General features: G+C 41.0%; 2 protein-coding genes and 1 pseudogene across 2 annotated transcripts; all 3 read right to left on the bottom strand.

Annotated features, from left to right (window-relative positions):
* Positions 1 to 21,094: 21,094 nt before the first annotated feature.
* On the bottom strand, positions 21,095 to 21,679 carry LOC118653549 (transmembrane protein 126A-like). Its single transcript, XM_036304203.1, has one exon. It carries the CDS (start codon positions 21,671 to 21,673, stop codon positions 21,095 to 21,097), a length of 579 nt encoding a protein of 192 aa, XP_036160096.1. The 5' UTR covers positions 21,674 to 21,679.
* A 16,720-nt stretch (positions 21,680 to 38,399) lies between these two features.
* Positions 38,400 to 38,810, bottom strand: LOC118653548 (annotated as a pseudogene).
* A 19,585-nt stretch (positions 38,811 to 58,395) lies between these two features.
* LOC118653547 lies at positions 58,396 to 67,470 on the bottom strand. The gene is given in 3 exon segments (XM_036304202.1): positions 58,396 to 58,401; positions 59,198 to 63,517; positions 67,408 to 67,470. Coding segments are annotated over 3 exon segments (4,389 nt in total).
* Positions 67,471 to 72,089: the final 4,619 nt, after the last annotated feature.

Below are 72,089 nucleotides of genomic sequence, written 5' to 3'. Positions count from 1 at the left end.
ACGAGGGCCAGATGGCTGCAAAGTTCTGCGAGAGCCTCGGGACGCTCTGTTTAAGCCCAGCCTGCTTGTGGCTGACCTCGGGAGAGGACGGCATTGCTTGTGGAAGGAATGCTGGCCTGGAGGTCAGGCAGCTAAGGGCTCCATCTAGTTTTGTTTGTGCCATGAAAATGGGATTGAGGAAGGATGTGGGGCAATGGTTCTTAATTCTGTGCCGTTCACATTATTGCAAACTCGATCTTTTATGGGAAGTTTCAATGGTTTTATAATAAACGATTTTTACCAGTAAAAAAAAATTTAAAAAAAAATATTCCTATCAATACTTTTGGGGAAACAGAAATTACTTAGATCCTGTTAGGAATGGTATTACAGCGCTGGGTCCTACCTAGCCCAATAAGATCTTCCCCCATGAACTTTCCAAGGAAGGTACATAAGAGGCACAGAAAATAAAGAAATCCTTTATTATTCAATGGGGCTTTGTCCCTGAACCTCAAAGTAGAGAACTACTACCAGATGATCTAGACTACCTGGCAGGCTCCATGATCCTTTGGTCCATAGGAGAAATATTCAGCACCCAGAATCAAACAGGCTGAGTGGCCTTCCAGCTTCCAAGCCCCACAATAAAATATCTTTGTTTACTATTTCAACTAGATGAAAGGCTGTACCCAAATTTCATGTTAAATCCTGGCTCTTTAATCCCATGTCTGTGAATAAGAAAATACATGTAGAAGATTGAAAAATCGTAACAGAGTAAGTGGATGCTATACAGGCACATTCCTAGAATCAAACTGGTGTTAGATCTAAAATACAAAAAACAAAACAAAACAAAATCCCACCCTGGATAATCAACTGAAGACTAGCTGGAGAGAACCCTGATAACCAAGGATGGAAAGTGGAGACCACATGGAGACTGGTAGGAAGGGCTGAAATGCAAAAGGGCTAGCCAGACTCTTACAGACAGCAGCTGAAGTACTGGAGAGACATTTCAGCTGTGGGGGGTTAACACTGAGAACTCGGGCCTAAACCCCAAGCTGGGCTCCCCTAGCAGAGAGCATCAGAACTGAGAAAGGTGCCCACATAACATTTGGCTGTGAAAAGCAGCAGGGTTGCTGTCTTCCAGAGAGAGATGGCTGGAAATGCAGCCACCCTCTTATAGGGCCAATGCACAAAATTTCGCGTGCAGCCACTCAGCCACTCACCTTGGGGTCTGGCAGAGGGAAGGCAGAGTGGACTGGAGCTGTGTGAGCAGAAGCCAGGGTTGGGGCCTCTAGAGTTAGAGTGCAGAAGGCAGACAATTCTGTTTCCTGTGCTGAGTCATTCCCTCAAGCTTCAGAGGACATCTTTCTCAGGCAGACCATTGTCATCGAGGTGGTTATTGCCTGGGGGGAAGACAGTTGCCCCACCCTGTTGGAAAACCCCTTGCCTCACCCTGTGGAGTTTCTGAGGACCATTAAGAGACTGAGAATAACAATCAGCCTCCAGGAAGAAGTCATTGCCCGACCCTGTTGGAAAAGATCTTGCCCCACCTGTGGACAATTGTCTGAGGCTACTCAAGACAGAATCCAATCAGTCTGCAGGAATTGGTGAGTCTCTGCCTAATCTAATTAATCAGAAAAGCATTGACACTGTCCTACACTAAAGATTGGGAGGCATATGCATAGCAGATCTACCTAATACATAGTTACAAACCCAAACAGGGAGACAAAAAAGCAAAGCAACAACAACAACAAAAAAAAAACAAGCCCCAAATGAAAGAACAAGAGAATTATTCAGAAGAAGAGATAAATGAAATGGAGATAAGACATAGAATTCAGAATAATGATGGCAAAGATGCTCAACAGCATGAGAAAACATATAGTAACTATGAAGAATGCCACAGCACTAATAAAGAACATAGTGGAAGCAATACACAGCAGATTAGGGGAAGTTGAGGATCAGATCAGTGAATTAGAAGATAGATAGGGTAGAAAAAAAGTCACAAAATCAGAGAACCAGAAAAAAAAAGAAAACAATTAAAAAACAGGGCAGCTTAAGAGAGCTGTGGAACAACAGGAAACACAACAATATTCACATAATAGATATGCCAGAAGGAGAAGAAAGTGAACAAGGGATAGAGAAGGTGTTTGAAGAAATGCTAGAAAACTTCCCTAACCTGGTGAAGGAAAAAGTCACACAAGTTCAGGAGGCAAAGAGAGTTCCAAGCAACAAGCACCCAAACAACACCATGTCCAGACACATCAACCAAAATGCCAAAAATTAAAGACAAACATAATCTTAAAGGCAGCAAGAGAAAGCAATTTGTTACCTACAAAGGAGCTCCCATAAGGCTGTCAGCTGATTGTTCATCAGAAACTCTACAGGCCAAAAGGGAATGGCATGAAGTATTCAAGTTAATGAAAAGCAAAGATCTGAAACCAAATCTAGCAAGGATATGATTCAAAATAGATGGAGAAATAAAGGGCTTCAGAGACAAAAAAGGCAAATGGAGTTTGTCATCACCAAACCAGCACTACAAGAAATGTTAAAGGGACTGCTGTAATAATAAGAAATATATATATATATATATATATATATATATATATATATAGAGAGAGAGAGAGAGAGAGAGAGAGAGAGAGAGAGAGAGAGAAACATACACATACAGAATTAAAATGGCACAAATAAGTACCTACCAATAATAACATTAAATGTAAATGGATTACATGCTCTAATCAAAAGACATAGGGTAGTTAAATGGAAACAAAAACATGACCCAATTATAAACTGGCTATAAGAGACAAATCTCAGAACAAAAGACTCACGCAGGATGAGAGTGAAGGGATGGAAAAAATTTTCCATGGAAATGAAAAAATCAAAAAAATCTGGGTTATTAATACATCTGACAAAGTAGACTTCAAAATGAAGGCAAACACAAGAGACAACAAAGGCCACCACATAATAAAGGGATCAATTCAACAAAAGGATATAACCCTGATAAACATATATGCACCCAATATAAGAGCACCTAAATATATATATATATATATATACTTCTGGAGGACTATAAGGGAGAGATTGGCAACAATAGAGTCACAGTAAGGGACTTTAATACTCTGCTAATTTTACTGTATAGATCATCCTGACAAAAAATTAATGAAGAAACAGTGACTCTAAAAGACACACTGAATCAGATGGATTTAATTGACATTTACAGAACATTTCACCCCACAACTGCAGAATATACATTCTTCTCAAATGCATATGGATCATTCACAAAGATAGACCACATGTGAGGACACAAAACAAGTCTCTACAAGTTCAAGAAGACTGAAATCATACCAAGCATCTTCTCAGATCACAATGGAATGAAATTAGAAATCAACTACAGTAAAAACACTAAAAAACTTTACAACACATTGAGGTTAAATAGCATGTTATTAAATAATGAATGGGTTACCAATGAAACCAAGAAATAAATAAAAACCTTCCTGGAAAAAAAAATTGTAAATGATCACACAACAACTCAAAATCTCTGGAACAAAGCAAAATCAGTGCTGAGAGGAAAGTTCATAGCACTACAGGCCTACCTCAAAAAACAAGAAAAAAGTAATAATAAACGTAAAGAATTAGAAAGAGACAAAGAAGAAAAGTCCAGAGAAAGTAGAAGGAAGGAAATAATAAAGATCAAAGTGGAAATAAATTACATAGAGACTAAAAAAATTACAAAAGATCAATAAAATCAAGAGCAGGTTCTTTGAAAAGGTTGATGAATCTTTAGCCAGACTCATCCAGAAACAAAGAGAGAGGAACATAAAAGGTAGAATCACAAATGAAAGAAGTGAAGTAACAACTGACACCACAGAAATACAAAGAATTATAAGAAAATACTATGAACAAATATATGCTTACAAGCTAGACAACATGAACAAATTGGACAAATTCATAGAAAAATACAATCTCCCAAAATTGAATCAGGAAGAATCAGAAAACCTGTATAGGCCAATAACACCTAAGGAGATAGAAGCAATAATAATAATAATAATAATAATAATAATAATAATAATAATAAACAACTCTAGGCAAACAAACATCCTGATCCAGATGGCTTCACAGGGGTATTCTACCAAACATTCAAAGAACTATTCCAATAAGTCCAAGAGGAAGGAACACTTCCAAGCTGTTTTTTTTTTATGAAGCCAGCATTATCCTAATCCCAAAACCAGATAAAGACACTACAGAGAAAGGAAATAACAGGCCAATATCCCTGATGAACATGTAACTAAAATCCTCAACAAAATATTAGCAAGTCAGCCCCAGCAATATATTAAAAAATCATACACCATGACTAAGTGGGATTTATTCTGGGATTGCAAAGCTACTACAATATTCACAAATCAATAAATGTGATACATCACATAAACAAATTGAAAGGTAAAAATCACATAATCATATCAAAAGTCACAGAAAAAGCATTCACAAATCCAACACCCATTTTTTATTAAAACTCAGCAAAATGGGGATAGAGGGAGCATATCTCAACATAATAAAGGCCATATATGACAGACCTACAGCAAACTTCATACTCAATGGTCAAAACTTAAATTCATTTCCCATAAGAACAGAAAAATCACAGGTATGTCTACTTTCACCACTCTTATTCAACATAATACTAGAAGTCTTAGCCACATTAATCAGATAAGAAGAAGAAATAAAAGGCATCCAACTTGGAAAGAAGAAAATAAAACTCTCATTATTCGCAGATGACATGATATTGTACATAGAAAACCTAAAAGACCCCATGAGAAAAACTACCAGATTTAATAAATGAGTTTGACAATGTAGCAGGATACAAAATCAACACCTAAAAATTGATGGCTTTTTTATATACAAATAATGAATTCTCAGAAAAACTTAACAAACAACCCCATTTACCATTGAAAAAAAAATAAGATACTTAGTAATAAACTTAACCAAGGAGGTAAAAGACTTGAACTCAGAAAACTATAGGATGTTGAAAAAAGAGATAGAGGAAGATATAAACAAGTGCAAGAATATACCATGTTCCTGGAATGGTAGAATTAACATCATTGAAATGACCATACTACCCAAAGTAATCTACAGATTCAATGCAATCCCTATTAAAATAACAACAGCGTATTTCACAGATGTAGAACAAATACTCCAAAAATGTATATGGAACCAAATAAGACCCCAAAAGCTGCAGCAATCTTGAGAAAGAAGAACCAAATTGAAGGACTCACAATACCACATCCTATACAATAAAAGCCTGATATGTTAAGTGTCCAGTTGTCAGTTCAACCAATCAAAGCATAATATGCTAATGATAGGCTAATGCCACTCAACCACTCGTTATGATGTACACTGACCACCAGGGGGCAGATGCTCCGACCAGTAGGTTAGCTTGCTGCTGGGGTCCAGCAGATCAGGACTGAGCGACAGGTGCCTGACACGCCTTAGAGTGCTCCCGCGGTCCCTTCCCAGCTAGCCAACCTCCCACGTCCCTCCCAGCCCCGATCCTGTACCAGTGGGGTCCCTTGGCCTGGCCTGCACCCTCTCGCAATCCGGGACCCTTTGAGGGATGTCAGAGAGCTGGTTTCAGCACGATCCCGCAGGCCAGACCAAGGGACCCTACCAGGCCTCTAGTATTAAGATATACTAAAAAACCACCGTAATCAAAACAGCCTGGTACTGGCACAAGAACAGGCATAGAGACCAATGGTAAAGAATAGAGACCCCAGAAATCAACCCAAGACATACTCAATTACTATTTGACAAAGGAAGCATGAACATAAAATGAAGTAAATACAGACTCTTCAATAAATGGTGTTGGGGTCGGCTGGCATGGCTCAGTGGTTGGGTGTCAATCTATGAACCAGGTGGCCACGGTTTGATTCCCAGTCAGAGCACATGCTCACAATGTGGGCTTGATCCCCAGTGTGGGGCGTGCAGGAGGCAGCCAATCAATGATTCTCTTTCATCATTGATATTTCTATCTCTTTCTCCCTTTCCCTTCCTCTCTGAAATCAATAAAAATATTTTTTAAAATAAATAAATAAGTTGTGTTGCCAAAATTGGACAGATACATGCAAAAATAAATAAATAAACTAGACCAACTTACACCATCCACAAGAATAAACTCAATTTGGATAAAAGATTTAAATGTAAGTCATGAAATCATAAAAAAAAAAAAAAACTATAAGAAGTCAGAAGCAACAAAACCTAAGACATATCTTATAGCAAAATGTTTACAGATTCATCTTCTAGGGAAAAGGAAACTAAGGAGAAAATAAACAAATAGGACTAAATCAAAATAAAAAGCTTCTGCACAGCAAAAACAAACAAAAGAACATCAACACCATTTATTGAAGAGACTGTCTTGACGCCATTGTATGTTTTTGCCTCCTTTGTCAAATATTAATTGAGCATAGTGGTTTGGGTCAATTTCTGGGTTCTCTATTCTATTCCATTGGTCTATGTGTCTGTTCTTGTGCCAGCACCAGGAAGTTTTGAGAACAGTAGCTTTGTAATACAGCTTTATATCTGGTATTGAGATCTTTCCTACTTTGTTGGTGTTGGGAAAATTGAACAGATACATGCAAAAAAGTGAAACTAGACCACCAACTTACACCATACACAAAAATAAACTCAAAATGGATAAAGGACTTAAACATAAGATGGGAAACCATAAAAATATTAGAGGAATCCACAGGCAGCAACATCTCAGACATATGCCAAAGCAATATCTTCACCGATACAGTGCCTAGGGCAATGGAAACTAAAGAGAAAATAAACAAATGGGACTACATCAAAATCAAAAGCTTCTTTCTGTACAACAAAATAAACCATCCACAAAACAAAAAGAAAGCCCACTGCATGGGACAACTTATTTGCCAATGTTATCAGCGATAAGGGTTTAATCTCCAACATTTACAGGGAACTCATACAACTTAACAAAAGGAAGATAAACAACCCAATCAAAAAATGGGCAACAGACCTAAATAGATACTCTCAAAAGAGGTCATAAGGAAGGCCAAGAGACACATGAAAACATGCTCAAAGTCACTAATCATCCAAGAGATGCAAATCAAAACGACAATGAGGTACCATCTCACACCTGTCAAGCTAGAAGCAGTCCATAAAGAATAAAGGGGACATATGTAATACTTGCAACAATAAAGAGTAAAAGTAACAGTAATAAAAAATAATAAATTAAAATGAGCTGCTGTCAAATCTGTCTAACCTTTGCCCTACCAGGAGACAATCTTTATTATTTTGAACATCAAACAAATCTGCCCTTTGTCCTCTCTACCCCAGAGGGAGACACTATTTCTATTTCCTAAGCTCTTTATCTTACAAATATCCTTGAGTAGGTAATTCAGAACCAAAGCTGATACAAGATATGCAAAATGTGACTCATAGATAATTATCTCCCAACAACATATGTGCATATGTATCTATACTCTTCACACTCATAAAAGTTAATTTTTGCATAAATTGGATCTATTTTATATATAAGTGATATGCTTTCTTAAAATAAGTTTTTTTTTCAATTATACTTGACATATTACATTAGTTTCAGGTGTATAACATAGTGATTGGACATTTATATAACTTATAAAGTGATCACCTTGATAAGTGTAGTACTCACCTGACACCATACATATGTTGTAGGCAGCAGGAATGGCACCAGTTGTCTGACCAGTGGAGTCAGACGAAAACTCGGTTCAGCAACCTCGGTACTTGGGTTCTGGCTAGGAAAGAATTCAGAGCATGACCCAAACTGTAAGAGAACATTTATTTGGTAAATTACAGAGGTTGAAGAAATAATTCTTAGACGAAATGGGCTTAGGAAACAAATTATAGAGGTAAAGGAAGGGTCTTTGGAGTTTGGGAATGAGAAAGCTAATGGTAACGTGCCTGGGGCCAGCACAGCGGGGACAGAGGGGAAAGGGAAAGGCACTGCATGCTCCAGGGAGGGAGAGCCCCATGGGTCATCCATCCTAAGGGCTTCAAGGGTAAAGATCTTAGGGGAGGTCCCAGGGGGAAATTTAAATAGAATATTCAGCAGTGTTCCAGTGTGTCCTTTTAGGCTTTCAGTCTCTACTGATTGATTGGCTGGCACCAGGGCAGGGGATCATTATTCAATGCAGCTGGTCCTGACATCAGCCATCAGCCATGGCTGGTTTTGTTGCCTATCTGAGCCTGGACCTGAAATACAGCTGAGGTATAGATGTTATCTCCAGGGAGGAAAGGTCGGGGGGTCCAAACCACATGACTAGCTATGTGCTAGGGGAGGAAAAGTCACCCTGGGGGTGATGTCTCATGCTATAATTGATTGTCCATTGCTAGACACCTGGGGTTTTCCATCCTGGTGACCTTCAGTACCAGACTCATTGTTCTTGCTCTGTTCATGACTGTCTAACTGCGTACAACATGTAGTTATTACAATATTATTGACTATATTCCCTCTACTGTACTTTTTAAAATGGACATCTCCTGTTAGTATATCTCATTCTTTTCAACAACTGTATCGTATTTGTTATGGAATATTTGTGTGTCCCCCTAAAAAAATACCTATGTTGAAGCCCCAATCCCCAAAGTGATGGTGTTTGTGGGTGTAACCTTTGGGAGATGCAATATTATAGTTTATAAGAAAAATATATATTTGGTCATTTGGATGCCCAAAATATATTTCTAATATTTGGTCTTCCTGTGGTTCATGGCTCATAGCTCCCAAAACCCTTGAAATATTCTAAGTGTTGAGAGTGAAAAAGATGCCTTTTGTTATGTTAATGAGGCAACCTTTGGAAAGCTCCTAAAGATGGGGGCTGGTTCCCAGTGGAGCTGACCCTGTGATTAGAGGGTTAGAACTTTCAGTACCACCTCCCAAACTCCAGGGCCCGCCTGGAGAGGGGCCTGAGACTGAGTTCAGTCTTGAAAGGTCAATGATTAATCAATCATGACTATATGATGAAGCCTCCACAAAAAAAAAAAAAAAAAAAAAAAAAAAAGCAGGGGTGGGGAGCTTCCTAGTTAGTAAACATATAGAAATTTTGGGAGATTGGCACTCAGAGAGCAGGGAAGCTCCATGCCCTTTCCCACTAATCTTGCCCTATATGTCTCTTACTTATGACTGTCCCTGAGGTTTACTCTTTTATTAGAAGCCCAGCACATGAAATCGCATGGCCTCGCCCACCCGCGCAGCCTCACTGTGCTCACAGCCACACCCACCCATGTTGGTCTTTGGTTGTTACAGTGTTAGGGCCACAGGCCTTTTGTAATCTATCTATATAATAGAGGAATATGCAAATTAGCCAGGACGCCATAACATCGTGGCCAAACAGCAGGGACCTGAGGCTGCATGGTGCCTGGCCGGGGCAAGGGACCTCAGGCCGTGCCCCCTGCCTGGCGGGGTTTGATGGGGAACCTCAGGCCATGCCCTCCATCCTAGTGCAGGGCCTGGAGACCTCAGGTCGTGCCCCCTGCCCCAGTGCCGGGCTGGGACACCTCATGCTGTGCCCCCCTCCCCAGCGCCAGGCCAGGGGACCTCAGGTCATGCCCCTCGCCCAGCAGGGCTTGACGAGGACCTCATGTCATGCCCCTGCCCAGTGGGCCTTGACCTGGGACCTGAGGCTGCCCCCACAGCCCCAGCTCTGGGCTGGGGGACCTGAGGCTGCATCCCCCACCCAGAGGGGCTTGACGGGGGTGGGTCCTGCCGGGTCTGGGTCTCTCCCAATGGGAGTGGGCCGGCCAGGTCTGGGTCCCCTGCATTTAAGTGCATGCAGGTGGTGGGCGGGGACTTGACTCTAGGTCCTGTGGCACGCCCCAGACTCTGACAGAAGGGAGATTTTCATATACATTTTACTAATTTTTTTCATCTCTAACACTTCTATTATAGAGAAAGGGCAAATAGCAATATTAAAATATTTCCTCTAATTAATTCCTTTAATGTGCATGAATTTCATGCACTGGGCCACTAGTATAGATAATAAAGCTGTAATATAGTAAGTAAACAGATTTTCTGCATTCTCTGAGCTACTCTAGCAAATTAATGGAATCCAAGGAGGGGGCTGTCAGGACCTCTGACTTTTGCCAGCTGGTCAGAAGCACAGATAACAACCTGGGCTTTCCATTGGCATCTGAAGTGGGGCAGTTGGAGTGCTCTTGTAGGAATGAACCTTTAAACTATGGAATCTGTTGCTATATCTAGGTAAATAGTGTCAGAATTGAGTTGAATTTTCAGACACCCTGCTGACTCTAGAATTGCTCCAGAATTGATCCAGCAGGGGGATCCGGCCTAAACCGGCAGTCAGACATCTCTCTCTCAAACCGAGACTGCTGGCTCCTAACCGCTCACCTGCCTGCCTGCCTGATCACCCCTAACCTCTCTACCTGCCTGCCTGATTGCCCCTAACTGCTTGCCTGCCTACCTGATTGCCCCTAACCTCCTCTGCCTGCCTGTCTGATCACCTCTAACCACTCTGTGGCCTGCCTGATGCCCCTAACTGCTCGCCTGCCTGCCTGATCGCCCCCAACTGCCTCTGCCTCTGCCCCTGCCACAGCAGCTTCGTCCAGAAGGATCTCTGGAATGACGTCCAGAAGGTCATTCAGCTGTCTGGTCTAATTAGCATAGTATGCTTTTATTATTATAGATACAGCAACAAACAAGCCAAGAAGAGGGACATCACCAAGAATAGAATCTGTTGGCATTTTGATCTTGGACTTCTCTGCCTCTAGAACTGTAAGAAATAAATATCTGCTCTTTAAACCACCCAGTGTATTGTATTTTGTTATAGCACCTGAGGTAAATAAGACAATATTCCACTAATACCATAATTCATTAATAATTCTGAACTATTTCCCTACTAACACCTTTTTAGTTTATTTCCCAATGTCTTACTTTTACAAGATATGCTAGAGAAAACATCCTTCCTATATATAAATATTTTTAATATTTCTGTAGGAAGGATTAATAGAAATGGAATTACTTGATCAAAATATGTGACTTTACAAATTTGAAAGATATATATAAGTTGCCTATATCAACTTGTATTTCCTCAATAGTTTGAGAGTTCCAGAACCTTGTTTCCCTAATAGTGCTAACATACCTATGCCCCCATAAGAATGAACCTATGGAAATGTATGATTTAAAATTGTCTTCAGATAGTACTTTTGAACTTAATCATTTAATGCAATTTTGCCCTCTAAATCAAATATCTCCCTACAAAAATGCTGGAAGCTGGCTCTTATTAGTTCTATTTTAGGAAAACAAAAGGAGGCATTTCAATAAATGAGGAGGCTATGGAAAAGAGAGATGTAAACAGAACTTCTGGTGATAATTTCTTTTTTTTTTTTTTTATTCGATGCTGCTGGTATCCCTTGACACAAATAAAGTATATGCAGTCCATAAGGTCATATATCAAAAGGAACATGAGATCATTTCTAGAATGAATTTCATCCCTCAAAGGCAGCTTCACTAGATAACTTCATCATATTTTTCTAATTAGAGTTTCATGGCAGGGTACTGCAACCAGGGACTCATATGGACCTCAAAGTCAACTAAAACTCCAGTTTTTTGTTTGTTCGTTTTTCTTCATTTATTATGGCTACTGTTGCTGTACTTTAAACATAAGTGATTACTTAGCTAAGTTTTCCCAACCTGTTTATATATGCAATGGGTGTTTTTTTTAATCCAGAGTTAAGAAATCCATGTGTATTCCTATAAGATATAACATATTACCTTGCTAATTTCAGCTTATGTATCCACTTGCCAAGGTCTTCTTGACACTTGATTCTGTCATCCTATATAATAAAAGAGAAACATGCAAATTAGCCGTCCCTCTGCTATGCTCAAGCCATGCCCACCAGCCATGCCCACCAGCTAATCTGAGTGACTATGCAAATCACCCAACAAAGATGGCGGTTAATTTGTATATGCAAATGTCAAGCGCCCCAGGAGGCAATGGTGACCATGGCCGCTGGTTCCCAAGGACTTTCGCCAGCCCCGAGGGATGAGGTCGCCCATGCTTAGCCATGCCCACGGACTCCCGGGACCTTGCCAGTGGAGAGCGGGAGATTTGGAGGGCTTGGCAGAGCAGGAGACTACTGGACATAGAGCAGAGCGAGAGAGAGGGTGGCTTGGAAGGTGCTGCTCCCTCTCTTACCCCAGCTTCCTTATCACAGCTGTGAAAACTGACAAGGAGGAGGAAGTTCCACCCCCACAGAATCAGCCAGAATCAGCCATTGGTCAGACAGCTCTCAGCGGCATGATAGCCAGGACTCTCATTCACCTGCATCTCAGACCGTGACAGTAGAGAGGTGGGACTATGTCTAAAGGACACCTGTTGATACAAAGTAGCTCTGCAGCCAAAAGATGCCAGAGTTATCAACAAAAAGTGTCTGCAGAGCAGCGAGTGTCTGATCTTGAAAGAAGGCGGCACCTGGGACAGGATGTATCTGAACACCAGCTCCTGGAAAAATGTCGCTCTGATGCTGAAAAACACTGGTGTTATCAACAGAAAATGTCTAAAGACCAACATGCCTTTGAAGTTGAAAGAAGGTGGTGGCGACGACAGAATATGTCAAGGGAACAATCATCAAGTACTACCAATACTGGTAGGAACTGCCTTCTCAGCAAAAATGGAATACATGAGGATGCAACCCTTGAATATAGTTGGGGTGGAATGACTGTTAGATGTGAATTTTGCCTATCACTAAATTTCTCAGATGAAAAACCAACTGATGGGAAATTTACTCAATGTTGTAGCAAAGAGAAAGTCTGTCCAAATGATATACATTTTCCAGATTACCCGGCGTATTTAAAAAGATTAATGACAAACAAAGATTCTGACAGTAAAAATTTCATGGAAAATATTCGTTCCATAAATAGTTCTTTTGCTTTTGCTTCCATGGTTGCAAATATTGCATCGCCATCAGGATATGGGCCATACTGTTTTAGAATACACGGACAAGTTTATCACCGTACTGGAACTTTACATCCTTGGGATGGTGTTTCTCAGAAGTTTGCTCAACTCTATATTTTGGATACAGCCAAAGCTATAAGTAAAAGATTAGCAATGCCAGAAAACCAGGGCTGCTCAGAAAGACTCATGGTCAACATCAACAACCTCATGCATGAAATAAATGAATTAACAAAATCGTACAAGATGCTACATGAGGTAGAAAAGGAAGCCTAATCTGAAGCAGCAGCAAAAGGTATTGCTCCCACAGCAATAACAATGGCGATTAAATATGATCATAACAGTGATCCAGGTAGATATAATTCTCCCTGTGAACCGAGGTTGCTGTCATATTCAGAAACAAAGATGGAGAACCTCCTTTTGAAAGGGACTTGCTCATTCATTGTAAACCAGATCCCAATAATCCAAATGCCATTAAAATGAAACAAATCAATATCCTGTTTCCTACATTAGATGCAATGACATATCCTATTCTTATTTTTTTAATATGTTTTATTGATTTTTTTTACAGAAAGGAAGGGAGAGGGATAGAGAGTTAGAAACATCGATGAGAGAGAAACATCAATTCAGCTGCCTCCTGCACACTCCCTATTGGGTATGTGCCTGCAACCAAGGTACATGCCCTTGACCGGAATCGAACCCGGGACCCTTCAGTTGGCAGGCCGACACTCTATCCACTGAGCCAAACTGGTTAGGGCCTATTTTTTTTCTACGTGGTGAAAAAGGCTGGGGAACAGATAATTGCATTAAGACTCAGAGAGAACAGTGTAATCAACAATAATACTAGACAAAATGTAAGGACACAAGTCACACAAATGCAGTATTATGGATTTCATCTCTGTGTGGGACACATTCAATCCTATTTTAAATGCAGGAAAATTAACTCAACAGTTTATCATGGATTTGTATTAAAAAATGGAGACCAATTGGATAAATTTCATCAAAGCAAACCAATCTAAGTTGAGAGTTGAAAAATACAGTGGTTTGATGGATTATCTCAAATCTAGATCTGAAAATGACAATGTGATGATTGGTAAGATGGTAATACTTCCATCATCTTTTGAGGGTAGTCCCAGAAATATGCAGCAGCGATATCAGGATGCTATGGCAATTGTAACGAAGTATGGCAAGCCTGATTTATTCATAACCATGACATGCAACCCCAAATGGGCAGATATTGCAAACAATTTACAACGCTGGCAAAAAGTTGAAAACAGATCTGACTTGGTAGCCAGAGTTTTTAATATTAAGCTGAATGCTCTTTTAAATGATATCTGTAAATTCCACTTATTTGGCAAGGTAATAGCTAAAATTCATGTCATTGAATTTCAGAAACGCGGACTGCCTCACCTCACATATTATTGATATTAGATAGTGAGTCCAAATTACGTTCCTCTAATTAATTCCCTTTCAATGTGCACGAATTTCATGCACCAGGCTACTAGTTTATTATATTAGGTGACTCTTCCATTTCTGTATCATACATGCATTTAATAAACATACATCCTTCTTGTGAATTCATTCAACTCACTTGTTAAAATGTTGAACAGGACACATCCAAACCCAACCACATGTCTGTGCCACCAGCATTGTGTTGTAAGGTTGACATAGTCCTGTCTTGTCTTTCATCAAAAGAGACATGGCGCTGAATGGAAATGAGTATGATTTCACTAGCCACTAGCCTAAGTGTGGGATATAGAAGATGATTGTGGCAGAAAGAAATGTTAATGGAAGCAATGAAGCTGTTACTTTTCACTCAGATATGTATTTATTTATTTTTAATCTTCACCTGAGGATATTTTTCTATTGATTTTTAGAGAGAGTGGAAGGGAGTGAAGAGGGAGAGAGTGAGAGACAGAGAGACAGAGAAACATCAATGTGTGAGAAACACATCAATTGGTTGCCTCCCGCACCTGCCCTGACCTAGGCCAGGGATTGAGACTGCAACTGAGGTACCTGCCCTTGACTGGGAATCAAACCTGAGACCCTTTGATCCATGGGCTAACCACTGAGAGTTAACCACTGAGCAAACTGGCTAGGGCTCAGATATGTATTTAAAATGGCTGAATGGTAAAGATAGAAAAGAAGGACCACATATAAATTGATTTAAATTCTTAAAAAATGAGATGCCTTTAATTTATCTTTTTTGAGCATCAGTGTAATGAATAATTTAAAATGCCCATTCTCTTCTTAGATTTACAGAAAGCAGTGTATTTTCATATTCACTTGGCAGGTTTATAGGTTAATATTGTTTCTTTTTTTAAAGAGATCATCTACATGCTGAATTACATTTCTGTCATTTTGGTAGTTATGTCTTTTTGATTGAGATAAAATTCACATAACATAAAACTCACCATTTTAACCATTTAAAAATGTACAGTTCAATGGTTTTCATTATATTCACAATGTTGTGGAATCATCATCAATAAATAATTCAAAAACATTTTCCTCACCCCAGAAGGAAACCCTGTACCCATTAAGCAGTCACTCCATTATCCCTTCCCTGGCAACCATTAATTTACTTTCTGTCTGTATGGAATTGTCTATAATGGACATTTCACACAAGTAGAATTAAAGCAGTTCCCATTTTTCCGTGGTTTTGCTTTTTGCTGTTTCAGTTAACCATGGTCAACTATGGTCCAAAATGTTAAATGGAAAATTTCAAAAATAAACAAGTCATAAGTTTTAAATTGCAAGCCATTCTGAGTAGCACCATGAAATCTTGCACTGTCCCATTCCATCCTGCCTTAAACATGATTCATCCTTTTGTTCAGTGTATCCATGCGGTACATATAGTTCAATAAGATACTTTGAGAGAGAAAGAGACCACATTCACATAACTTTTATTACAATATATTCTTGTAATTGTTTTCTTTTGTATTGTTGTTAATCTCTTCCTATGTCTAATTTATAAATTAAACTTTATGATTGACATGTATGTATAGGAAAAAACATAGTTTATATAGGGTACTCTGTGGTTATAGGCATCCACTGGGGGTCTTAGAGCATAATCCCCACGGAGAAGGGGGGCCACTATATGCAATATGTGGTCTTTTGAATCTGGCTTTTTACTTAGCATAACATTTTCAAGTATCCCCATGTTGTGGAATGTATCAATACTCCATTCTTGTTAAAGTTTGTTTTTATCAATTTTTTTTTTTAGAGATAGAGAGAGAGAGGAAGGTAAGAGAAATAGAAAGATAACAACATCGATGAGAACAAAACATCATCCATTAGCTGCTTCTTGCATTCCCCCTACTGGGGATCAAGCCCACAACAGGCATGTACCCTGACCAGGAATTGAAGCATGGTTCAGTGGTTGATGGGTTGATGGGTTGATGCTCAACCACTGAACTACACCAGCCAGGCAATATTTCATTTTCTTTCTTCTTGTTTTTTTTTTTTTTTTTTTCAGATTTTAAGCTAGGGCCAGGTGGGTGCCATCCTCTCTGATGGAGAGGCGGCAAAAAGCAGGCTGAGCCACACAGCAGGTTTATTTTAAAGGCCTAGATTTACATATCTAGTTCTGCCCCTGCCTGATTAACATGTCCAGCCTTATTGGGGAAGCATGTTACCAGGGCGTGGCTCTGCCTATGCTCTGAGTTCAGCTGACAATAATTATAAAATGCCTAGGTGCCTCCCAGGCGGCCCTCTACATCTCCCCCGTTTTTGTTTTTTAAGCTACTATAATAAAAGTAAAATTTTAAACATTAATAGTAGGGCTCTAGAATTAAAACAATTGCAAACAATGCAAATGCAAAAACTAAACTACATACATATTATCATTTTCAAAATTTGAACGTTACGAACAAAACTGGCTCTTAAATAATAACAAAACAATGCCAATGCAAAACAACAATATGAGAAATCAGAACTATAGACATATTAACATTTTTGCTACTAAATGAATAAAAGTCTCTTTTGCTGCTGGTGTATATTTACTCAGAGTCCCTGGACTTGGCTGCGCAAGACTTTGCAGAAGACTGGCAACTAACAGATGCTAGCATGAGCAGGAACATGGTTGAAGAAGTAGCTTCAACTTCTTGCTTTTCCACAATCTGTTGCGCTTCAGTCGTTAACTTCTTCAGATGACTCCATATTGGCACAACAGTCCCTTGTGTCTTTCAGTTTTCTTTTTCTTCCCTTTTGCTGTCATTAGGGCAGTACTTAGCCCTTTTGAGTGAATGTCTGAGTCCATTGTGGTGACGGATGTAACGCTCTGGCACCTGAATTGGCTGCATTGCTCCTTGTTCCTTGCTCTTGGTCCTGAGCAACCTGCAGCAATGCACAGGTGCTGACTGCTATCATGACAAGGCGTCTTCACCATCTACATCTCTGAACTGTCTTTCTTGTCTTTGTGGCTGGAGCAATCTGATCAGTTGGGATCTGTTGTTGCAGGAATCCACATGGTCTTGAAGCTGTTCTCTGAAAGTATACAAACATATTCTTGACCAAAGGTTAAAGGAAAAACCTTACTTGGGGATTTTTTCTTTGAAATGATCTTCTCCTGGCTTTCCCTGACATCATGTGTTTTTTCTGGGTGTCTTGCTGTTAGCATTAAATGAAAAATTTTATCTAAACATAATTTAGTTATAGGATCTATTTTCTTACATGGCATTTTTCCACTATATTTTTCCACTATCCCCCTCTTTTTTTATTTAATTAGGAGGATTTTTGGAAAATATATAATGCAGTCTAGATAACTTTTTTGTATGTTAAGCAATTTTACCACGAAATGAAAATTTTGGTTAATACTTTTTGAATAATTACTTATTTCAAGTTAGCCAAATTTAATTAATTTGAAAACTTAACAACTATTTTACTGTCAAATTTAATATTTTAACAATAATCTTAATTTACACTGTAAATATTAATTGAAAGGATCACTTTACATCCTTGAGGAGGCTTAAGCATTTCTGTTGTTAGGCTAGATTTAAATTTAGAGTCTGTTAAACTAAGTCTTTGTTTTTCTGGGTACCATTTTCAGCTGGACCAAGTCTCTTCTGTTATTTGGTTCCTGATCTGGGCTGGGCATGGGAAGCAAGAAGCAGCCATGGGGACAGGAGACCTTCCTCAGAAGGGGCGAGTGTTCAAGCCCCTGCACCATTGGGGGGGTGAGGATCTGTGCCCCACCTCTGTTGAACCCCAAGTTCTTTCCTACTGGCCTCCCCCCGACTGTGCCTGTCTTAGGTTGTCCCTCCCTGAGGGATCTTACCCGTCATTGACTACCAGCCATCCTTTGGGCCAAGTAGGGTGATGTGAGGTTCAGTTCTGTCTCCTTGTTAACCTATCTCCCTCTGGCCTCAATGCCCAACTACTGCCTTTGGATCACCTCGCCTGCTGGCGAGGCCTAGGCATTGATCATAGGGAACCCAGGTTTCTTCTCCAGAGAGGGCCCAACTTACACCATTGGGCAAGAGACAGATCCATGGTACCAGCCACCATGATCTCAGCTTGAATGGAGAACTCAGGTAACAGCTGTAGGCAATTGAATTGTGAGAAGAGGAAATCCTCTTGGCAAAAAAGGTCAAGAGAGGTCAATACAGAATGCTTAAGTGCCTTTCCAGGGGGCCTTCCACACAATAGAAGGGAATAAATTCTTTTCTGTCCTTAAATATTAAATTGTTTCCAAACATTCAAAGAATTAATTTGTAAGTTTGTTTGGGATAAATGCACAATATACTCTTTTAAAGCATCAAAATTATTAATGAAACTTGTAGAATAATACCATGTAAGAATATTCTTTGCTCTAGGTCATGACAATTTAATTTTTAAACTCAAGGTTTGGAATGAACCTAGTTTACAGAAAAAAGCAATTTACAGAAACAGAGACAGCATGCTATCCAAATTACAGTTTTGGGTAAATACATTATCTAGAGTCCTTGGGTAACCTAGGTTAAACTTAGGCATGCTATCTAAATTAAAGTTTTGGCTTTCAAATCTTTGGGTGACCTGGGTTAAACTTAGGCACTTTATCTAGATTACAATTTTGGGTCTCCAGAACACTGAGTTGACACACTAACTGGAGCCCTCTGACCTTGGGATAGTTGTGCTGTCCTTACCAGGTAAAGGAAAAATGTGCCTTCTAATACCAATATGAAACTAACAGTTTTTACCTGAGTTAATTGTTGCCATACTTCACTTTACCTTGCCTCAGGTGGTCTCTGGGCTGTTGGTTGTCTGGTTTGTCTTCTTCCTGCTGGATTACACTTGGAGAACTTCAACTTAAAAAAGAAAAATCTTTCTCTTTTACACCAAGTAACCTATAGGATTACTTCTTGGAACTTGACTGATAGTGCCGCAAGGCCATGTATTTCAAGTCAAAGTCATTAAACATTTATGGTGACTGTACTTATTTTCAGATTTGGTATTTTAACAGCAAATCATTAGATTATCCTATAAATATTAGTGGAAGATATTTCAAAATATTAAAATTTCTCCTTTTTATTAAATTTAAAATAATATTTTTAAACAGCATTCCCTTTTGGCTTATTTGCATATACAGAGGGATCATGGGAAGCCTTCAGTAACTTTTTAGAAGATTTTTACTTTACTAGGATTCAATTGCTTACAAAGATTAGTAAATTTAGTAATTTTATGTCTGATACACGAGGTGCAAACGCTGCCCCACCTCCAGCCTAATTTAAAATGCAGCGGTGTGGTGCTTTTGTTAGTTTAAATAAAGACATTGCTACTAATAAATCAATTTTTTCTTTTATTTGGCAGAAATTTCTTATGCAACCAAGCATATTATATTTTGAAATATTGCACTCGGGAAAAACTGTCAGATATATATCTAATTAAAGAATTTTCAACGTTTAAAAGCAGTTCTCAACATAATAGGACCTAGTCTTAACCATGGAATCAATTACTCTTTATTTGTTTATGATATATGTATAACTATGGTTCTACTGAGAATTTAAGATGACAAAAATGTCTCTTATCTACAAGCCTTTTAAGAAATATGAGCTCTGTTGTCGGCCCTTATAAAGCCAACTGCTTAAAACATTGGTCTATCATACCACTGAAATTATATTAAGGCCATGATTGCTAATTTATTAAGTATTAAAAATATTTTCTTAAAAATAGTATTATATAAATTCGCGAGGTAAGCACACTTTCTGCCCCATCTGCATTTCCATAGTAAAACTCTGCCTTAAAACTCCACCCCTGAAATCCCATCCTGCCTCAGTGAGCAGACACTCCTTTTGTGATTGGTTAAGTCAGAGGGAGGGGCCTTTGCTGTTTCAAGATGGCGGCCCCCAGGGGAGCAGCAGGCCATGTGGCCAACATGGCGGCTGCCAAGTCAAGCAGCTCAAAGTGGTGGCTGTCTACACTGTTCTTTGACAGAGCAAACCAAAACCCCTAAAAGATAGATGACCAACATTATATTGTAGACAAACAGAAATCTCATTAGCTGTTTATACCCTTTATAATTATCTTAAAGAATATCAATCAAATTTAAACTGGTTTTTGTACTAAAAAATTTTCAGTTGAGATCATAAAATTAATCCTCTTTTTTAAATCAGACCAATGAGTAACATATTTTGAATTCCTAATCATTTAAGAGAAAACACATTTTATTTTTTTCAAAAACAAGTTATACATTAGATATTTAATTTCTCCTGATTCAATTTGCACTTTAAACTTTCAGAGCTTATAAGTCAAATATTAGCAGTTCTTTGATTAACTACACTTTTATATTTTTAAGAATAAATATTAAAATCTAATAACTTTAAACATGTTTTTTCTGCACGGGGAAACTGAGAAGCGAACTTGTAGGTATTACAAAATGACTACTGGTGGAAAGCTGATTTCAAAGGAGCCACCTTTTGGCTGCTTGACCTTTTCTGGGAAGGTCAGCTAGCAAAAGGTGTAGCCATAGAAATGCAAATTAACATTCCTAAAGATGGCTGCTGGCGGGAATTGGATTACCTACATGCTAGGGGAAGGGCATGTCTAATCTTTCTTCTTTTTCTTCCTTCCTTCCTTTTTTCTTTCTTTCTTTCTTTCTTTCTTTCTTTCTTTCTTTCTTTCTTTCTTTCTTTCTTTCTTTCCTTTCGTTATTTTTACAGTCTTATTTTTGTGTACACATTTACTTAACAATCACTGAAGTTTTAGGCCAGTTCATGTAACTGAAGAGCCTTTACAAGTAGTTTATATTGTCTAGAACTAAGGTATGCTGAAAACCCAGTCTGGAGCAAAATGGGAAATAACATCTTTCTAAATATAGGTTTAGAAATTCTGACCCAGTAGGTTAAGATGTTACCCCTCTCTAGTAGCAGGGCTGAGGCATACCTGGCTGCCAGACCACCATTCACAGGAATAGCCAAGAAAAGAGGGTACAGACCACCAAAAACAAGTCCAACCAATCTACCTGGTGTTATGGTACAGGTTTCACAGTTCAAATCACCTGTATTCAATGGTAAACTTATAAAACCTTTGTAAGATACATTTACTGTCAAAAATGGGATCTCTGCCATTGGTAAACCAGCAGCTATATGAGCCTGTGTCACATTTAAGATGCCAAAAAAAGACTTTGCTATTAGGCCACAGTCAGCAGCATTAAGTCCAATGTATATTGATCCATGTTCAAGTAGATTCCTTCCTGCTTCTGAAAGTTGGTTAATTTTTCTGTTTATGATGTCAAATATGTGGTCTTCCTTGAAAGTATCATCTGATTCATGATTTTCCATCTTGAGCCTTATGCTTGCCTCCCAGCCGAAGGTTCTTGCTCTGGTCTTCCTCAGCCTTAAGGCTCACTGCAACCTGTGCTTTGCTAGCGCTGGCATAGCCATCTTTGCTGGCACATGACTCGGAGAGCAATATTTCATTCTTTTTATGGTTTAACTAGAAGCCTGGTGCACTAAATTCATGCACTGGAGGGGGGTTCCCTCAGCCCAGTCTTCCCCCTCTCAAAAACTGGGAGCCCTCAGATGAGGATACTGAGGCAAGGCTGGGGGAGTGACTGGCCCAAGTGGAGTAGCAGAGCCAGGCATCCTCCTCCAGTACGTCCCCCAAGCTGCAGCCACACTCCCCGCGTGGGTGTCCCTAAGGCCATGCTGACCTCTGTGACACAGAGGTGAACACCCAGGTCCCTGAAAGGGGAGGCCTGGCCCAGGCCCAGCAGCCTGAACTGCCTTCCTTGCCAACACCTGCGTCTTGGAAAAGCTGCTCCCGGGAGCATGCCTACCAACACTCCAAACCCACAAAGTTTTCTATTTTCTTTTCTTCAATGAGTCTCCTCTGCCGGCAGCCTCAGCCTCCCCCACCCCTGAATCCCCCATTTGGCTCTCTACCTCAGTCTCACCCACCCCTGAACCCCTTTCCTTGGCTACTTCAGTCTGAGAAAGGAGGATCCAAAAGAATTGAGCAGTCCAGCCCCACTCCGTCTTGCCCCGGGGAAGCCTGCCACCTAGTGGACACAGAGAAGATAGTCAAGGTAGCTGCCAGTGGCTGAGGAGGTGGGGCCCAGAGCTGGATCCTATCATCAGGGCTGGCGGGGATATACACCCACTTCCAGATTCTGGGCTAAGAGGACAGAGCCCAGACCTAAGGCTGGGGACAAAGGATGACAGGACAGACCAAGCCTGGGCTTCAAGAAGCCACTGTGTGGCAAGCCCTAAGGGAAAGTGGGAAAAGTGGGCACCAGACTTGAGCAAGGACAGAGACCAACCCCAGAGATGGGGAACACCTGGGCAGCAGTTGGTCCCATCACCCCTTAACCCTCCCGGTCCCCTCCCTGCCCTCCAGCCCTGGGCCTTTGACCCCTCCCACCAGCACCTTTGCCCTGTGATGTCAGTCTCTTTGGAGCAGACCTGGCCTGAGGCTAGGCTGGATCTGGCTGCCATATTCTCCCTGCTGTCCCTCCCCTCCTGGCTCTCTGGCCTCTCGTCCCTCAAGTGGGGCTCCAGCCTCCTCCTTGACTCTGTCCTGAAAAGTTAACGCCTCCTCCTGCCCCACCCATAGGTCTCCCAGCCCTAGGATGCCCCTCCTCTAACCCTACTGAGCACCCCCACTCCTCCCTACCTCCCCTCAAGGCCTCATCGGAGCCCGTGTTGTGTCCGCTGGGCTGGGGGCATGCCCCAAGCCACATGGTGGCCACCAGGAGCATGCCCCCAGTCCAGCAGCCCCTCATTGTGTCCACAGTCCTCCCTCCCTCCGTGGCAGGGGCACGGGATGCTGGCATAGTGGCCATCTTTGTGTTGGAGTGACAGTTAATTTGCATATTACCCTTTAAAATATATATATATATATATATATATATATATATCACATTTTGATTACCCATTCTTCAGTTGGTGAACATTTATGTTGTTTCCAATTTTGGGCTATTATTTATAATATTGCTATGCACATTTATGTCTAAATTTTTGTGTGAACATGTTTTTTCATTCTTTTGGGCATATACATAGAAGTATAAGTACTGGGTCATATGAAAACTCTGTGACTAAATTTCGCTAGGGAACTGGCAAACGTTTTCTACATTCTCTGGGTTGTCTTTTCACATTTTTGTTAATGTCTTTTGGTGCATAATGTATTTAATTTTTAAAAAATAATTCTTTATTGTTGAAATTATTACATATTCTCCTTTTTCCCCTCATTGACTCCCTCCAGCCTGCTCCGCCCCCACCCCCAAGGCCTTCAGCACCCTATTGTCTGTGTCCGTGGGTTATGCATATATGCATACAAGGTCTTTAGTGATTACCTCCCACCCACCCACCCCCACCCTCCCCCACCTTCCCTCTGAGATTCCACCCTTTGTTCCATGCTTCCTTGTCTCTGGATCCACTCCATTCATCAGTTTATTTTGTTCATTAGATTCCACATATGAGTGAGATCATGTGATACTTGTCTTTCTCTGACTGACTTATTCAACTTAGCATAATAATCTTCAGGTCCCTCCATGCTGTCCCAAAGGGTAAGAGGTTCTTTTTTTATTTTCTTATTTTTTATTGCTGCATAGTATTCTATGGTATACATGTACCACAGCTTTTTTTATCCACTCATCTACTGAAGGGCACTGGGACTGTTTCCTGATCTTAGTTATTGAAAATTGTGCTGCTATGAACAGAGGGGTGCATACATTCTTTCTGACTGGTGCTTCAGGTTTCTTAGGATATATTCCTAGAAGTGGGATTCCTAGAACTGGGTAAAATGGGAGTTCCATATTCAATTTTTTGAGGAAACCATTAAGTATTTAAATTTGATGAAGTTCTATTTAACTGTTCTTTCTTTGATCATTTGTGCTTTTCCTGTCATATTTAAGTAACTGTTGTCTAATTCATGGTTACAAATATTTGCACCCATGTTTCTAAGATTTTTATATTTGCAGCTATATATATGCATTTAGGTCTTTGATCCATTTTGCAATAAATTTTGTACACAGTGTGAGATAGAAGTTCAAATTAATTATTTTGCATGTTGCTTTCCACTTGTCCTGGAACCATTTGTTAAAATAACTATTATTTCCTCAATGAATGGTCTTGACACTTTTGTCAAAAATCAATTAACCACAGATGTATAGGTTTTTTTCTAGATTCCTACTTCTATTCCATTGGCCTTTATATCTATGCTTATGCCAGTACCATCATATTTTGTTATTGAATTTATTTGTTTGACTAGTTAACGAAATTATTCAGGTTACAGGTGCAGAATTCTGCAACAAGTTATCTGTACACACTGTATTGTGTAATTACAGTACCTGTGTAGTACGTGTTGGAATTGGAACATGTGAATCCTCCAACTTTGTTTTTTTTTCTTCTCAAAATTGTTTTAGCTATTCTGTGCCTCTAGCCTTTCCATATGCATTTTCAGATTATTCTGTCCATTTCTGCAAAAAATACATTTGAAATTGTGATAGTGATTGTATTGACTCTGTAGATCAATGTGGGGAGTATTACCATCATAACAAAATTAAATTTCTAATACATGAGCGCAGGATGCCTTTCCATTTATTTAGGTCTTCTTTACGTTATTTCAACTATGCTTTATCAATTTCATTATACAAGTCTTGTTCTTCCATGGTTAAATTTATTACTAAGCATTTTATTCTATTTGATGCTAGAACAGAATAAAATAGTAACTGGAATTGTATTCCTAATTTTATTTCTTGGATTGTACATACCAAGTGTATAGCAATACAAAAGATACTTATATAAAGATCTTGAATCTTGCAACTGTTCTAAACTCATTTACTAGCTCTAATAGCTTTTGTGAAATATTTAAGGCTTCTATATATAAAGATCATGTCATTTGTGAACACATAAAGTTTTACTTCTTCCTCTTAAATCTGGATGCATTTTATTTCCTACTAGAGGCCCAATGCATGAAATTCATGCAAGAGTAGGCCTTCCTTCCCCCAGATGCCAGCACCGGCTTCTTTCTGGCACCTGGGACCTGGGCCTTCCTCACAGCCCTGGCTTGGTCCGGAAGGTCATCTGGAAGGATGTACGGTCTAATTAGCATATTATGCTTTTATTATTATTATCATACTAGTAGCCTGGTGCACGAAATCTGTGCACATTAAAAGGGAATTAATTAGCAGAAATATTTTAATATTGCTAATTGTCCTTTCTCTATAATAGAAGTGTGAGAGATGAAAGGAAATTAGTAAAATGTCTATGAAAATAATATATAAATTTATTAATAAATAAACAGTAACAAAAGGATATAAAAACAACAGAGACATGATATAAAAGCAACAAAAAATGATATGAAAACAACAGTGATGCAAACAATGACTGATAAAGTGATTAAACTTATTCTAATATCTCCCTGTATACCACATTAAGAGTGAAAACACTTTCAGTGTGCTTGACTAATTTCCCTTGTGATGAAGTATTTAGAACTTTAACTTTAATGTCACATGCTCTTCAAACTCAAGAGAAAACAACATATAACTGACCATGTGTGAAAACGGGTTCAGGCAGGAATATTCCTACTCTGTCTAGAGTTTGTCCTTGTAATTTATTAATAGTCATCACAAATGCTGGCATCACGGGAAACTGTCGTTGAATCAATTTAAATGGGAGGCCAGTGTCAGATGAGGACAAATTAATTCTTGGAATCAGAACAACCTCTCCCTCTGCAGATCCTGTTAATACTTCAGCTTTGATAATGTTAAGTCTTAATCGTTTGATAATAAATCTGGTACCATTACAAAGACCCCATTTACTATTAAGATTTCTCAGTAGCATGATGATTGCACCCACTTTCAATTTTGATTTATGACATGGCATTCCTGAAGGAGTAATACTATTAAGAAATTCTATGGCAAAATTTTCCTTTTCGGCATCATCTGTTGAGTCAACAGAATCATCACTCAAATATGTGTGAAAATCTCCATCGAGTCTATCCAAAATTTCTTCATTTAATTTTTGAATGTGCTCATTTTTTGGACAAAGTATCGCATATTTAGATATATTTTAATATTATCTATAGACATAGTATTTCTAAAGGTAGCTTCAATAATAGATCTATTATAAATAATTTCACAGGGGATTTCAATAATATCCATTCCTAAATGAAAACTGCTATCAAGTTTGTCATCTCCAAGTTTTATTAACCATTCACTATAAGCAGAATCTTCTGATCTCATATTTGTTGTAAGAGACAACTTTCTGAAACATCCCCAAACATTACAGTACTTTAAACTCGTTTGTACTATGGCTGATCGCATAGCATGCGGTACAATACTGAGACATTGTTGAAAATCCCCTCCAAGAAGGACCACATTCAAATTCATAATTTCTCTAGGTAATCTGTCTATGGCGTTTATAGCATGACTGGATGCCATGGTGCATTCATCAATAATGAAAAGTTGGGCCTTTTTAATAGTTTTAGCAACTTCACTGTTTATATCGAGTCTAGAAATTGAAGTTTCATTTAATGGAATCAGTAACTTATATTGGGAATGAAAGGTACTTCCACTGAGAAATAAATTTGCAGCAATTCCTGTAGACACTGTGGGTAAAACAGTACCACCACGACCTCTAATATCATGTATTAAAACTTTATACAGATATGCAGGTAAATAGGATTCCTAGCTGGCAGGCCCCTGACAGCAAACTGGCCACCTGTCGATTCTGTGAGGAATGGGGCTCCCTCCTCCCTCCTGTCAGGGTCTGGGGTGCAGGTGAATGGGGTTCCTGGCTGGCAGGCCACTGACAGCAAGCTATCCAACAGCAGATTCTGTGAGGAATGGGGCTCCCTCCTCCCTACTGTCAGGGTTTGGTTTGAAGGCCTGACACAGCCCCTGTTGGGCCAGACCCAGAGTTCTACCATGCCTTGGCCTCCACCTCAGCAACCCAGGACTGACTGCTGCTGGGCGCTCCTGGTACTCCGATGGTGGGTTCTTCCTTCAGGCCTAGCAGGAAACAGCTCAGGGAGGGTGCAGCCCTTGGCAAAAAGACCCAGGACTCAGTGGGTCCACACTCTGCGGGCCAGTTCCTGCCTCAAACCTCACCCTTACCAGAAACAGCTCTGAGAAACAGCTCAGGGAGGGCACAGCCGTTGCCAAGACAACCCCTGCAGGACTGACTTCCTTCCGGTTGGTAGAGCCTATGGTGATGTTACACCCAGGGTTTTTATATAAATAGATATTCTTTCCTAACTGCTTTGGTTAGAACTTCTAGCACAGTGTTAAATAGAAGTGGTGAGAGACGATATCTTTGTCTCATTCATGATTTTAGAGGTAAAACATTCCGTCTTTCACCAGTGTCATGTTAGTTGTGGATTTTTCATAGATGCCCTTTTATTAGGTTGAGGAAGTTCCCTTATATCCCTAATTTGTGGAGTGTTTTTATCATGAAATAGAGTAGTGGATTTTGTCAAACACTTTTTCAAAATATATTGAGATAATCATGCTGGTTTTTTCTTCTTTCTATTAATATGGTATATAATACTGGTGATTTTCATATGTAGACTCATTCTTACACTAGGGATAAATCCCATTTGATAACGGTGTGTAATCCTTTTAACAGGATTCAGTTTGTTAATATTTTGTTTTTACAGCTATAGTCATAAGAAACATTATTCTGCAGTTTTCTTTGTCTGGATTTGGTATCAGATAATACTACCCTCATTGAATGAGTTAGGAAATATTCCTTTTTCTTTTGTTTGTTTTTTAAGAGTTGGAGAAAAGTTGGTGTTAATTCTTAAAATAGAAAGTTTAGTAATTTGTTTATAGGAATTTGTCCTTTTCATTTAGGTTATATACTTTGTTGATATTCAGTACCTCATAATAGTCTCTAACATTCCTTTTTATTTCTGCAAAGTCAGGAATAATGTCTCACTTAAATTCCTGATATTTTTAGAAATGTACATCTCTCTTTTTTTTCTTAGTCTGTGTAGCTAATGGTTTATCCATTTTTTTGATATGTTCAAATAACCAACTTTTTGTTTTGCTGATTTCCTATTGTTTTCTAGCACCTATTTTATTTATCTCCACCCTAATTTTTATCATTCCTCCTTCTTCTTGCTTTGGGTTTAGCTTGGTTTTCTTTTTCTAGTTTCTGAAGATGGCAAGATACATTATTGTTTTGAGATCATTATTATATTTTAATGTAGTCATTTACAACTGTAAATCTTACTTGGAGCACTATTTTATATGCATCACATAAATTTTGGTATATTGGTTTGCTGTTGTTTTTTTTTTTTAATTTCAAAATATTTTCTAATCTGTTAATTCCTCATCTCAGGTGGTCTGGACTAGTTTATTTGCCATTAAGTGCTTTTGATAAATGTCTACTGGGAGACTGATCCAGCTGCTAGAATGTTCCATGGTGGGCAAACCAAAACCAATTCCATGAACTGATCCCTCAGAGAGCTCTTACAGAACAAAGTTTGTACTGCCCCTTCTGGTAGTTGCAAGCAACAGTCAGAACCACTATTACTGGAAAGATGAAAGGGACCTTTAGGTATTTTTCTCCTCATTTATGGTATTTGTTCAAACTTTCCTAACACATACCTGACCTTATTAGTTATAAAAATGCTGTCTTCTCTTCTGAATTTTAGTCCTGTGAAGTTGGACTGTAGCTTCAATGATCCATCTTTCTCCAATAGTTTTGACAGTGCCTGGCATATAATAGGTGCTCAACAGATGTTTGTTAATCAAGTTCTCTCTTTAAGGTAAAGAAACTAAAGTCCTGAAAGATTGATATGACTTGCAGTGGCTCACATAACTACTCTGGAAGGAAATAGCTTCCAGGCTGGTTGGTTAAGATTATGTTTCTGGGAAAGGTTGAAACTGTAATTAGATCAGGTATTAAATCTAGGTTTGGTATCATGGGCTTTTATATCATGAGAGATGCCATTTTGGGCCTGTGGTTTTTGTCATGTGTTTTTTTTCCCTCTAATACTAGTTTTCATTTTATCCTTCCTTGCTACTTTAATTTGCTTTTGGGGATACAGACAATGTATTGAACTTCTAGAATATTTTGTTAGTTTCTCCATGTGCCCAACTCCAATCCCAATGCTCAGGGGTAGTCCAAAAAAATATTTTTAACAAATATATGCACTACTTTATTCTAAAAACTTTGTTGTTAAAAATACTTAAAAAGCATTTTTAAAAAAATGCTTTATGGTCAATCTCAACTGCTATATAGCAAATTGACCGCCCACCATTTCCCATATTCCTTCAAATCTCAAGGCAATATAGAGAGCACAGGGTGACAATTTCTGTCTACTGTTTGGCAGTTCATGCAAAACAATATGTATGCCTCTAGTTGCCTGTTTAAATAGCTTTCAGATCTTGGAAATGTAATAAGATAAAACCTTTATAGTAAATCTTACTATGTAAGTGTATATACCACTCAGACAGGGAGAAAAGTACAAATGTGAATCATATGCACCTAAGGAACACAGTGAACCACACAGATCTGCTAACTTTCATATAACCAAGTGGAAAATCATCTATTTTCTTTATTGGGCATAATATCTCTGAGAATATTATCATTTTAAAATGCTAATCCTTACTCAGTGCCCTCAGGCCTTATCCTGATCCCCTGTGGGAGCAATTCTCTCTGACTGTGGGCAGTAGCTCGGTCCCCAGTAGGCAAGGGCATAAAACTGATAAACATCAGTCCCTCAACCCTTAGCCAGGGAAACAATAAATAACTTCAACATATATATAATTCACAGGCTTCCCAGAAAGTATTCGAGCTCCCCAAGCATGGATTTAAGCCCAGAGGTGCACCAGTGTGTCCCTAGCAGATGAAAAGGCTAGATCGAAGAGACAACCAAGATAACACCTACAGACCCTTCCCCATTCAACAAGAGCTTTAGTACATGGTAATCATACCAATCTGTTCAGCTCAGACACTCATATTTCTGCTTAGAAGACTGCTTAGGTCCAGCCAACAACTGTACACACTTGGTTAAAAAGGGAAGTCTTAATGCAGGGGGTGGAGAGAGAGTACAGAGAGAAAAGACAAACATTTTATGACCAACACTCCATGTTTTGTTTTAGGATGTAAAATTTACTTCTTGCTTCCGAGAATTGTTTTTAATCCATAAGGTTTTCAAAAATATAGTGTACCTAACTCAAACCTTTAAAATTTATGATATAAAATTTATTACAGTGCCTTATAAACAAGCACTTGGTAGTAACAAATTTTCAGAATGAGCTGTATATTCAAAAGACAAATCAGAATTAAATAGTGAAGATAGAGGTGTTTTCAAATCAGACAGCCAACCCACTAACTAATGGGAACATTTGCAAACATGACAGTGATTTATAGTAGGGCTCTTGGTTAGATGCATAAATCCAGCAGATTTTGCATTTATCACCTGGGGCTTTGGGTTCACTGTTTATAAATCAAGAAGTTAATGAAGTCAGAGGTCTGTAAATCCAGACACTAAATTAGATATTTGTAAGTTTTGTTTTTATAATTAGTTACCTGAAGAATTAAATATATAAATAAGCAGAAAAAGAAATTGCATTTAAAATCAAGTAAAGATTGGCACTTATAAAGCATAGTTGTAAATACAAAGTTTACCAGTACCACCTCAAGCAATTCTACAATTCTGCATTCCATAATACCACAACAGGGATGTATAGAGCCAAATGGCAACACTTAGCAACTTCAGTGAAATGATTTGCTCCTATTCTGTTAATTCTAATAGGGAAATACATTATTTAAAAATATATTATTTACATTAAAAATACATTATTTACATTAATTTTTTTTCTCTCTACCAAAAATGGATTAAAAAGTGATTATGCGGGGAAGGGGTAAATTTCACCATTTCTTCATTTGGTTCTTTCAGCTTGTTGAATAAGCAAATCAACAAGAGACAGATTGATAAGAGAAAATCTAATTTAATTTCATTCACACAGGAACCTCACATACATGACAGGGTCAGAGAGCCCGCATACATGAAAGATTCAGAGACAGTAAGGAAAATTTGAGGTATAGATGACATTCTGAGCTAAAGATGAGATAATGCACCTTGGGGTTTCAGAAGGCAATTGCAGAGAGAACACATGCTCAGTAATTATTAGTTTGCCGTACCATATAAATAGGTAAAAAGTCATTTCTGGTTATATCTCTTATATTGGGCTGGTTCCTAATTAAAATTCTTCTAGATCAGCGGTTCTCAACCTGTGGCAGTCGAACGATCCTTTCACAGGGGTCGCCTAAGACCATCCTGCATATCAGATATTTACATTACGATTCATAACAGTAGCAACATTACAGTTATGAAGTAGAAACAAAAATAATTTTATGGTTGGGTCACAACATGAGGAACTGTATTTAAAGAGCCAGAAGGTTGAGAACCACTGTTCTAGATAGTTAAGGGGAGAGCCGACGATTTTCTTGAGCTGCAGGGTTGCAGTTGCCTTTAGCTCAAAATAATCCACATACCACTGAGGCGCATCATGGGGTGACTCCTTCTGAAACCCCCCAGTTATACTATGAATCATAATCTGGAAGGGCTCCATCTAGTTATGGATGTGAAGTCCAAAGATCTTTGTTTTCCCTTGAGATACACAGGCATGCAAGCATGCACAGCCAATCCCAGGTAAGCACAAGGTTCTCATGTGTTGCTTTGCTTCCTAACTTCACCGCACAGTAGAACCCCAAGATGAGCACATGCCATTTGAGGGGCAAGTTGCCCAAGCCCCATGTGATCGATTTACACAAATCACATGAGGTGATGCTGAAGCACATGAGTTTGAGGGACGCTCACAGACCTCCTGCTTGTTTATCCTCAAATCTTCAGAAGAGAGAAGATGTTCATCACAAAATAACACGAGTGAGGCAGATTCAAGGGACACTGGAGAGCACAGGGTTATGAAAACTGACAGGTGACTGACTCAGAGATGAGGGTGAACAGGCATGTGTTTGCTTCTTTGGGCTCAGTTTCAGACACCCCACTGCTGGACTGTGTCCCTGTGAGTTACATGGCATGGGATAGCTGGGCCCAGTGGAGTTTCAGGAGACTCATCCTGTCGAAGCTCCTCCTTGTCCCTGATCTCTTCGTCCCAGTCCCTTGAGAGTCAAGTGCCTTATTGCCCCGGCTCCCCTGAGGCTGAGGTATAATATCTGCCTCTCCTTCCCAATTGTGGTGTCCCTGCCTGTGTCCTTTTCTCTTCACAGCATTGTGAGGCAGGCACAGTCTGTTATGAGGAGTGAGGACTAGAACAGGGACCCGAGGCTTATCCATCCAACCCCATTCTCCACCGCAACTTCATGACAGGTCCCTTGTTGTTCTTCACTTCACATGGTCCTTGCTATACAGCTTCTCCAAATTCACATTTATGGACTGCACTTTTGTTGACTCCCTGCCTTCCAGTTTGTCAGCTGCTCTGCTCTTCACAGTGTGAAAATATAAATGTCAATTGTGTCCTCATCTCTGACTACAGATAGAACCACTTGTCCTATTACACCATGTAGGTCCCTTGGGAGGGCTTGCACAAAAAAGGCACCCAAATAACGTTTGTTAAATTTTAAAAAACATGGTTTAAAGACACAATGCATTTCAACTGGCTGATTTGCAAAACGGATACTCTATCAGAGGGTTGATTACCACAGAATATTTGTGAATAGAGATAAAAATAAAGGCTGATTAAATTAACAAATAATCAAATAAATGGCAGCTAGAACTTATCACTTTTATAAAAAAATAACAACCAAATTATGGTCTCTGGAGGATATGCTCCATCTGCTCCTAGACCCACTGAAAGTCATTCTGCTCTGTGTCCTGGGAGGCTGAGCCCTGCCGTGTGCATCACCCGGGCTCCTCTGTACTCTGGCTTCTGTTGGGTTTGGCCAGTGGGAGCTGTTAGTGGGAGCTTGGAGGACAGGAATGGAGCAAGGTCATGGAGTTTATTCCTCTCACTTCTTCCTGACTGGGGCAGTTATGGCAGTGGCTGTCCCCTCCACAGGTACAGCTCCCGCCGGTGACCCTTCCTGCAGGGCTCCCTCTCATCCAGCTGTCAGAACACCTTTCCCCTTCAGGTGTGGTAAAGGCCTCTGTTATTGCAGGTCCCTAGGTGCCTCAGCATCCTTCCCTAATCCTGTCCACATCTCTGTAAACAGTCCTACACTAAAAGGAGTCACCTAAGAGATCATCTTGTCAACCACTCTCCTTCTTTTAATGGATAAAAGAGTCAAATGCTATACAGCTATTGCAAATTAGGGTTATATTTTTAAGGCTCTGGCCTCCCAGTCCAGGCAGTGCGCCCCACATAACCTCTGCCTTGTTCTGTACGGAAAGAGGCCTGGGGACGGGGCTGTTGTAGTCAGAGGAAAGGCCATGACACGTCCATAACGAAAAAGGGCAGGAAGAGGGAGGCATGGTTCATGCAGTTGCACTGGCATCAACAGCACTGTGTTTGGGGCAACATCTCTTAGATGAAGAGAGAGGCAATCCTCTCACTACAAAGCACATTTCATGCCTCCTCCCACAAGGGTCAACTCAAATTCCACCTTCTGTTTGAAGCCTTCTGGGAACTGAAACCACCAAGCAAAGTTAAATCCCCACAGAATTTATTGCTGGTGATGTTGCTCTGAAGATCAAGTGAGATAATGCAGATTGAAATGCTATAGGAAGGGATAGATTTACTTACAGTGTCTGTTTTGACATGAAAGGAAACATGAAGAAGATGCTACTATCTTAACCTGTAATTAATCTTCTCAACTTTCTTCATAGGGTTCAAATGAAAGGGCTCAGTGAACAATGAGTAAATAAACTTAAATTGGCTTAGCTTGTTATCAGAATTTGGGATTCAATGCATGTTTTCGTTTGGGCTTATACATCTGGACCACTGTCTGCAGTAGCCAGTTTTCCTATATAAGTAGCTAAGAATGAAGTTATCTGTAGACTTTGAGATAACCTATATCACCAACAGGGACACAGTCTTCCTGACTGTTGAATTCCTAGTACATAACTTGAAACTTTGTTGGATGGATTTTATAATTTCCAGCAGATTTTCTCCAACACTCCAATAAAGCAGCTCCCACAGAAATTGAGGATTTACTAAATCATACTTTTCAGAGGAGTCACTTGACTCAAGATGAAATACAGGCTGCAGAGGCAGCCAACTAATTCTCAGTTTGCCCTGAGGAAATTCTACCAGTCAGTATGCATTGATAAGTGAATGGATGCAGAATCAGAATTGAATTTGCTATGTGTACATATTAAATTTATTTTCTCGTGTTAATCTGCCATATGTCATTTTAATTATTTGACCCGCTATAAGAAACAAGGAAGGGAGGGAGGATGCATTTCTCCTCCCCAACAGATGTACTAGTATTCTGAGTAAATTGCAGGGTCATACCCTAAAAATATCAAGTGGATCATGTCATCTTCTTCCAAAACTTTTCCCCAGGATTTCCTATTATACCTAAAATAACATGCATGTGAATCCTTTGGGAATTAACCTCTGCCTTCCTCTAAACAGTGGTTCTCAACCTTCCTAATGCCATGACCCTTTAATACAGTTCCTCATGTTGTGGTGACCCCAATTTCCTTGCTACAAATTGAACATAATTAAGCATACTGATTAATCACAAAAACAATATGTAATTATATATATGTTTTCTGATGGTCTTAGGTGACCCCTGTGAAAGGGTCCTTCGACCCCCAAAGGTTGAGAACTGCTGCTCTACAAACTCTGCACTCCACTGCCCTGTTAATACCTCCCTATGTTACTCACTTTTCCTTCTGTTATTTCCTCAAACACCCAAGTTCTTACCTCAGGGCTTTTGTTCATCTTCTTCCTTGCCATTTCTATGTCTGCCTTCTCATAATTGAGGACATGCTGGACTTGAGGACTTCTCAGAGAGGCTTTCCTGGATTTTTCAATGGAAATTAGGTTCCCTGTAAACTTTAACAAAACAAATTTACACTTTAGACAGCACTCATTGTGGTTTTTAACTGTGCCTTTTCATATGATAATTTGTCTGTTTGCCCTAGACAGCACATTATAGAAGTGCAGGGTTTTTTTTTTCTGTTTCATTCAACAAAGTATCCTTAGAGGCTAACACACTACCAGTATTTCTCAATATGAATGCATCAATGCTGTCCAATTTATTCTCTGAATAACATAGCAATAGCAAATTTGAATAACAAATCAGTAACACAGTAAACAAAGGTTAGGCTTCTGGAAGAGTTCCTTGGCAAAAGGTTGTTTTCTGACAGACTGTGAGAGATTCTTCTGCTTCTTGGAAGGTAGAACATGTTCTGCTGCCTTAGGAACTATGAAGAGTTTGTGTATATGGCAAAATCATATACACACACAGACATAAATGAGCCATAGAACCTTAGATCGACTTCTATTGAAGTATGGTACCTATTTGCTTTGTTTAACAATGGACAGGTTACTTTGATTTTCTAAATTGTATAAGTCATCCCATTTGATTGAATGCCTTATCGATTGAATGACTATCCCATTGATTGTTATCATACTGGTCATAGAGAGCACATTCTGCTGTACCTGGAAACAGGACAGCACAATTACCCTAAATTGTTTTAGTGGCCACAGGTGGTGCGTTCCAGCTGACTCAGTGGTCCCGAGACCAGGACAGCACAATTACTCAATTGTCCTGACAACTCAGTGGTCGGGAGACCCGAGGGCTCTAGATAATGTGTTTCTATCAACTCAGTGATCCAGAGACCCAAAACTGTAATTTAGATAACATGCCTAAGTTTAACCCAGGTTACCCAAGGACTCTAGATAATGTATTTCTGTCAATTCAGTGACCCCGAGACCCGAAACTGTAATTAACATGCTTAATTCTGCATCTGTAATCTGCTTTTTTGCGAGCCAGGTGCCTCATTCCAAACCCTGGGATGTAATCAATACCTTTGTGATGTTTGCCTATATAAGTCTGGTTTTGCCACCATCTTATTGCTATGAGATTTGGGAATGCCCCCTCATAGTCCCGGATTGCAATAAATGTGACTCTTTAATTCGACTTCTTGAGACGTCCTTCTGTGATTCGCGGGGTACATTACAACACTATCAATGGTGCTGCTTATTTACAGATCTATAGATTGGGGAGGAAGCAGGGAAGGGGAGAGCGGCTCAGGTATAGGCCTCATGCTTGTTTCCTTTGCTTTATCCACACACAAGTGAGAACTCATAAGGTGTGGAAACATTGCCTAGACCAGTGGTCGGCAAACTCATTAGTCAACAGAGCCAAATATCAACAATACAACGATTGAAATTTCTTTTGAGAGCCAAATTTTTTAAACTTAAACTATATAGGTAAGTACATTGTTATTAACTTAATTAGGGTACTCCTAAGCTGGCCTTTGCTAAAAACGTCCTCAATCTGATTGAGGTACGTTCGCTGAGGTCCACCCCTTCCAACTCTCCCATTCACACTCGTCTTGTATACTTGTTTCATCTATCTCCTTTCGTTCATCCTCTCTATATGTCCAAACCATATCAACATACCTTTCTCAGTCCTCGACACTACATCTTCTTTCACTCCACAACGTTCCCTAAAATTAACTTAATAAACTTTCCTTAAAGTTTTAAGTCTTAGTTAAACTATAGGTACGTTGAATAAAACTTGATATCATACTTAATAATGATATTACTTATTGATAAAATTAAGTTCCTTATAATTTACTTTACAATATCCATAAAATTAAATCATGACAATGACTGACAAACACTAATGTGAACAATGGCCTTGCATCTCCTTAGAAAGTTTGGGTAAGTCAGGTTTGTATGTTGTTTTTAATTTTAGGCATGATTCCAGGTTCTCATCAATAAGACGACTTCTCAATTCACTCTTGATAAGGTTCATGCTTGAAAATGATTGTTCGCATAAATATGTAGACCCGAATAAGGAAAGAACAGCAAACGCTAGTTTTTTCAGTTGATTATATGAGTCAGGAATACTATTCCAGGTGTTAAAAATCAACATATCTTCCTTCTTCAGGTCTTTCAAAGCAGACCACTTGTGCTGTGAACTAAGTTCACATTTGTTTTTCTCCAATATTTCTATATCAGCACAAAGACATTCAAATTTCGAGCTCCACAGTTCTTTGTTTTTTAAATCCAGCAATTGCATTTCAAAGTTGCCAATGTCAATATTAAAGGGAGAAAAAATTTAATTTTGTTACAATAGCATTGAGAGGTTTTTTAACAAAGGCTAATGTCACTTTGCTGTTTCTGAAACCTGTTGAGAAAAGCTTCCCTCATATTTAAAATACCGCACGTGGTATTTTGTGGAAGAGCCATACTCAAGGGGCCAAAGAACTGCATGTGGCTCGAGAGCCGTGGTTTGCTGACCACTGGCCTAGACAACTCTCTCCTATTTACAAAGAGATTATATTATTAAATATATCTTTTTCCATGTGACCTTTCTTTTGTCGAGCTTTGGATTGGTGTTCACTCTAGCACTTCAGGAACTTTTTAATTCCTTTATTTTTTTCCCTGACTGTATGAAAAATTTATTTTCCTATTTTATCTGAATGTGATATTTGTGATTGTACATGTTCAAGGATTTAGCCAATGGTTTGGTCCCTACACAAAGCAGAAGAAGGGCATGAAGGAGAATAGGCTCCACAATAAAAATGTGTTCTTAAATTTCTCAAATTTAATTTCTGACTAGTGGATAAGGGGGTACAAACCCCTAAGGAATCTCCTACCCCACCTCACTCTTTCATTCCACCCCATCCACCCAAAGTGAGCTAGGACTTTTTGACTACTTACTTCCAGGAGAGGCCAGTGAGAATTCTTCTCCTCATCACAATTTCTGGAAGTGGTTATTAAATTCCATGAATCTGCAATGGCAGAATTACGATAACATTTCCATCAAGAGGTCAGAAAGGAGAAAAATGGCACATAGGCTTGGAAATTTCCCATTTTTCCATGATAGCCGGCATTCATTATTATTATTATTTCCTTTTCGGGAAAGTCTGCTAACACCTTTATTATTTTAGGAGTTAGGGTGCTCAGGGACTCTTGGTGGGGTGAGCCAGCTTCCTCTTTACCATCCCGGGCTTCTGGCTGTGCAGGATGGTGCTGGCTCTGCAAATGGCTGCCATGCATGGATCCAGGCAGTACTGTTCTTGAGGATCATGTGCTGATTCTGCTAAGAGTGGCCTGAGTGTTCTTATTGATGGTGGTCCACACGTAGGAGGAGGTGGCCGGCTTTCGCTGGCAGGATATCTGTTTCGTGATGACCACCACACCTCTGCTGTTGGCTGCAGGCTCCATACCCACCTTCTTGTAGTGAATCAGCTCATTGTAGCAGGAGTTGCTGGACTTCAGGTGATTGGGTTCAGTGCTGTATGTCTGCTTGTTCTTCTTGATCAGGAAGCTGGAGCAGTTCCATAGACCAACCATTGAAGGTGGGCAGACATGGTGGCAGCTCCCAGAGACGGAACGAGCAGGCAGAAGAAAAAGCAGGTGTCATTCTTTTTCTTTTTTAATTTTTATTGTTTTATTGCTTAAAGTATTACAAAGGGTATTACATATGTGTCCTTTTTTTCCCCCGCCCTTGACAATCCCCTGGCCTCCCCTACCCCCCAGTGTCTTATGTCCATTGGTTATGCTTATATGCATGCATACAAGCCCTTCGGTTGATCTCTTACCCCCCTCCCTCCTGCCCCCAACCCTCCCTGGCCTTCCTGCTGCAGTTTGACAATCAGTTTGAGGCAGCTCTGCCTCTGTATCTATTTTTGTTCATAAGTTTATAATGGTCTCTATTATCCATGAATGAGTGAGATCATGTGGTATTTTTCCTTCATTGACTGGCTTCTTTCACTTAGCATAATGCTCTCTAGTTCCATCCATGCTGTTGCAAATGGTAAGAGTTTCTTCTTTTTTATAGCAGCATAATATTCCATCGTGTAGATGTACCACAGTTTTCTTATCCATTCATCTACTGATAGGCACTTAGGCTGTTTCCAGATCTTAGCTATGGTGAATTGTGCTGCTATGAACATATGAGTGCACATATCCATTCTGATTGGTGTTTCTGGTTTCTTGGGATAGAGAAAGATAGAGAAACCTCATTTTGTTGTTCCATGTATTGATGCATTCATTGGTTGATTCTTGTATGTACCCTGCCTGGGGATCAGCCCAGCAACCTTGTTGTATGGGGAGGATGCTCTAACCAACTGAGCTACCAGCCAGGTCTGGATTGCCAGGGTTCTTGTCCCAGCATCAAGAAGGGTTCAGGAATCTGGAAAAGGCCGTGCGTGGATTAAAGAGTCCAGGGACTAATAAAGAGTCTGGAGATGAGATATAATTTTGAAAGGCATTGGGGGTCAGAAGACCTTCAGCTAAAGGAACTGAAGACTACCTCCTTGTCTAGGACCCTTGCTTTTATTAACACAATTTGTCCTAAGGCAAGGTGGAGATAATACACTTCAAAGGATAAGGTTTCAAAGGGTACAGAAGCATTGTCAGTTTGGGGAATAGCCTACAGCTGTTTAGGTGTTTGGCCAGTAGGAGGCAATAACATGTAGATTAAGATGCCTTTTAGCTGTCTGGCAGCCACAATCAGTAATCCCTTTTCAGGTTTGGGGAAATGCCTTTAGCCATTCCCAACAGGTGACTACACGTGTGACTCAACCCTGTTGAGTCCCCAAGTCTCATCAACCTTTTGATGAAACTCTTGAAATTATGACATGCTAGAATTGGTTCCCGGCACTGGATGTCATTCATTTCTAAACAAAGTTTAATATCAGTAAGTTAATTTGAAAAATTAATGTAAAAAAATTTTTTTTTTGGTAAACTTGATCATACTACATCCCTTACTTAGAATATGCCTAAAAGTAATAAGGAAGCATTCTGGGCTTTGATGACAAGTAACGTCCTGGAACTTTTGTTACCACCGCATCTAACAACTCTATTCCTTGGTGCTCACTCCAGGTTGAGTGCTGTAGATTTGTTCTATTCCTATTGAGGGCAGTTGTGTTTTAATTAAAGGTAACATTTAGAAATGATTTAAGAAACTTGAATAATGAGAACATAGACTTCTAAGTAAGTCATTAGGAGGCCTGTTTTTTTTTTCTTTTTACCCTTTCCATTTTTGAAGCAGGTTCTAAATAATGTGTTATTAATCTTTTATGAAACAGTTACAAAATGGCACTGCATAGAATTATTCATATGTCTCTTGAATGTGATCAAAGCACTTTTTATAATAAATTATTGCATAAAAGGAAGTGCTACTAAATATTCATTAAGTATATCTTTATCAGTTTCTTTACATTAAAATGGCATATAAATTGATATTTCATATTGAAAAAAATCAACTGAAATAAAAATGTAATTTTTTCCAGATTTTCAACTTTACACTGAAACAGATTTTTACCTTTTAAAAATTCTATTTATAGGGGTTAATGTAGATGAAAAGAACATGTTTGAATTTTATAAGACAGCCTCTGGGACAATAGTCTCCTTCAGTAAATAGAAATAGGATTTTACAAAAATCACTAGTCTGTCAGTTTGCTAGTCCCAATATACCAGAAGAGATGCTAAACACTAAAAAACAGACAGACAAACAAAAAAAAACCCCACGCTTTAAAACTTAAACATTTGGAAATTACCAACTGCTCATGTGTAGATGGAGTAACCAGAATTCTATTTCACACAGAGCTGGTAGTATAAATTGGAAAAAAAAGTTGGTATTGTCCAATAAAAGTAAAGAGCATAGCCTGGCCTGTGTGGCTTAGTGATTGAGTGTCAACCTATGAACAGGAGGTTCCATTCCCGGTCATGGCACATGCAAGCGATCCCCAGTGTGGGGCTTGCAGGAGGCAGCCAATCGATGATTCTCTCTTATCATTGATGTTTCTATTTTTCTCTCCCTCTCCCTTCCTCTCTGAAATCAATAAAAAAATATATTTTTTAAAAAAGTAAAGAGCATACTTTATGATCTACAATTTCACTCTTTTGTACATAATACAGACATGCATTAAACAATGCTTACGGAATGTTCTTTTTTAATTTTCTTATTTTTCAATTATAGTTTGCATTCAGTATTTTTCTGTATTAATTTTTGATGTATAGCATAGCAGTTAGAAAATCATGTACTTTACAGAGTGCTCCCCTGGATATTATAAGTACCCACATGCCCCCATACATAGTTATCATGGTATTGACTATATTCCCTATGATGTAATTTACATTTCTATGACTATTGTGTAACTACCAATTTATACTTCTTAACACCCTTCATCTTTTTCACCTGGCCCCCCAACCCCCAGTCTGTCTGAATGTTCTTAGCAGCATTGCTCAAAAATTGGAATCAGCCCAAATGGCCTCCCATAAGAGAATGGACTAATATTCACTCATTGTAAGAATAAGCACTGGAATATTTTATAATGGAAAAAATTAATGGCAGTTGTATACATCAGTACAAATGAAGTTCAAAAAAGAGTCACAGATAAAGGCATGTTCTAAGTTTATATTCATATAGCACTAAATGAGGTAAAACTAAAGAAATGTTTATTTGTTAAAAATCTATACTAATAATAGAGGAATATGCAAATTGTTCAGGATGCCATCACAGTAACAATAATGATCAAACAGCAGGCTGCATGGGGCGACCAGGCCAGCAGGAGGATTAGTGAGGGATGACCAAATGACTGAAAAAGCAGGCTGTGTGGGGCGACCAGGCCAGTCAGGGGGGGGGCGGGGAGGGGAGCAGTTGGGGGTGATCGGGCTGGCAGGGGAGGGCAGTTGGGGATAATCAGGCCAGCAGGGGAGGGCAGTGGGCTCGATATGGCCAGCAGGGGAGGGAGCAGTTAGGGGTCAATTAGGCCAGCAGGGGAGCAGTTAGGGGGCAATCAAGCTGGCAGTCAGAAGTGGTTAAGGGCAATCAGGCAGGCAGTCAAGTGAGTGGTTAGGAGCAGCAGTGCCAGACTGTGGGATTGGGCCTATACCAGCGGTCAAACACTCCCAAGGGGTCCCATATTGGAGAGGGTGCAGGCTGGACTGAGGGACACGCCCCATGCACAAATTTCATACACTAGACCTCTAGTACAAATTAAAAGCAAGAAAGTAAGTAAGATAAATTTTTGGACCATGAGTACACCTAGATTGAAGAGAAGAAGGGGAGATCAGTGAGAAGTATACAAGAGACTTTGAGGTACTGATAATATTATGTTCTAGATTTGGTGTTGGGTACATGAGCACTTATTTAAATGTTGTTGGTTAAGCTGAGGCTTCATAGCTCAGGGGTTAGAGCACTGGCCTCATAAATGTTGTTGGTTAAATTGATAACCCTCTTTTTGAAAGCATGCTTTTCTTTCATAATAAATTGTGATTGTGAAGCAAAATGGTTTTACAGTTGGCATTTGCTCAGAGGTGATCTCTGTATGATGTAGACTTGTTTTTCTAGAGTGGAGGAAATTATTTACAACTAGAGTCCCGTGCACGGATTTGTGCACCGGTGGGGTCCCTCGGCGTGGCCTTCAGGGATCAGGCTGAAACCGACAGTCCAACACCGCCTGCCTCTCCTGCCTGCTGCTCCTGCTCATCCTGGCCCCACAGCACTTGCTGCCTCTGCTGTTGTAGTCTCACTGCCACTCAGCTGCAGTTACTGGGAGGCGCCAGCCAGCCATGAGCCCTGCGTTTGGCGCCTGCTGGTGAGCTGAGCAGTGCTCCCACTGTGAGAGCACACTGACCACCAGAGGCAGCTCCTACATTGAGCATCTGTCCCCTGGTGGTCAGTGCATGTCATAGCAACTGATCGCTTAGGCTTTTATATAAATATAGACTAGAGGCCCGGTGCACAAAAATTTGTGCGCTCAGGGGAGAGGGGGGTCCCTCAGCCTGGCCTGTGCCCTCTCGCAGTCTGGGACCTCTCGGGAGATAACGACCTGCTGGCTTAGGCCTGCTCCCGGGTGGCAGAGGGCTGGCCCAATCCCTAGGAGCAGCCCCTGGTCAGGCTCAGAGCAGGGCTGACTGGGGAGTTGGGGCGCAGCCACCTGTCATGCACAGAGCAGGGCAGATCGGGAGTTTGCGATGCCACCCTCAGTCATGCTCAGGGTAGGGCCGATTGGGGGTTGCGGCGCCACCCCCTGTCACGCACAGAACAGGGCCAATCAGGGGGTTGGGGCGCTGCCCCCTGTCACAGAGCAGGGCCCATCAGGGGGGTTGGGGCTCCGTACCCTGTTATGCACAGAGCACGGTCGATCAGCGGGTTGAGAAGCTCCCTCCTGTCACTCACAGAGTAGGGCCAATAGGGGAGTTGGGGCACCGCCCCCTGTCACACACAGAGCAGGGCGGATCAGGGGGTTGGGGCTCCACCCCCTGTCACACTCAGGGCAGGGCCGATGGGGAGGTTATGGCTCTACCCCGTCACACACGGAGCAGGGCCTGTTGGGGGGGGGGGGGTTGGGGCACCACACCCTGTCACACACAGAGCTGCAGGGCGATCAGGGGGTTAGGGAGCTCCCCCCCTATCAGGCACAGAGCAGGGCTAACCAGGGGGTTGGGGCGCCTTCCCCTGTCACAAACAGAGCAGGGCTGATAGGGAGGTTGTGGCCCCCCCGCCCCATCACATACAGAGCCGCAGGGCGATCAGGGGGTTTGGGCCCATCCCCCTGTCATGCTGATCCCTGTGCTGGGAGGCCTCACGGCTCCGCTGATCCTGGTGCTGGGAGGCATATTACCCTATTACTATATAGTATAGAGGCCTGGTGCATGGGTGGGGGCCAGCTGGTTTGCTCTGAAGGGTGTCCTGGATCAAGGTGGGGGTCCTGCTTGGGTGCCTGGCCAGCCTGGATGAGGGGATGGTGGCTGTTTGCAGCTGGTCACACACCCTTCAGGATGGGGGTTCCCACTTGGGTGCCTGGCCAGTCTGGGTGAGGGGCTGAGGGCTGTTTTCAGGCTGGCAGGTGACTGAAGCTCCCAACCACTCCTTTTTTTCTTTTTTCTTTTATTCTGGGCCAGCTTTAGCCCTGAGGCTTGGCTCCAGCTCTGAGGCCTCGGCTGCTGAAAGCAGGTATCTGGTTTATTTGGGTCTATAATCGAAACACTGTTTCAACTCCAGCTCTGAGATCCTGGCTGGCTGAAAGCAGGTTTCTGGAGTTTGTTTAGCTTCTATATTTGTAACAATGTTTCAAACTGCAAGCTCAGAGGCCCGCAGCGGCAGGAGTTGGAGTCCTCCGTCACTGAAGCAAGCAAGCCTCATGTTCGCTTCAAGCTGCCTGGCTGCCAGCCGCCATCTTGGCTGGCAGTTAATTTGCATATCGCCCTGATTAGCCAATTGGAAGGGTAGTGGAGGTATGGCTAATTACCATGTTTCTCTTTTATTAGATAGGATATTTATGGTGATTTGACATAACACCCTCTAAGGACCTACCTACACCTTCTTGATCTCAATGTATAATAATTTTATCCACTGTTGGATTTAATTAGCTGATATTTTGTTGAGGATTTTTGCAACTATGTTCATGAGAGATGGTGTTCTGTTGTTTTCTTGTAATTTCTTTGTCTAATTTCGGTATTGGGATAACACTGGCCTCACTGAATGAGTTAGAAAGTATTCCCTCAGCTTCTATCATCTGGAAGAGATTGTAGAAAATTAATATATTCTTTAAGTGTTTGGTAGAATTCACCAGTGAGCCCAATTGGACATAGTCCTTTCTGTCTTGGAAAGTTATTAATTATTGATTCAATTTTTAAAAATAGATATAGGTCTATTCAGATTGTATATTCCATTATATTTAAGTAGAAAAACAACACAGACACTGATGTATTATCTTGGATTTATATTCTGTCTAGACATTTTTCAGATTACTTACAGTTTTACCATTGCTTTCACGCATGTAATTTGACAATTTTGAAAATTGTCTCACTTTTATGGAATCACATTAAAGTATTCAACTTAGCTCTCATATAAACTACTTTCTCATTGCTTTTAAATATTAATTAAATTAAACAATTATCAAAACATGTACAAGTGCTATAAACAGGTGTCATAACAAGCACAGATCATCCTTGGTGAACATTCATCTCCCATGGGAGTGGGCTTATAGTAGAGTAGCCTACTATCCCTGAGACTTGAGTATACCCTAGGCATCTGCTGGCTTGCTTTATGGTGACAGTGGAGAGCACTGATTAATTTGGTAAATTGGTTGAGTAGACATAGGTTTGTTAAATGAGCTCTGATACATATAAATGACATATAAAATATTGTAGTACAAAGAAAATCTGAACTAGAAAACACAGGTGTCAGAATATTATTATCTCTCATTTAATTTCTAGGACTTTAGTTATCTCCCTGTAAAATGTTAATAACAGTTTTACCCATTGAAGAGGTTTCCTAGAGATGTTCAAATCTCTTGTGAGTTTTTGGTGGAGTGGTAAAGGAAAAAGGAGAGGAAAACATTTATAGTGCATTTAAAGAACTTTGTATTGGTTATGTAAGTTCCTTATTTTAATAAATAAAAAGTAAAGGGCTACTTCTCTAAAACAAGATTCTTTTGACAACACAGCAGATGACTAAGAATAATGACATTTTTAACTGATTATGACAAATGTAAGGTCCTTATTTTAATAAATAAAAAGTAAAGGGCTACTTCCCTAAAACAAGATTCTTTTGACAACACAGCAGATGACTAAGAATAATGACATTTTTAACTGATTATGACAAAAATATATTTTTAAAAAATTCCTACATGCCATATGTCTTTACTCAGCCCTGGTTAATATAGTAGTCTTCTATATTTCTTGTTTGTTTTATTATTGAGATACAACTTTACAAAATATCAGCTTGCTGTGAGTCTTTTGTAAATATTGCTAAGTCTAAAATACTAACTTTCAATGTGGAGATAAAGGCAATTACTATTGTCAGAGGAAATAGGTTGAATGAGGTGTGTGTGTTTTCAGAAAATAAGTCACTGCTTTCTTATTCCAAAAAATTTGTATGTGGATCATGGGAGGCTGAACATTACAGAAACAGAAAAAGCAGTAAAAAGAATAATATTTTTAAATGAGAATAAGTAAATCATGTATACTTTAGATATATAAAAATACCCTCTTTATTTCTACTTTTTCCTCTCCTCCCACTTCCTCCCTTCCTATCTCTTTTATGTAGGGACTTAGAAATAAACATTGAAAAATTAAAATAGGAAAAGACCATGAATTTAAAATACAGGATGATCCAAAAATAGGTTTAGGTTTACAGTTGTTCATCTCATCATAGATAAAACAAGAGCAGGTGTTTTAGAGACATATTGTCTGGAATTAAATCTGGTTATAGTACTTACTACCTTTGTGAACTTGTACAAGTCATTTGAAGTCCCTGTGGCTCAGTTTCTTCATCTTAAACATGTGGAATACTAATAGTCCCTATAGTCCCTATATCATTGGGTTAGTGAGAAGATTAAATGAGTTAACCTATGAAAAGTGTTTAGTACAGTGCCTAGTTCATATTAAGATTTTATAAATGTTTACTATTATTATATGTCATGACAAGGATGCACTGCAGTTTTACTTTATTTTTGTATCTTAAAGTAGAAATGGGAGACACAATAGTAATTTTTTTTAATTGATTTCAGAGAGGAAGGGAGAGGGAAATAGAGATAGAAACATCAATGATGAGAGGAAATAATTGATCGGCTGTCTCCTGCACGTCCCCTACTGGGGATTGAGCCTGCAACCCAGGCATGTGGCCTTGGCTGGAGTCGAACCCAGGACCCTTCAGTCCACAGGCCGATGCTCTATCCACTGAGCCAAACCAGCTAGGGCCACAATAGTAGTTTTGATTAAATTTGCTTTCCCTTTCCTTTATGTTTCTTGAACTGAAATGGGTAAACAAGAAGCTCCTCCTTATTCTGTTCACATCACTTGTTTTTCTTTCAGAAAAATCACTTGATTGAGACTCTAAGAAGAGGGCTCCAAATTAGAAAGGTAAGTCCTGGAACACGTAGAAGTACCTCAATAAACAATGCCAACCAAAGTTGACTTTCCCTTGAGCCCTTAGCTTGAAGAACATTCTTTCCTTCCTTTTTTACGATGTTGCTTTTTGCAGTTAGAGGAAAATTTCACTATAAAATTCATTTACTTACTACAGAGGTCTGTTGTTGTGAGCTTAATAAATGAACACTAACTGCTACCTAGGTAGCCCAGGGTCTTGTTGTACCATCCAAATATGCCCTGCTTATATGCCTAAAACTTGGTTTACACTTGGTGGTGGTTTACTCTATTGTTTCAGCTTTAATGATATATAATTGATATATAACATAGTGCATGTTTAAGGTATACAATGTAATGATTTGATACTCATACATTTCTTATGTATATGTTGCATTGAAATGATTACTACAAAAGATTTATTAATATATCAGTAACTTTACATAATTACAAAAGTTTTTGTGGTGAGAACATTTAAGATGTAGTCTCAAGCAAGTTTCAACTATACAATATTGTTATCTATAGTCAACATGCTATACTTTAGATCTCCAGAATTTATTTATTTTATATCTGGAAGTTATACCCTTTGACCTATATTTCCCCATTTACCCCACTCCCCAGTCCCTGACAACCACCATTCTATTCCTTTTCTAAGATTGGCTTTTTACATTCCACATATAAGTGAGATCATACAGTATTTGCCTTTCTCCCTCTGGCTTATTTCACTTAGCGTAATGCCCTCAAGATCCACCCACTTTATTACAAATGGAAAAGTTGTTTTTTTCAAAAATTCTTTCTTTTACATGGCTGAATAATATCCCATTGTATATACATATATATCACATTTTGTTTGTCCATCATCTGGTGATGGACACTTAGGTTGGTTTTCATGTCTTGGCTATTATGATAAATGCTGCAATGAACATGGGGGTACATATATTACTTTGAGATAGTGATTTTATTACTATATACATATATATATATATATATATATATATATATATATATATACCCATTAGTGGTATTACTGGATCACAGGCAGTTCTTGTTTTAATTTTGAGAAAACTTTATAGACGCTGTTTTTCTACAGTGGCTGTGCCAATTTACAATTCCACACCAACAATGCACAAGAGTTCCCCATTTTACATGCCTTCACCAACACATGTTATCTCTTGTCTTTTTCATAATAGCCATTCTAACAGGTATGAGGTGATATCTCATTGTAGTTTTGATTTGCAATTCCTTGATGATTAGTGGAACTGAGCATGCTTTTATGTACTTGTTGGCCATTTATTTGTATGTCTTTTTTGAAAAAATGTCTACCTCACTTTCCCATTTTTTATTTGATTTTTATTATTTTTGTTATTAAGTTTTATAAATTTCATATATATTTTGGATATTAACCCCCTATCATATAGATAGTTTGAAAATGTTTTGTTTCCATTCTGTAGGTTGCCTTTTTGTTTTGTTGTTTATTTTGTGGTTTATTCATTTGCTCTGAAGAAGCTTTTTAGTTGGATGTAGTCAAACTTGTTTAATTTTGCTTTTGTTGCTTTTGCTTATACAGGCAGTCATCCGGTTATGTCGGATTTGATGTACATCGTTTCATGGTTACGTCGCCATCTCCCGTTTATTTATAAAAACAAAGTTCTGTCATTTCGACATATGTACATATGTGCTTTATGTTTTTTATTATTTATTTACCACAAGTAAAGATCAGGAATTGTTATCTTCCTTTTAATTTTTTTTATTTTTTTTTTTTTTTTTTTTTTTTTACTGTTTCACTTCATTACTGCTGTGTTGTGCACCATGTGAGTGATGTAGGTGCTTATGTAGGCGGGTTCCGGCTTATGGTGAAAATCTCATTATGTCGCGCCGTAGGAATGGATCTCTGAAGTAACCTGAGAGCATAATGTAATGTCATACCCAAAATGTCATTCCCAAGGCCAGTATCAATATTTTCTTCTAGATGTTTTATCATTTCAGGTCTTATTTTTGATTCCTTAATCTATTTAGAGTTAATTTGTTAATGGTGTAAGATAGTGGTAGTTTCATTCTTTTTCATGTGAATATCCAGTTTTCCAAAACCATTTATTGAAGAGACTATCCTTTCTCCATTGAGTATTATTGGTTTCCTTATCCAATATTTATTGATTGTGTATGCATGAATTTATTTCTTGGCTCCTTATTCTGTTCCATTGATCTATATGTCTGTTTTATTCTAGGATCATACTGTTTTGATAACTATATAGTGTGTGTGTGTGTATATATATATATATATATATATATATATATATATATGTATGTTAGTTATATTATAATATAAAATCAAGAAGTGTGATGCCTCCAGTTTTGTCCTTTCTTGGGATTGCTTTGGTTGTTCAGGGTCTTTTGTGGTTCCATATGAATTTTATGATTGTTTTTCTATTTCTGTGAAAAATACCATGTAAGTTTGATAGTGATTACATTGAATCTATAGAAAACTTTGGATAGCATTGTCAATATTAATGTCATATTAATGGACATGGGTATCTTTCATTTTTTTGTCTTCTTCAGTTTTTAAAAAATCTATTTCTTATAGTTTTCAGTTTATAGCTCTCCCACCTTTTTGCTTAAATGCATTTCTAAATATGTTACTATTTAGAAACTATTGTAAATGGTACAGTTTTCTTTATTTAATTTTTATATGTTTTATTATTAGTGCAGAGAAATGCAACTACTTTTTGTTTGTTGATTTTGTAACTTGCAATTTTACTGAATTTATTAGTTCTAACAGATTTTATATGGAATCTTTAGGGATTTTAATATATTAGATTATGTCATCTGAAACAAGGATAATTTTACTTTCTTTATGATTTAGATGGTTTTTATTTCTTTTTACTTCCTTAATTCTCTGGGTAGGCCTTCCAGTAATAGGTTGAATAGGAGTGCTGAGAATGGGCATCCTTGTGTTTTTCCTGATCTTAGAGGAAAATATTTCAAACATTTACCTTTGAGTTTGATAATAAATGTGGGCTTGCCACAAATAGCCTTCAATATTTTGAAGCATGATTCTTCTATAACCATTGTGTTGAGAATTTTATCATGAAAGGATGTTGACTTTTGTTAAATACATTTTCTGTGTTTATAGAGATGGTCATAGATCTTTATCTTTTTATTTTATTTTTAATATTTTTATTGTTTATAGTATTACAAATAGTAGTACGTCTCTTTTTTCCTCCATTGACTTCCCCTCAGCTTTCCCCACCCCCCAGCACATGCCTTCACCCCTCCAGTGTCTGTGTCCATTGGTCATGCTAATATGCATGCATACAAGTCCTTTGGTTGATCTCTAACCACCTCCCTCCCTTGCCTTCTCCCCGAGGTTGGACAGTCTTCTTAGGACTATCTTGTCTCTGGATCCATTTTTGTTCATCAGTTTATGTTGACCATTATATCTCACTTATGAGTGAGATCATGTGATATTTATCTTTCTCTGACTGTCTTATTTTGCTTAGCATATGCTCTCAAGTTCTATCCATGCTGCTGCAAATAGTAAAAGCTTCTTTTTTATTGCAGCTTAGTATTCCATTGTGTAGATGTGCCACAGTTTTTTTAATCCACTCATCTGCTGATGGACACTTAGGCTGTTTCCAAATCTTAGCTATGGTGAATTGTGCCACTATGAACATATGGGTGCTTATATCCTTTCTGATTGGTGTTTCTAGTTTCTTGGGATATATTCCTAGAAGTGGTATCGCTGGGTCAAATGGGAGTTCCATTTTTAGTTTTTTGAGGAAACTCCATACTGTTCTTCATAGTGGCTGCACCAGTCTGCATTCCCATCAGTAGTGCATGAGGGTTCCTTTTTCTCTGCATCCCCACCAGCACTTGTTGTTTGTTGATTTGTTGATGATAGCCATTCTGACAGATGTGAGATGGTACATCATTGTTGTTTTGGTTTGAATCTCTCAGATGATTAGTGACTTTGAACATGGTTACATATGTCTTTCGGCCTTCTGTACGTCTTTTTTTGAAAAGTGTCTATTTACTAGTAGGACCTTTGCCCATTTTTTGATTGGATTGTTTATCTTCCTTTGGTTAATTTGTATGAGTCCCTTATAAATTTTGGAGATTAAACCCTTATCTAAAATAGCATTGGCAAATATGTTCTCCCATGCAGTGGGCTTTCTTGTTATTTTTGATAGTTTCTTTTGCTGTGCAGAAGCTTTTTATTTTGATGTAGTCCCATTTGGTTTATTTTCTCCTTAGTTTCCATTGCCTTAGGAGCTGTATCGGTATAGATATTGCTACAACATATGTCTGCTATTTTGCTGCCTATGGAGTCTTGTAGGATTTTTATGGTTTCCCATCTTACATTTAATTCCTTTAGCCACTTTGAGTTTGTTTTTGTTTATGGTGTAAGTTGGTGATCTAGTTTCACTTTTTTGCATGAATCTGACCAAATATCCTGGCACCATTTATTGAAGAGACTGTCTCGACTCCATTGTATGCTCTTGCCTCCTTTGTCAAATATTAATTGATCATATTGGCTTGGATCCATTTCTGGGTTCTCTGTTCTATTCCATTAGTCTATAAGTCTGTGCTTGTGCCAGTACCAGGCAGTTTTGAGAACCATGGCTTCATAATATAGCTTGATATCTGGTGTTGTGATCCCCCCAACTTTGGTCTTCTTTCTCAGGATTTCTGTGGATATTACATATGAATTTTTGGAATGTTTGTTCTAGGTCTGTGAAATATGCTGTTGGTATTTTAATGGGGATTGCATTAAATCTATAAATTGCTTTTGGTAGTATGGACATTTTAATGATGTTGATTCTACCAATCCATGAACATGGTATGTTCTTCCATTTGTTTACTAGTATGTCTTCCTCTATCTCTTTTTTCAATGTCCTGTTGTTTTCCGAGTATAGGTCTTTTACCTCCTTCGTTAAGTTTATTCCTAGGTATCTTAGTTTTTTTGGTGCAATGGTAAATGGGATTGTTTTTTGAGTTTCTCTTTCAGTAAGTTCATTGTTGGTGTATAAAAAATCCATAGATTTCTGGATGTTAATTTTATATCCTGCTACATTTCCGGATTCATTTATTAAATCTAGTAGTTTTTTGATAGAGTCCTTGAGGTTTTCTATGTACAACATCATGTCATCTGCGAATAATGACAGTTTTACTCCTTTTTCAATTTGGATGCCTTTTATTTCTTCTTCTTGTCTGATTGCTATGGCTAGCACTTTCAGTACTATGCTGAACAGGAGTGGTGAATGTGGGCATCCCTGTCTTGTTTCTGCTCTTAGGGGAAATGGTTTTAGTTTTTGCCCTTTGAGTATGATGTTGCCTATAGGTTTGTCATATAAGGCTTTTATTATGTTGAGGTATGATCCTTTTATTCCCACTTTGCTGAGAGTTTTTATCAGGAAAGGGTGTTGGATTTTGTCAAATGCTTTTTCTGCATCGATTGATATGATTATGTGATTTTTGTCTCTCAGTTTGTTTATGTGATGTATCACATTTATTGATTTGCAAATATTATATCATCCTTGCATCCCCGGAATAAATCCCACTTGTTCATGGTGTATGATCTTTCTAATGTAATGCTGGATTTGATTTGACAGAATTTTGTTGAGGATTTTAGCATCTATGTTCATCAAGGATGTTGGCCTATAGTTCTCTTTTTTTTGGTGTCTTTATCTGGTTTTTGAATTATGATAATGGTGGCTTTCTAGAATGAACTTGCAATTGTGTCTTCCTCTTGAATTTTTTGGAATAGTCTGAGGAGGATAGGTTTTAGTTCTTTGAATGTTTGGTAGATTTTGTTTGCTGGAAGATTTTTGATTACTGCTTCAATTTCTTTGGTAGTTGTTGGTCTGTTAAGATTTTTTTATTCTTCCTGATTGAGTGTTGGAAGCTTGTATTTTTCCAAGAATATGTCCATTTCGTCTAGGTCAGGGGTCCTCAAACTTTTTAAACAGGGTTCCAGTTCACTGTCCTTCAGACCGTTGGAGGGCCAGACTATAGTTTAAAAAAAAAACTATGAACAAATTCCTGTGCACACTGCACATATCTTATTTTGAAGTAAAAAACCAAAACAGGAACAAATACAATATTTGTATTTGCATGTGGCCCGCGGGCCGTAGTTTGAGGACCCCTGGTCTAGGTTGTCCAGTTTATTGTTATAATTGTTCATAGTACTTTTCATAATCCTTTGCTCCTGGGTCACCATGGCAACAGCCAAGCAGGCCATGCTGGGAGCTGCCTGTAGGCCACACTTGCCTGCTCCTGGTCGCTGTGGCGACGGCCAATCAGGCCATGCTGGAATCTGCCTGCGGGCTGCACTTGCCTGCTCCTGGGTCACCACAGTGATTGGCAAGCAGGCCGTGCCATGCTGGGAGCTGCCTCTTCCCTGCTGTCAGTCATCACAGAGGCGATGAGGTTAATTTGCATACTCACCCCTGACTGGCTGGTGGGCATTGTGAAGGTACAGTCAATTTGCATCTTTCTCTTTTATTAGTGTGAATAGATACTTGTTTGTCACCATTTTTATTCTTTATGCTTATGTTCCTTCTTCCCTTTTTATTTCTTCTTTTTACAGCAGTCCCTTTAGCATTTCTTGAATTGCTGGTTTGGTGGTAATAAAATCCCTTAGCCCTTTTTTTCTGTCAATCTCCTTATTACGCCTTCAATTTTAAATAATAACATTGCTGGTTTGAGTATTCTTGGATTCAGTCCCTGGCTTTGCATGACTTTATATATTTCATTCCATTCCCTTCTGGCCTGATGTGTTTCTATTTAGAAATCAGTTGATAGTCTAATGGAGATCCCTTATAGGTAACTTTCTGTCTCTCTCTGGCAGCCTTTAAGATTCTTACTTTGTCCTTGGTGTTTGTCAATTTTATTATGATGTGTCTTCATGTGAGTCTTTTTAGCTTCATCTTGTTTGGGACTCTGTGAGCTTCTTGGACTTGTGTGAGTTTTTTCTTCCCAATATCAGGGAAGTTTTCTGTCATTATTTCTTCAAACAGGTTTTCTATTCCTTGGTCAGTTTCTTCTCCTGCTGGCACTATGTAGATGTTGTTGTCCCAAAGCTTCATTAGGCTCTCCTTTTGTTTTTTAAGTTTTCTTTCCGGTCACTGCTCTACTTGGGTGTTTTTTCCTACCTTGTCTTCTAGCTCACTGATGTGTCCTCAGTTTCTTCTAGTCTACTTTTGATGCATTCTATTGTATTCTTTATTGCAGTTATGTCATTCTACATTTCTTATTGGTTCTTCTTTATTTCCTCTTGATTCTTACACATGTTGTTGAATTTGTCTTTTATCCTTTTCAGCATCCTTATGACCATTGCTCTGAATTCTTTCTCCAAGAAGTTGCTTGCCTCCATTTTGTTTACCTATTTTTTCTGGTGATTCCTCCTTTTCTTTTGTATGTGGGCTGTTTCTTTGTCTCCCCAATTTCACTCCTCTCAGGGTGTCTGGTTATGTGGCTCACTTTCTACCACGTTGACCAAAAGTTACAAAATACAACTCAACAAGACACGGCGCAGAGTGAACAAAACACAAAGGTATTCACAACACTAATAATCCCAAATGAAGGTGACCACCAGAGAAAAGAGAATTAGAGGAGAGAAAAGAGTACAAAAATGATATTGAAAAAGTATAAAAGGCAAAAGAGAAAAGAAAAAGAAGAAAGAAGGGAAAGAAAAAGAAAAAGAAAGAAAGAAAGAGAGGAAGGAAGGAAGGAAGAAAGAAAGAAAGAAAGAAAGAAAGAAAGAAAGAAAGAAAGAAAGAAAGAAAGAAAAGAAAAAAAATGTATATGTATACGGGGAGAAAATTCCAAAAAACCAACAACTAAACCAAAAAATGCAAACAACAAACCCCCCCTGAAAAAAAAGGAGGGGCGCTTACTCTAAAGAGGCAGAGCTTATTTCCATAAGGGAATGTAAAGGAATTGAATGAATGGCCATGATTCAGTATTGAGGAGGTAGAAAGAGAATGAGTATATAAGAAGAAAAGTAAAAAACAAAATACTCAATTTAAAAAAAATAAATAATAAATAATAGTAATTAAATATATATATATATTCAATTATATATAAATTCATATATATATATATATATATATATATATATATATATATATATATAATTTCCCCTTTCTTTAATCTACCTATCTATATATCTATATGCCGGGAGCCGGTCCATCCTTGCTGTTTCAAGAGACCGGCATATATGGCATACTGTTCTTAATATGTTTGCTCACCTTCTTGGCACTATGTGTTTTAACCAAGGTCTCCTCTCTGAGAAAGGTTGTTTCCCCAGGTAGGGATTTTCCCCTGAAGTTAGGGAGGGAATAAAACCTCTTAACTAAGTGCCAGGCGGGTAATTAATCACTTTAACTACGAACAATCATGCTTAAGCTACATAATCTTTACTCCCTGGAATGAAGATAAGAAACGCCCTAACCTTTGTAATAGAGATTGATAGGAATGGAATCAACTGGTATAAATACAGATGTAAGAAGACAGAAGGAGGAGAGACGGAACCTAGGCACAGAACCTACACAGAACGTTCTCTAGAGACAGCAGAACTTCGCTGGAGATCCAGACCAGAACTTGGCTGGAGATCCTGGCTAGAGATCCTGGCTAGGCTGCTGATCAACTGAACACTGTCTCCATGTCCTTCCTTCTTCGCCGACTCCGTCTACACCTTTGGGAACCCCTGGACCTGCTGGGGCAGGACCCCGGCATCTATATATTCATCTATTTTTGGAAAAGGGAAATAGAATAGGCAGCATTTAGGCCTGTGTTTGGTGAGTGAAACTAATTAAGCTATTAGTATAATAAGAGAACAAGTGAGGAGAGGACAAACAAAAGCATAAAATAAAAAAAAAATTAAAAAGCAAACTAACAAGCTAGCAACAACCACAAGAAAAAATTGCTAGCAAAGAAAGAAAAAAGAGAAGGGTGCATGGACTTGGAGCAGGGTAGAGGAAATTAGATATCTGAGTAAGCCAACATAGACCATTATAATAATAATGCATCAATGAAGCAGATAAAGGAGATCAATTTCTAACAAGGAGTAAAAAGAAAGGAAAGAAAAACTAAAGCAGGAACAAGAGAAGAGAAACAAGATGAAAAAGGGGGAAGTGAGGAAGAAAGGGTTGGCATAAAGAAAAAAATGAGATAGAGTAATGATAATAAAATAAAAATAAAATGTAGAACACTAACCCAAAAATAAAAATAACAATAATAATAAATAAAAACAAAATAAAGAAAAAAAGTTAGTTTCTTAAGTAAAAGATTAAAAAATAAAGTGAATTAGTGACGTTTGTTAGCTTCAGCTGAGTAGATAATGTCTCATGGGGGCTCGCTTATGATGCCTCTCCACTGTTCTGTCTGCCATGTCTCAGCTTCCTGCTAGATAATCAGCACTATGTTGAAGGTCCCAGGGATCCACTGCTCCTCTGTGTCAGATGCCACAGCCTTGGTGTCAGCCAGGCAGAACCACTCTGCCTGCTTTGTCTGCCTGCTTTCAGTTGTATTTACACAAGTGTCTATGTCTGACACGGCCTCTAGGTGGCGGTGTTTCTGTATTAGTTTCAGGGACCAAATGAACCCTTCAACCCAGTTCCTGAAAGCTCCCTGGGGGTATTTCAAAGGTTTGTTTCCCTGCTGAGTGCAAGGCTGGGTGTGGCTGTGCTGTTAGGAGGGTCCTTGTCTTCAGGAGAAAAATGTCTGTTCAAGGTTGGAGGGATTGGACTGTTCTAGAGCTCGCTTCCTGATCACCTCTCCCTATTTTGTTCCCCAGCTTCCAAAAAACCATCTTTCCCTGCATTGCAGCCACGGTGAGTGTTTGTAATTGAAAGATCCTAGGTTTAGTAAGTAAAAGCAAGGAGATTATAAAGACAGAGCAACGTGCCACTGCATGACTTTCTCCCCCCAGCACTGAGTGGCTGGTGCAAAAATTCAGGCTTCCTTTCTGGTCATACCCTTTCGTGGCTGTGGCCTTAGGTCTATAATTCCCCACTGCCAGCAGCCCTGTGGACACCCTTCCACAGTCTAGCTCAGGGGTGGGCAAACTTTTTGACTTGAGGGCCACAATGGGTTCTTAATGTTATGCCCAGAATTCAAGATCCCCAAGAAACCATGCCAGGGAGTCAGTCCGATGCAAAAGCAGAAGGTCCTTTATTGAGTTAGCTAACCCGACCCGGACCTCCAGTCGACGCAGCGACCAGAAACCGAGTGAGTCCCATGTGAAAATCCGGGCTTTCATAGTGAGGGGAGGGGAGCTGGCTGTGGCCCTGCCGATTGGCCAGGCGCAAGTCGGGTCTTGTTACACAGGATGTGGTCATCTCTATGGCGCGCACATCCCTTGCTTGTCATTGGTTAGTTCAAAGAAATCCTGGGCGTGGCCAGCAGGGGCCTGGGCTCGGGAAGAAGGCACTTTTCTGAGCACATGGCCTCTGCCCCAACATGGAGGATCCAGGGTAAGATGGAGGGCGTAGCCCTCGCCCTTTCATTCCCCCCTTGTCTTGGAACTTCCGGCTCAATCATGAGCCGGACTGCACTTCTATTTCACTGTCGCTAGGGGCCCGTAGTGAGTTCACAGAACTATCAACTGAACTATTTTATACACTTAACAAATGGTCCGGTGGAAGGGAAAGAAACCATTTAAGCTTTAACAACTTCTATTGAAATAGGATTTTTCTTCTTAAAATTCCTCCATGGCTATTAAAACCTGAGCATTGCCAAATTTTGGAGGAATTACATAAGGAGAAAACCATATTGATCTACTCTAAGATTTTCTGACTTTCCTTGCTAATTTCTTTTCATGGATTTTAAACAAAACAGCAACTATTGGCATTAAACTTTCTTTCTATGTATAATCATGCTCTAGACCGTTTATCTAAACAGGCCTTTCCCAGCTTTACTAACCCTGACATGGGCATGATGACTCAGGCCTGCAAGCAGTACACAGGCTGCCAACTGTCAACTGTCTTTTAACAGAGACCCAAAACCTGATGAGCATCCTTTACTTTTGGGGGTCACCCCCCACAGTTCCCTTCCAGGACAGCCAACACACACTCAAGCCTGCAAGAGAATTAAAGGTCAATATAACATATCAATACAATAAAACATGATACTAGACATGTGATCCTATGAATTGTCCTTGTCATTTTGGAGCCATGTCCATGAAGGCGCAGGCATTATCTAAATCTATTTAATGTTACCAGCATCACGCAGGTCGAGCACGCCGTAGCTTGAGCTTGAGCGGGTTGCGTGGATCTCGATCGATGCTCCATTTGGTGATGAAGTCTTTCCGGATCGTGGAGGGGTCCGCTGACCGGACGTGAGTGTGATGAACCCAGGTCGCGACGCCGTCTACCTTGAGAGCAGTGGGGGTTGTCAGCACCACGGTGAAGGGACCCTTCCAACGTGGCTCAAGGGTCTCTCGATGATGCCTTCTGACGTAGACCCAATCTCCTGGTCTGTGTTGATGAGGAGTTGGGGTTAGGCTGGTCTCATAGATGGCACGGAGGCGCGGCCAGATGTCCTCGTGCGCCCTTTGGAGCCCTCTTAAGGAAAGAGATAGTTCTTGATTTTCAAATTCAGCGAGTAAGTCAGCTTTAAGGTTAGGAATGATAGGGGGTGGCCTGCCAAACATGATCTCATAGGGAGTAAAACCCAGGGTGTAAGGGGAGTTCCTCACCCTGTAAAGGGCATATGGAAGAAGAGCCACCCAGTCCCCGCCAGTCTCCATGGTTAATTTGGTAAGGGTCTCTTTTAGAGTTCTATTCATTCTCTCTACCTGACCTGAACTCTGGGGTCTATAAGCACAATGTAATTTCCAATTTGCCCCAATAGCCCTAGTTACTACCTGCGTTACCTGTGAAATAAAGGCTGGCCCGTTGTCGGATCCTATCATAGCAGGAAAACCATACCTGGGTAAGATGTCTTCCAGCAGCTTCTTGGCCACCATCTGAGCTGTTTCGTGCTTGGTTGGGTATGCCTCTACCCATCCACAGAAGGTGTCTATGAACACTAAAAGATATTTATAACCATACTTCCCTGGTTTAATTTCAGTGAAATCGACCTCCCATTGTGCTCCTGGTTTGGTGCCTCTGAGCCTGGTCCCTCTTTCATTTGATCCGACCCTTGCATTTGTAAGTTGGCAGGTCTTGCAGGCAGACACAACCTGATCTATCTTGGTATTCTGCTGGTGAATTTTGATCCTGGCATGTTGGATTAAGTCCTTCATTTTCCGGGTTCCCAGGTGAGTGGATTGGTGCATATGTTTTAATATCGTGTCCCCGAGCCAGTCTGGCAGTATAAGTTCTCCTTCTGGTGTATGCCACCATCCCTTTATTTCCTGGGCTCTGGGGAGCTTTCTGATACGTTGCAACTCTTCCTGGGAGTACTTGGGCTGGTCTGGTAAGACTGGGTCCCCTGGGTCTGGGAGTTGTAAGGCCATGGTAGGGACCGAGGTAAGGGCTACTGCCTTTGCAGCCTGGTCAGCCTTTTGGTTGCCTTTCGCTACCGGGTCATCAGCTCTTTGGTGTCCCTGGCAGTGGATTATGGCTAGCTTGGCAGGAAGCCATAAGGCTGCGAGCAGGTCGAGAATTTCCTGCTTATTTTTTATTGTCCGTCCCTCTGCTGTCAATAGCCCTCTTTCCTGGTAGATTGCCCCGTGAACATGAGCTGTAGCAAATGCATAACGGCTGTCTGTGTAAACATTAAGCCGTTTTCCAGCCCCCAGTGTCAGTGCCTTGGTGAGTGCAATGAGTTCTGCTCTCTGAGCTGATGTCCCAGGGGGCAGAGCCTCCGCCCACACGGTGTTCGTGTCTGTGACCACCGCTGCACCCGCATACCTGCACCCGTTCCGCACGAAGCTGCTTCCATCCGTGAACCAGGTGGCCTCTGCATCCAGGAGGGGCCGATCAGTCAAGTCCTTCCGAAGTCCATGTACCTGCTCCAGGATTCCCGCACAGTCATGTAGTGGGGCATCTAGGTCAGGGTCAGGTAGCAGGGTAGCAGGGTTGAGGGCCGCACTGGGATGGAACCGTACTCTAGGGGGGTTGAGCAGCAAGCTTTGATAGTGGGTCATGCGAGCATTGCTCATCCACCTATCGGGAGGTTGTTTTAGGACCCCTTCAATGGCATGCGGGGTTGTGATCCAGATCTCCTGTCCCAGGGTCAGTTTGTCAGCATCCTTGACTAAGAGCGCGGTTGCCGCAATGATTCTTAGGCACGGTGGCCAGCCGGCAGCTACGGGATCCAGCTTTTTAGACAAATATGCTACTGGGCGACTCCAGGGGCCTAAAGCCTGGGTTAAAACTCCTTTTGCTACTCCTTTGCGCTCGTCTACAAAGAGGCGAAAGGGTTTTGTAATGTCTGGTAGGCCCAGGGCTGGAGCAGCCAAAAGAGCTTTCTTTATCTGATTAAAGGCAATTTCTTCTGTCTCAGTCCATTTAAAGGCCTTCCCCTCCTTGGTGGCTTCGTATAGGGGCCTGGCGATCTCAGCAAAACTCGGTATCCAGAGGCGGCAATAGCCAGCTGATCCTAGGAATTCCCTCACCTCCCTCCGGGAGGTGGGAGCAGGGATTTTCAAGACTGTCTCTTTTCTAGCATCTGACAACCGCTGCTGTCCGCCCTCCAGTATGTATCCCAGGTAACTCACCCTCTTTTGGCATATCTGAGCCTTCTTCGCCGAGGCCCGGTACCCTAAGGTTCCTAAGGTGGCCAGCAGATCTTTGGTCCCTTGCTCACAATCTTTGGCTGTATCGGCAGCAATCAGGATGTCATCTACGTATTGAAGAAGGGTGAGATTGGGGTGTTCCCTCCTGTACTCACCGAGGTCTTCATGCAGCGCCTCGTCAAAGATGGTGGGTGAATTCTTGAATCCTTGGGGCAATCGCGTCCAGGTTAATTGTCCACTGTAACCTTCCTCAGGGTCGTGCCATTCGAAGGCAAACAGGGGTTGGCTTTGAGGCGCTAGCGGCAGGCTGAAAAAGGCATCCTTCAAGTCTAATACAGTATACCAGATTCTAGAGGGTGCCAGAGAGCTTAGGAGAGTGTATGGGTTAGGAACGGTTGGGTGTATATCCAGGACTCTTTTATTTACTTCCCGGAGGTCCTGAACTGGCCGATAGTCATTCGTATGGGGCTTTCTGACTGGCAGGAGGGGGGTGTTCCAGGCAGATTGGCATGGAACCAGTACCCCTAGGCTTCGCAGTCTCCGGATGTGAGGCTGGATTCCCTTCTGAGCCTCCTGGGACATAGGGTACTGTTTGACTCTCATCGGGCCTTCTCCTGGTTTTAGTTCTACCAGCGTTGGGGCCCTGTGGGCGGCCAGCCCCACTCCCCCCGTCTCTGCCCAGGCTGTGGGGAATTCTTGCAGCCACCTGTCCATATTGTTCTCTACTGGGGGCGCCCCCTGGTGGAGGCGATATTCATCCTCCAGTCTCAGAGTCAGAACCTGGATGGGGTGGCCTTCGCCATCGGTGACCTGAGGCCCCCCTTGTCTGAAGGTTATTTGGGCCCCAATCTTGGTTAGCAAGTCTCGTCCTAATAGGGGGTAGGGGCATTCTGGTATTACCATGAAGGAATGGGATACCCGGCCCATTCCTAGATCTACTGTTCTTCGGGTAGTCCATGAATACTGGCTCATGCCAGTTGCCCCTTGCACCCAGGACTTTTTGCTGGCTAGCTTCCCCTGAGGTGTGCGGAGAACCGAATGTTGTGCTCCAGTGTCGACAAGGAAGTCAACAGGTGTCCCCTCCACTTTAAGAGTTACCCTGGGCTCGGGGAGGGGATCCGAACCCCGACTTCCCTAATCACTCAGTCCTTCCAGCTCCAAGACCTCCACCCGGTCTGTCTTGTTCCCCTTTTTACCGGCCTTCTTTGGGCATTCTCGGACCCAGTGCCCTATCTCTTTGCAGTAAGCACACTGGTTCTGTTGCAGCTTCCTTTTCCCGTCCCGGGCAGTTCTCTTACCTCTTTCTTGGCCATCAGCGAGCTGGCGGAGGTGGCGGGTCCGCTCCCCAGGGGACTCCATGGTGGTGGCTAGCAGAATCTTGGCCAGGTTTCGAGTCTGCTTGTCACTGGCAGCCACCATGACGCGGGCTTGCCTCTCCTCAGGGGGCTCTCGGTTATTGAACACCTTCTCTGCTACTACCAGTAAATCCTGTAAACTCTTTTCTCCTAATCTATCTATTCTCTGTAGTTTCTTTCTAATGTCCATGGCTGACTGGTTTATAAAACTCATGATTACAGCTGCCTTATTCTCAGGGGCTTCTGGATCCATGGGGGTATAGGTGCGATATGCCTCCATGATCCGTTCTAGAAAGGCAGCTGGAGACTCATCTCTTTCCTGCTGTACGTTCCCTACCTTGGTCAAATTGGTGGGCTTTCTAGCAGCCCTGCGGAGACCTCCCATTAGAGTCTGATGGTAGACCAAGAGCCTCTCCTTACCTTCTGCCGTGTTGAAATCCCATTCAGGCCTAGTTAAGGGAAAAGAGACATCTATCTGGGCCTGGTTTGTGGTTGGATTTCCGTCTACACCGGGAACCATCTTTCGGGCCTCACTGAGGATCCTTTCTCTCTCTTCCGTCGTGAACAGAACCTGTAAAAGCTGCTGACAGTCATCCCATGTGGGCTGATGGGTGAAAAGAACAGAATCTAGCAAGTCAATAAGTCTCCCCGGTTTTTCGGAGAACTTAGGGTTCTGTGCCTTCCAGTTATAGAGGTCGCTAGTTGCGAAAGGCCAATAAACATGGGGCTGGTTGCCATCCGCATCTGGAGGTCCGGCGGCTCGTAAGGGCAGGGTCTTGATAGTGGAGTCGGGTGCTGCGACAGACAGCTCCCGCTGAGCTCTTTGCCGGGTGAGAGGTGGGCCTCCTACGGGAAGCGGAACCGCGGCCATTCCCGGAACACCGCCCCCAGCCATTCCCGGAACTGCGTCAGCTTCCCGTGACGGGGTAGGATCGAATCTCTCCGGCATCCTGTGGAAATGATACGGGGGAGGAAAAATTAACTCTTCTCCAGTTCCCTTCTGCAAAACCGGGTAGGGGGGAGCTGGAGCTGACAGCAGGGTGGCTTTCTTCTCCTTCTTCTTCTCCGCTTCCTGTAAGGCAAGAATGGGTTCTGGCTCCGGAGGGTGTGGAGGTAGGAAGGGCCTAGGCCAAGGTGGTGGATTTTCCACGAGGTCCTGCCAAGTAACAATGTAAGAGAGTTGACCAGGATGTCCCTCTTTGGGCTGGGAGACGACGTCCCTAACCCGGCGAATGGTGGGGAGATCGAAAGTCCCCTCCGGCGGCCACCCAACATTAAAAGTTGGCCACTCCCTAGAACAAAAAGTCCGCCACCGGTCCTTCTGGACCTCCGCACTGAGGTTGCTGGCCCTTCCCTTTACCTCTTTAAAATGATCGACCATAATGCTTAAAGGAGTAGTTTGAGCCTGTCCCATAACGTCCATCCAGTAAATCCACAAAATAAAACCGAAAAAACACAACCACAGACAACTAAGGGGCCCGAAAATATAGTATTCCAACTCCATGGAAGCGAAACCAAAACAAGCTTCCAACTCCATGGAAGCAAAAACTGAAAACGACGGCTGTGTGCCAACCAGCGGGAGTGACCCGACTGTCTCAGATTAAGGGGTTTCCTACAGACCTTCCGACTCCGCGGAAGCAAATTTTCCCCTCTTCAGATGGAGGATCGGGGAGCCCCCCGACTCTCCTCCTGCCTGTCTCAGATTAAGGGGTTTCCTACAGACCTTCCGACTCCGAGGAAGCAAAGCTATACCCCTTCAGATGGAGGATCGGGAAGTCCCCCGGCTCCTCCCGCCTATTGATCCCGTGCATCCACTCAGATCATTATTACAGGCATTTACAGGCATTTACAGATTTCAGAAGTGAGCTCACACCGGATAGATACAAACAAAACACGCGACACAAACAAAACAAGACCTACCGCGGTCAGTCAGGCCCTCCGGACTGGGAGTCCCCTCAATGGTGTTGGGGATCCCGGCGAGCCCCCAAAATGTTATGCCCAGAATTCAAGATCCCCAAGAAACCATGCCAGGGAGTCAGTCCGATGCAAAAGCAGAAGGTCCTTTATTGAGTTAGCTAACCCCACCCGGACCTCCAGTCGACGCAGCGACCAGAAACCGAGTGAGTCCCATGTGAAAATCCGGGCTTTCATAGTGAGGGGAGGGGAGCTGGCTGTGGCCCTGCCGATTGGCCAGGCGCAAGTCGGGTCTTGTTACACAGGATGTGGTCATCTCTATGGCGCGCACATCCCTTGCTTGTCATTGGTTAGTTCAAAGAAATCCTGGGCGTGGCCAGCAGGGGCCTGGGCTCGGGAAGAAGGCACTTTTCTGAGCACATGGCCTCTGCCCCAACATGGAGGATCCAGGGTAAGATGGAGGGCGTAGCCCTCGCCCTTTCACTTAAACTGGACCGGAGGGCCGGAACAAAAGCATGGATGGAGTGTTTGTGTGAACTAATATAAATTCAAAGTAAACCTCATTACATAAAAGGGTACGGTCTTTTTTTTTTAGTTTTATTCATTTCAAACGGGCTGGATCCGGCCCGCGGGCCGTAGTTTGCCCACGGCTGGCCTAGCTCTACACTTGTCCCTGAAAGGACAGAGCAGGACTGATGGCTGTGTCCTTAACCCCTCTTCCAAGAAAAAGCCGCAGGGTGTATCAGTTACTCAGCCTGCCCTTATCTCAGCCATTGGGAAAGCGGGGGAAACTAGCCCAAGGCCAAAAGTATGCTGGCCACCCCCCTGTCTTTGTGTAACCAGACCCTAGCTGCACCCTGCCCCCGACCCCAAGCCCTATAAATTCTTTGTTCTCTTGGGATTTGGGGCTCTCTCTTGCACCCAGTAATGGAGGCAAGGGGGGGAACAAGCGAGCTTGTATAAGAGACCCTCTGCTTTTGCATCGAACTGGCTCCCTGCCGTGGTTTTTTGGGGATCTTGAAATCTGGGCATAACAGTCCCCAAGGGATGAAATGTTGGTTCAGTGCAGTGCAGGCTGTGTGCATTTCTCCCTCCAGCCCAGATCCCCAACCCCACTGGTTTCCTGTCTACCTTTGACCTTTCTGTCCACAGATTGTCTCTCCAGCTGTGTTTAATTCACCAATTCCGGGTGGATGTTATTCGATTAAAGTGTTTCCTCTATCTGCTCTGTGAGAAGGCGCCAGAGCTGTCTGCCTATTCGGCCATGATTTTGTCTGCCTCTGGACAAGCTTCTTAGGAGCCTGTGGCCAGGTAGGCTGGAGTCTAGGTGTTTCTGGGTTCGCAGCCATGGCAGCTGGTCCCTGGAGTGTGTGGCTGTAGGGTCCTGGGTGGTGTCCAAGGTCTCCCCAGGTGGAGGTAAGGGTGGACTCCCAGTCACAACAGCTCTCCCCTTCCAGATGGCATGGTGCCTGCAGCAGAGCCAGCCACCCTGGGAAAGATTTCAGTGGTAATAGAGATTGCCCAGCTAGGAAAGCCTGGTCCGCCAGTCCCCAACAGTCTTGTGGAATATAACTGTCCTTCGCTCACACATACACATGCGCCTCACATTTCCACACACTCCCCTTTTGCTTTCTCACCCATTCACACTCTGACTCTCACTACTGTCCTGCCTGCTACCATCTTGGATCCCCAGAAGATTTTTTAATGTATTTGGGTGCTCCTGTATTGGGTGCACATATGTTTACCAGAGTTATATCCTCTTATTGTATCAACCCCTTTAGAATTATGAAGTGGCTTTCCTTGTCTCTTGTTATCTACTTCACTTTGAGGACTATTTTGTCAGATATAGGTATTGCTACCCTGCTTTTCTTTCATTTCCATTTGCCTGAAAGATGTTTTTCCATCCCTTCACTTTCAGTCTGTGTTAGTCCCTTGTTCTGAGGTGAATATTTTGTAGACAGCATATATATGGGTCATGTTTTCTTATCCGTTCAGTCACTTGATGTCTTTTGATTGGAGTATTTAGTCCATTTACATTTAATGTTATTATTGATAGGTACTTGTTTGTAGCCATTTATATACTTTACTAGAGACCCGATGCACAAAATTCGTGCACAGGGGGGTGGGAGGGCGGGGGTCCCCTCAGTCCAGCCTGCATGCTCTCCAATCTGGGACCCCTTGGGGGATGTCTGACTTCCAGTTTAGGCCCAATCCCAGGGATCAGGCTTAAACTGGCAGTCGGACATACCTCTCACAATCCTGGACCACTGGCTCCTAATTGCTCACCTGCCTGCCTGCCTGGTTGCCCCTAACTGCCACCCCCTGACCTGATAACCCCTCACTGCTTCTGTGTGCTGGCCTGATCACCCCTAACTGCCCCCCTCTGCCAGCCTGGTCGCCCCACACAGCCTGCTGTTCAGTCGTTTGCTTGTCCCTCACTAACCCCCCTGCCAGCATGGTCATAGGCAGTCATCTTGTGAGGGTGTGAGGGTTAATTTTCATATTACCTCTTTATTATATAAGACCTGTGTTTCTTCTTCCCTTTCTATTTCATCTTTTTACACCAGTCCCTATAGCATTTCTAGCATTGCTGGCTTGGTAGTGATAAACTTCCTTAGCCTTTTTTTTTTTTTGGTCTGTGAAGCTCCCGATTTCCCCTTCAATTTTGATTGATAACCTCGAGTATTCTTGGATTCAGTACCTTAATTTGCATCACTTTGTAGACTTCATCCATTTCCTTCTGGCCTAATGTCTTTCTGTTGAGAAGTCATTTGATAATCTGATGGGGATCCTTTGTAGGTAACTCTCTGCTTCTGTCTTGCAGCCTTTAAGAGTCTCTCTTTCATTAATATTTGCCATTGTAATTATGATGTATCTTGTGTGGGTCTTTTTGTGTTCATCTCGTTTGGGACTCTCTGTGCTTGTGTGACTTTTATTCCACACATCAGGGAAGTTTTCTGTTATTATTTCTTCACATAGTTTCTCTAATTGTTGCCGCTCTTCTTGTCCCTCTGGCACCCCTAGTGTACATATGTAACTACGTTTCATGTTATCCCAAAGCTCCATTAGGCTCTCCTCCTGCTTTTTAATTTTTTTCTCTAATTGCTGTTCACACTGGCCTTTTTTCTCTACCTTATCTTCTAACTCACTAATTCGGTCCTGCTCTTCCTCTCGTCTACTATTGAAACCTTCCATCGTGTTTTTGATTGTAGCTATATCACTTTTGATTTCCTCCTGGTTCTTGCATAGGTTGTGGATTTTCTCATCCATCCAGTTTATAAATTGTGTGATGCTTAGACCACCGCATAGCAGCATTGGCATGAAAGTGCAACAAGGAACTTAGAAGGCCATGGAACTTGGGTGTCAGCAGGGCTGACGTCAGAACAGAGTGCTCTTGCTGAGATTGCAGGGTCTCAAAGTGATTTCCTGACCTGATAATCTTTGAGTAAATGTTTACTGAGCTTCACTGACTTTTGATACTATCTGCTTACTATGTGCTCTGCCTACATGCTTTGCTAAGGACAAAGTGTGTAACTAAGTTGAATAAAAACAGGCAAGACTAGGACTCATGGTTCCTCTTCTCCACAAAAGAGGTTCCACCTGGCCCCCATGCTTAAATCTTATTTCTTGTGTAGTGTCTTCATTGTGCATCAGTCCTCCTACAAGTCCTCCTGAACCCACTGTGCAGGTCACAGCAGTATGACCATTACCCTGAATTCTTTTTTGACATATTGCATGCTTCCATTTTATTTAGTTCCTTTCTTGACGATTTCTCCTTTTCATTCCTTTGGGGATTGTTGTTTTCTCCCCATTTTTGCTATCGCCAAAAGGTCCAAGTGCCAAGTTGCGGGGGCATGACCCACCCATGGCAGGAGTGTCATGCAACTTGAACTTCACTGAAGAGCTCAGTCATTGAGACGCATGGCTGCTGTGAGTAAGCTGGAGCCGCACACTCTGAGAGTCAGCCCACTCAAGAGTTGCCTGCTTAGGGACAGGTGGCGCTGCTGCTGGAGTCAGCAGGAGCCCCCACGGGTGCATGTGCACCATGAATCAGTGTCATGGACAATTGGTGGCTGGGTGTTGCAGCCTCCATGGGTCAGCAGGGGCCCTGTGCACATGTGCTGAAAGTCAGCATCCCCACTTGCCTGTGCCGCGAATCAGAGTCACAGGCACTTGCAGGCTCATTGGCACAGCTGCCGTGGGTAGGCCAGGGGGCCCTGTGCACACGCACTGAGAATCAGAGTCACAGGTGCTCGGTGACTGGGTGGTGCTTTGCACGCATGCCGATAATCAGAGTCCCCACGTGCATGCACTGAGAATCAGAGTTGTGGGCACTCAGTGTGGCTGCTGCAGGTCAGCAGGGCCTCACACACTTGCACACTGAAAATCAGAGTCCCTTGCTCTTGAGCTGTGAATCAGAGTTCCCATGCATGTGTGCTGAGAATCAGAGTCCCCATACACGTGCGCCAAGAATCAAAGTCCTAGGCCTGCTAGGGGGCTGGGTTGCATGCTGCCCTGTGTCAGTGAGAGGCCTGCTCATGAGCTGAGGGTCTCGTGGGCCCTATGCCACTGCGGTGGGCCAGTGGGAGGGGGACACGCTCTGTGACACACAGGAATCTGTGGCTGGGATGTCTGGAATCTCGGTGTCTGTGGGCCTGCAGCTGTGGTAGCAGGTCTTTGTCCAGAGTGGCTGTACGGTCCCGGTTTGTATGTGAGGTCAGTCTGGATGGTGGTGTGGCTAGGTTCCCAGTCACAGCAGTTCTGCCCTTCAAGATGGTGTGGTTTCTGTGCCAGTGCAATAGCAGTGGGGTCGTGAAGTCTAAGGCTGCCCGTTCCTCCAGCCCCTGAAAGTCCTGTAGGAACTAACTGCACCCCCCCCCACACACACACTACACACGTCCATGCACTCCCCTTTACTCCCTCACTCTCTCATACTCTTCCTCACTGCTGTCCTTCTGGTCAACATCTTCCTCTCTCTTCAGATCTTTATCTTTTATTATATTAATGTGATGTATCACATTTATTGTTGTGTATATGTTGAACCATCCTTAAATCCCAGGAAAAAAATCTCACTTAATCCTGGTGACAGGAGTTGGGCTGGCAGCATGCAGGGGTTGTACACTAATTTTCAAGTGTAGCAGTACAGGCCAGTAATAGGAGATAGGACCAAAACTGTGTCCACAGTGGCTGTTAACATGTACTTGTGCTGCTGCAGGGGTTCACCATTGGCTTGTGCACAACAGTGTTGGCTGGTAATGGAATTCTAAGCCAGCAGTGTTCTTTTTCACAGTTGCAGTTACTAGCAGCAGGCACGTATAATGGGAAAGGCCAGTGACTGATGTCATGGATGGGTCCAGACCCACTAGCTGCTCTACCATCTAGAATAGAGTTGTATTAGGACTTGCTATCATCGGGAATTTACTGCATTTCACTTAAATTGGAGTTTAGGGAATATTATAATTTGAAAATATTCTTATAAAAGTTGATATTAAAAAATTTGAAATGCATAGAAGTTTCTAAAGAAATTTGAAATCCATGCCTATCTCTGAGTTTCCCCAATCCAGGAGAACTTCTAACTCAGGAGGTGCTTTTGTATGAATTAGAAATAGGTGGTGTCTCCTTTGCAATTACTGCTTGGTGAATGGGTCTGCGTGGACTTCAGTCTCTACTTGTACCTTCAAAAGAAAACCCTGGAAAATCCAAACATTAAGTAGTTGCTTAAATCTACATGGTTAAAACTGGCATATAAATTTGAAACATCTTGGATTTTTAAATATTTTTCTTGATTTATGTTTTTCAAGCAGCTCTGGGAATCACAAGATATAAAAAAATGAGATTTTTCTCTTCCTTATGTATAATTGCTATCTTCAGGGGTTTTTTTAGTAGCTTTTAAAAGTTTGGAGGCACTGCCTTGACTGGTGTTGCTCAGTTAGTTAGAGCATCATCTCATGTACTGAAAGGTTGTGGGTTTGACTCCCAGTCAGGGCACACACCAAGGTTTCAGGTTCGATCCCCAGTCAGGGTGCATACAGGAGGCAACTGATGTTTCTCTCACACATCAATGTTTTTCTCCCTCTCCCTTCCTCTTTCTCCAAAATCAATAAAAACATGTCCTTAACTGCCGAAACCGGTTTGGCTCAGTGGATAGAGCGTCGGCTTGCGGACTGAAAAGTCCCAGGTTCGATTCCGGTCAAGGGCATGTGCCTGGGTTGCGGGCACATCCCCAGTAGGAGATGTGTAGGAGGCAGCTGATCGATGTTTCTCTCTCATCGATGTTTCTAACTCTCTATCTCTCTCCCTTCCTCTCTGTAAAAAATCAATAAAATATATTAAAAAAAAAAACACAAAAAAACATGTCCTCAAAAAAAGTTTAAGGTTTCATTCTGAGCTGTATGTATTTATAGAGCTTCTCAGCTCTATTGGACTTCTCTACCCTAAGGAATGCTGGCCTTCAGAGAATGGAGGTAAACATAAACATGCTAGATTTGGTTTATCAAACTCAAAATGGAAATTGATTTTATAACTATAAAATATTTGTAAAAACTATGAGTCCATAAAACAATGGAAGGATTGTATTTTCATCCATGGAGATATGTTTTTATTCCTCCATATCTGATAAAGGGTTTATATTTAATACATAACTGGAATTCACTTCAATGCAAACCTTTTAGAAATATTTTTCTTTCATTATATTTAAGTACAGTCTTTTATCAAAGCCAGTACACAGAAGACACTCTAAATTTTAGGGAATTTTACAACAACTGACAATCAGATCAGAATAAAACACATTAGCAGTAATACACATGGTATAATATTTCACCAGGCAGTATATTAAGTGCCAAACTAATGTTTTTTGTTTTTGTTTTTGTTTTTTTCTAGATATTTTATTGATTTTTTACAGAGAGGAAGGGAGAGGGATAGAGAGTTAGAAACATCGATGACAGAGAAACATCGATCAGCTGCCTCCTGCACACTATGTGCCTGCAACCAAGGTACATGCCCTTGACTGGAATCGAACCTGGGACCCATGAGTCCGTAGGCTGACGCTCTATCCACTGAGCAAAACCAGTCAGGGCCAAACTAATGTTTTTTTAAATCAAACTTCACTCAAGTATTTTCACAACAAATTCTAGATCTAGATTGGCAGTGGAATACTAGTAGTTACATCCTACGGTATGAGTGCTTTTGGAAACCCTTGAGAATTCCCCCATAGAGTAAGTTATATCTCTTCTTCAAATGTCAATGGCCTACTAAACTATAGCAAGAGAATTAATTAACTAAGTAATTAATTAAACAAAAAACTGACTTCTACTGGTGTCAATGAAATTAAAGTCAGCTTTAATATAATAGATTTAAATAGAATTTCCCAATGACAATAGGTAGTTTTCTCTAAGGTAAATGTAGAGAAGTATTTCATCTATCAAGTAACTGCAATCATTTTGGCTATTTCAGCAGTCCTTTGTCCAGCATTTATTTTGTTCATGGTGATTTTCTCTGTTTTTAATGCTGCCTTCCTGATGAATCCAATGTATTCCAGATATGTTCTTATTAATAATTTCAGTTATCTGTACCATTCTACTTAACTGTATTCTAATAATTGTATGTATGTTAAATTTTCCATTTTAGTAAGATTGTGAAATTTTTGCTCATTGAGGATTGGGGCCATGAATTAGAAGTTTTTCTTCTGTTTGTTTTCTTTTGTTGTTGTTGTTGTTATGCCTCACCCAGCACAATATAACACATATTATGACATAGGAAATCAATACATGTTTATTAAACAATTGACGTGCTAAAGTCTAAACTTCACTTTACCT

Source organism: Myotis myotis, unplaced genomic scaffold, assembly GCF_014108235.1.
Source record: "Myotis myotis isolate mMyoMyo1 unplaced genomic scaffold, mMyoMyo1.p scaffold_m19_p_4, whole genome shotgun sequence".
Lineage (NCBI taxonomy): Eukaryota > Metazoa > Chordata > Mammalia > Chiroptera > Vespertilionidae > Myotis > Myotis myotis.
Note: the sequence above shows the minus strand (reverse complement) of the source record. Positions and strands in the feature narration are given on the sequence as shown.

Bases quoted from the DNA above. Each gene is read 5' to 3' on its own strand.
- LOC118653549 (XM_036304203.1), bottom strand. From the start codon at position 21,673: ATGGAAAATCATGAATCAGATGATACTTTCAAGGAAGACCACATATTT.